Here is a 72089-nt window from a genome sequence, read left to right as displayed (position 1 = left end):
GCAGGATTAAGTTTCATATTATACTGGTCCAGGATATCGAATGCTCCTTTAATATCCCGGAGATGATCCTCAGCTTTCTTGGATTTAACCACCATATCGTCAATGTACACCTCCATGGTGTCCCCCAGTTTGTCTTTAAACATCATGTTCACCAATCTCTGGTACGTTGCACCTGCATTTTTCAAACCGAAAGGCATAGCAGTATAACAGTAAATACCTGTTGGTGTCATGAAAGCAGTATCCTCCTGGTCCGAAGGTTCCATTTGAATTTGCTGGAATCCTGAGGATGCATCCATGAAGGTCAACATTTCATGACCGGCAGTGGCATCCACCATCGAGTCTATATGAGGCAGAGGGAATGGGTCTTTTGGACAAGCTTTGTTCAGGTCTGTGTAGTCTACACAGACTCTCCACTTCCCATTCTTCTTTTGAACCACTACCACATTTGCTAGCCATCTAGGGAATTTGACTTCCCTAATCATCCTGGACTTCAATAATCTTTCAACTTCCTCTTGGATAATTGCATTTCGTTCAGGGGCGAATTTCCTTCTCTTTGTTGTACAGGATTGTATGACCTGTCAATTCCAAGCTTGTGAGTGATAATATCTTTGGATATACCTGTCATATCCTCATGCTTCCATGCGAACGTTGACATCCTGCATTTCAGAAAGTTAGTTAATTGTTCTTCAATATCCTGTGGGATATTGGTTCCTACGAGCACCGAGATATCAGGATTATCCTGGTCCAGGATAACTTTCTTTACATCCTGCTCCGGATTCTGCACGATATCCTGGGCCCGCATCTTTAATTGCTATGCTGCACTTGGTTTGGTTGAGGATTTCATTGAGGATGAGTAACATTCTTTCGCCTCTTGCTGATCACTATCGATCTTGACAACTCCCCAAGGGGTAGGGATCTTGATGCATTGGTGATATGTTGATGGTACGGCCTTCATATCGTGAATCCACGGTCTTCCTAGGATGATGTTATAGCAGGATAGAGAATCCATCACACAGAAACGTTGTATCTTGTTGACTCCTTCAACATATACAGGCAGCTTTATCTCTCCCACTGTGTTCCTAGCTTCTCCACTGAAACCAACGAGCACAGTAGACTTCGAAGTAATATCCATTGGAGACACATTCATTCTCTTCAGAGTCTCCAGTTGGATTATGTTGACGGAACTGCCATTATCAACCAGTATCCTGCGTACAAAATGGTTAGCCACATATAACGTTATTACCAGAGCATCATGGTGAGGATCCTGGACAGTATCCCTGTCATCAGTGTCAAACGTGATCATTTTGTCAGTTATGAGGGTAGTCATCCTGACAGGTTTGTCTCCCCTCTCAGCCTTAGCTTCTTTTGCATGTCTCTTCGCCACCGAATACGAAGTCCCACAAATGTCGGATCCTCCCGAAATAAAGTTGATTATCTTGGCATCCGCGGGAGGTGAGGGTGCTTTTTCAGGATCCTTCTCGGGATCCTGTCCTTTATTTTTCCTTTTTCCCAGCAAGTCCTTCAGATATCCTTTGCTCAGAAGATAGCTTATTTCCTTCCTCAAGGCGATGCAATCCTCCGTAACATGTCCGAAATCTTCATGGAAGGCACACCATTTGGATTTATCCTTCCAATCAGCCTTTTGTTGATTCTTCCGAGGCCACCTGGCTTTATCTCCTAAACCCTGCATAGCATACATTAGTTCAGGTATATTAACAGAAAAACAATATTCGGATAATTCAGGATATTCTTCAGGATCCTCGTCTTCAACAGCATTCACTTTCTTGTTATCATTTCTGCCATACGGCTTTGAGCGATATGGCTTATATGAGGATTCTGACTTCCTGTTAGTCGATTCATATGTTGAGGATGCATTCATCCTTTCTTGCATTTTCTTGTCATCCTCCAATCGAATATATCTTAGAGCCCTATTACGAGCCTCGTCGAGATTCCTGCAGGGATTCATTACAAGATCCTAATAAAACTGAGAATCCTTTTGCAACCCCATCTTAAAAGCTTGCACAGCTGTTGCAACATCAAGATGTGGGATGTCCAAGGATTCTCGACTGAATTTGTTCACATAATCCCTCAAGGATTCCTGAGGTCCCTGAGTTATCCTGTAAAGATCACTGGTTATTTTTTCAAAACTCCGACTGCAAGAAAATTGACTATTAAATAAATTCACTAAGTGGGCAAATGATGTAATCGAATGTGGAGGAACATTTAACAGCCATTTTAAGGCTGATCCTGTCAGAGTAGAACCGAAACCCTTGCACAGGCAAGCTTCCTTGAGATCCGGAGGGATAGGGTTGATCTCCATCCTTTCCCTATATTGGGCAATATGCTCTTCAGGATCCGTGGTTCCATCGTAAAGCTTCATGTTCGGAGTCTGAAATCTTTTTGTGATTTCAGCATCACATATAGGATGTACGAACCGAGATATCATGTGGCTATCCTGGGATACTTCAGGAATTGGCTGCACCACCCCAGGTACACTGGATATCATATCCTTTAGCTTCTGAAGTTCCCTGGATAATTCTGACGTTATAGCCGTATCCTGCAAAGATCCAACACTGTTAGTGGCAATAGCATTATTATTATTAGATTGGGATGAGACGAAGTGTGAAGATTGCTCGAGACATCATAACGCTATTTGTGACAATAATTTAATAATCCAAATTTCATTTCCAAACTTCAAGTAGTCATCAATACAAGATCCCAAATAACAATAAGTTTAATCAAAATAACAAACCAACATAACCAAAATTCGATACAACATATTTAAATCTAACGTCTAAAGTGTGTATCTAGGCATCGTGCTACCTCTTTCATTTCATCATCATCAACATGTAACATGTTTAAAAATACTATTCAATGCAAAAGCAAAGGCGAGTATACAAGTTTGGTACATACATAGCATAAGATAAAAGTGTGAACAATCCCTCATAGCAAGCATGCGATTCAAGATAAACATTAAATATGGCATGTGTCTAACATATCAAACCAAGAAAACGCAACTTGCTCATGACATAACCAAAGTTTCAGTAGAGGCGGGTCGTTAATCCTATAGCGCTACATATGTCAAGGTTTGGCTCGTACGAAGTTAATGATAAGTTCAACACATAAGAATCACCCAAATTTAAAGTATCAAGTCATCACATATACAAGCATGTTATAGGAATGTTCATGTGTTTAGACAAAAGTTCATGTGTAAGTTTCAATAGGTAAACATGTTACACCCCAAAAGTAGTAAAAGTAAAAAGGGGAAAAGTACGAGTATACTCACAAAGTTTGCATATGTTTTCCGATTATCCAATTGTTGACGAGTAGAGATTTAGAGTCCGAATGTATAAGGGTTAAGGTTCAAGTATGTTTAGAGTCGAGATTCGGTGTTTAAAACAACATAAAAATAAGATATGAGAATAACATGGAAAATAATCATTTAGTACATATGATGCTTGTTCTTGACACTAGGAAACTCGAAGGAGTTTAGATGTTTTCATGGAACAAGGTTCCATTAGAATCGTGACAAGTTATCATAGTCTAGGATGATGTAATCTAGTACCCCGACATATGAACACTAGTTCATCATCAAAGATTCGATTATTCGAATAATATATTTAGGTTATATAATATATGTCCAATAGTTCAAGCATGAGGTAGAAGATTAAAATCTTCATTTTGGTACCTCTAAATGTCATAGAAGTCATGTAGGAGGTAGGAAGATCAAGTCTTCCATTTAGGCACCTCTATGTGTTCACCACTACACTTGATGTAAAAAAAACAACCAAGGAGGGTCATGAACATACAATAAAGAATAAGAAATATACACACTAACTAAGAGAAATCATCAAATCATGTGAGGATTGTATGTTTGGACAACCCAAGTTGTTCCATAATCACTCATGTATCAAAGACAAAGTTTGACATGACTTGTGGGTTAAAAACCCTAAACAAAACACCAAGTTTATGAGGTTTAATCCTCTGATTTTAAATGTCTCAACCTTGTTTTTAAGCTTAACCAACCATGGGATAATTTGTAAGCATTAGGACATAGGTATGAGATGTGTTGGACACAAGTTGCATATGTTTAAACAAGTTTTTGATGAACATAAAAACAAACAGAAAGTTTATGGACTATTTCGGGGCATTTCCAGGTCTGATTTCTCCAAGGAGAAGTCTAGGAATCGAACCCCATGATTATACAAGCAAGTAGGAAAAAGAATCGAGTGAATCGGATAAGAATTGAGTGAGTTATGCCCATTTTCGTGAAGGGGTGTCAATCTACTCGAACCCTTGCTTTCAGCTACGGTTTGGAGGATGTTTTGAGAGTTTTTAGTGTTGCAAAAGTGGTAGGGAGGCTGGTTATAAGTGGTATTTATAGGGGGAAGGATTAGGGTTTCAATGGGTTGGGCTTTGGAAGTGTTTAGAAGGGGTTACACCTTAAAACTAGCCCACAAAACCCAACTATATGGGGCTGAATTTGGCTGAATTTGGGCTGCCATATTTCTTTATTTTTTTATTTTTTTAAAACATTATAATGAGTAATTTTGTTAGTTAAGTTGTGTAATAATATGCAACAATGTTTCCCCTAACTTGTAACAAGGTGAAATATGAAATAAAACATGATTTAACTAGGTAAAAAGTGTAATGTACAAGTTTTATTTACGAAGCAAGTTCCGTATTTTACAACGATTACGATGAAAGAATGGTTATAAGAACACAAGATTTTCAAAGATAGAATTTCACGTAAGGTTTCTAAATGTAGGATGTTTGAAAATGCAGGGCGTTACAGTCTCCCCTCCTTTAGGAAATTTCGTCCCGAAATTTATTCAAGAGGAAGGCTTGAAAGAGTTTTTGGCATAAAGGTGATCATTAAGAATTGAAACTTGGGAAGTTTGAAAGTTTTGAAAAGTACCAAATTTTGGAGAACATCAAGGTAGATTTGCAAGGGGAAGTTTTTAAGGATAGTATAAAAAAATCATACTTTCGTAAAACCTGATTATTGAGAGGGACGAAAAGGTTTGTTACTTTAAATAAAGCAATAGAGAGATACTAAGTATAGTTACACAAGAATCAAGAATAGGGAGGCTATTTTATAGGTAACGAGGTAAGTTAGGAGTCAAATGTTTAAACAAGCTGGATTGCGAACGAGTTTTGTATAAAATAATACGAGTATAGAATGAACGAATGACTCTTAAAGAGTACAAGTATGTGAATAGCATAAGTGTTGGATAGATGAACGTAGTGTGTTAAGGATGAAGTCTCGTCATGAATAATCGGATATAATGCATTTGTGAGTTGCGTGAAGTTGTATTAGGTCCAAAAGGTCTGCAACACACTGAATTTCTCATGGCACGTTTTACGAAAGTTTGGTAACATGGTGAAAACACTTATATATAGGAAGTACCAGCGGCGTATCCACCATGTTTTAACCACATTACGTCCGTTTCGTTACTCGGGGTCATGTTACGTTCCGTGTCTTACCATACACAGTAGTACACTCTATGGTTCTCATACGCCTATCACTATAATCCCGTGTGCACCCGCGATTATACTGACTGTTGCATGATCCACATAGCTTGTACTAGTTATGTATGAATCAAGGTATACATGAATTTGAAAATAAGAATGTGTACATAGAAGAATGTCGTATGTAAGCATGTTTATGTTTAAGCATGTATGGGACCCACGTAAGCGAATCCCTCGGATTACGCTCGCGTATAGGTACGAATGTACGAATCATGAGTAAGGATGAAAGTATGAGCATAAGTTTAAGTATGAATACGCATGTATGTATGAGCATAAACATAAAACGTGTAAGTAGTATGTGTACAAGCAGAAGCGTAAAACGTATAAGTAGTATGTGTATGAGTACAAGCATAAAACGTATGAACATAGGTGTAGGTATGAAAAATAAATATTGCGTATATGGTGTACGTTGAGACATTGCGGAGAAAAAAAAAAGGTTAAGTATGTAGATATGAACGATATAAATGATGTTATCGCGAGATATCGACTAAAATGTGTATGATGATGTGCATGTATAGTTGTTTAAACAAAACGTTGAGTTTGTCGAATCAAAACTAGATTGAGCTTGGTTTGAAAGGTAGAATATAGTTTGTATATGTAAAGGAACATAAAGTACTCATTGGTCATGCTTAACGTATTTTGTAATGATTGAAATGCTACTTTTGTTTAAAAAAAAAGGAGTTCACGTATGTTGAAAATTGTCGGTCCCCATAAAGTCTTCTAGCCCACGTGTTTTGAAATTTGGATGACGAGTTAAGCGTTGTAGAGAAGGTTTTTTTTTTTTTTTAAATAACGGGTTTGTTTCATTTGCATCAAAACATGAAAATTTTGGACTTTGAAAGTTCTTGTGAAAACGTCGACCCTTAGAAAAGAAATTTAGTAAAACAACTTAGTGATTGTTTAAAAATAATTTTAACAAAGGATTTATTGATGTTGGAAAGAGTATTTGGTAAACGGTCATATAACATCTATGAGGTCTTATAAGTAATTGAGAAAGGTTAGTTTGATTTCGATTAAGAGTGGAAGTCTCTAGTATGATGATATAATGTGAACGTGTTTCAGTTAATAAATCAGATGTGAAGTTCATGGGCAAGAGATTCATTAGACCGATTAAATTAATAGGTAGCATTTCGTAAGGTTTGGAAATTCGTGTAGTAAAATGGTAAAGACATGATTAAGAATCTCGTGTATATGATTTGAGTGAAAATGGATGGTAGAATATGAAGTACGTTTGATAAACAATGTATTTTGAAATCGGTATAAGTAGGTATTTTGAATAATGATAAATGATTTAGGTATAAAACATGATCGGGTTTGCATAATAAAATATTTTGAAAGAGAAGTTTTGGGTAACGGTCACCTAAGTAAGGGAATCACCCCTAACTCGTTGGTGAGGTCGTTTTAAGGGAAGAGGGGTGGAGTCAATCGTCAAGGTAAGGAAGTCACTCCAATCTCGATGATACCTCTCCACTAGTTATTACAAGGAATATGAATTTAAATTATATGAAAATCATGCATATATAAATGTATCGAAAAGGTTCGATATGTTGTGCGTGTGAAAAGAGAAATCAAAGGTAAACTCGAGGTTGAAAGATTGCATCGTATAAAATGAACAATAGAAACACATGTTTGACCAAAGTTTGGAGTGTTCCAAACGGAACTTTGACTAACCAAAGTGGTCGAAAAGTCTTTTGAATTTGAGGAGCATGCTTTGGCCTAATAGGTAAAATACTCTCGCCGACAAGTCGGTTAACGGTATTTACCCTTCCGGTTACTACATGTCCCAAATCAATCGAAATTTCGAGACTTGGCGGGATTTATGAAAAAATCAAGGAGTGGAACTAGTCGACAAGGTGCAGGTTTCACCCCTATCTTGACGATTTCGTATCCTAAGTGTGGTTGGTACTCGTCGGGTCAAAATTTAAATTTCGACATGTTGACGAGGGTCCACTAGAATTTGAAATTTGAGATTTGCCATTTAGATGTGGATTTCACTCCTAGCTCAATGGCGATATCTCGTGTAAAAAGAAGAATAGATAGATTGAGAGTCGTTCACTAAATTGTGGGTTTCACGCCTATTTTGGTGAATTCGTCTCATTTGTACAATATGAGTGTTGTCGGATTTAGAATAATCCAGTAAAATGCATGAGGGAAGTGTATGTCGAAGGAGATACACAAACAAGTATAAACACATAAGAAAGCATATCAAGGATGATACTTAAATAATGAAATAAAACAAGTATTAACACATAGAGAAATATGTCAAGAATAACACATAAAGAATCGAACAACGAAACAAGTGTTAACACATAATAAAACAAGCATTAATGCGTAAGAATAACATGTCGAATATTACACATGAGTAACATACATGTTTAAAAGAGCATAAATAAGTAACAAATAAAGTATCATGTAGTAGTCCAAGCAAAGCATACGAATAAGGTTCTAAAACTATAGACTAGGCTAAAGCATTCCTACTTTTCCTAATTCCCTATAGTTATGGCTCTGATACCAATCTGTCACACCCCAACCAATGGCGGAAACATCGGGATGAGACGAAGTGTGAAGATTGCTCGAGACATCATAACGCTATTTGTGACAATAATTTAATAATCCAAATTTCATTTCCAAACTTCAAGTAGTCATCAATACAAGATCCCAAATAACAATAAGTTTAATCAAAATAACAAACCAACATAACCAAAATTCGATACAACATATTTAAATCTAACGTCTAAAGTGTGTATCTAGGCATCGTGCTACCTCTTTCATTTCATCATCATCAACCTGTAACATGTTTAAAAATACTATTCAATGCAAAAGCAAAGGCGAGTATACAAGTTTGGTACATACATAGCATAAGATAAAAGTGTGAACAATCCCTCATAGCAAGCATGCGATTCAAGATAAACATTAAATATGGCATGTGTCTAACATATCAAACCAAGAAAACGCAACTTGCTCATGACATAACCAAAGTTTCAGTAGAGGCGGGTCGTTAATCCTATAGCGCTACATATGTCAAGGTTTGGCTCGTACGAAGTTAATGATAAGTTCAACACATAAGAATCACCCAAATTTAAAGTATCAAGTCATCACATATACAAGCATGTTATAGGAATGTTCATGTGTTTAGACAAAAGTTCATGTGTAAGTTTCAATAGGTAAACATGTTACACCCCAAAAGTAGTAAAAGTAAAAAGGGGAAAAGTACGAGTATACTCACAAAGTTTGCATATGTTTTCCGATTATCCAATTGTTGACGAGTAGAGATTTAGAGTCCGAATGTATAAGGGTTAAGGTTCAAGTATGTTTAGAGTCGAGATTCGGTGTTTAAAACAACATAAAAATAAGATATGAGAATAACATGGAAAATAATCATTTAGTACATATGATGCTTGTTCTTGACACTAGGAAACTCGAAGGAGTTTAGATGTTTTCATGGAACAAGGTTCCATTAGAATCGTGACAAGTTATCATAGTCTAGGATGATGTAATCTAGTACCCCGACATATGAACACTAGTTCATCATCAAAGATTCGATTATTCGAATAATATATTTAGGTTATATAATATATGTCCAATAGTTCAAGCATGAGGTAGAAGATTAAAATCTTCATTTTGGTACCTCTAAATGTCATAGAAGTCATGTAGGAGGTAGGAAGATCAAGTCTTCCATTCAGGCACCTCTATGTGTTCACCACTACACTTGATGTAAAAAAAACAACCAAGGAGGGTCATGAACATACAATAAAGAATAAGAAATATACACACTAACTAAGAGAAATCATCAAATCATGTGAGGATTGTATGTTTGGACAACCCAAGTTGTTCCATAATCACTCATGTATCAAAGACAAAGTTTGACATGACTTGTAGGTTAAAAACCCTAAACAAAACACCAAATTTATGAGGTTTAATCCTCTGATTTTAAATGTCTCAACCTTGTTTTTAAGCTTAACCAACCATGGGATAAGTTGTAAGCATTAGGACGTAGGTATGAGATGTGTTGGACACAAGTTGCATAGGTTTAAACAAGTTTTTGATGAACATAAAAACAAACAGAAAGTTTATGGACTATTTCGGGGCATTTCCAGGTCTGATTTCTCCAAGGAGAAGTCTAGGAATCGAACCCCATGATTATACAAGCAAGTAGGAAAAAGAATCGAGTGAATCGGATAAGAATTGAGTGAGTTATGCCCATTTTCGTGAAGGGGTGTCAATCTACTCGAACCCTTGCTTTCAGCTACGGTTTGGAGGATGTTTTGAGAGTTTTTAGTGTTGCAAAAGTGGTAGGGAGGCTGGTTATAAGTGGTATTTATAGAGGGAAGGATTAGGGTTTCAATGGGTTGGGCTTTGGAAGTGTTTAGAAGGGGTTACACCTTGAAACTAGCCCACAAAACCCAACTATATGGGGCTGAATTTGGGCTGCCATATTTCTTTATTTTTTTATTTTTTTAAAACATTATAATGAGTAATTTTGTTAGTTAAGTTGTGTAATAATATGCAACAATGTTTCTCCTAACTTGTAACAAGGTGAAATATGAAATAAAACATGATTTAACTAGGTAAAAAGTGTAATGTACAAGTTTTATTTACGAAGCAAGTTCCGTATTTTACAACGATTACGATGAAAGAATGGTTATAAGAACACAAGATTTTCAAAGATAGAATTTCACGTAAGGTTTCTAAATGTAGGATGTTTGAAAACGCAGGGCGTTACAGTTAGAATCTCATCATTAGAAGCCAAAATCAGAGCAGATCCCTGAATATTCCGAGTAGGGACAATGTCCTGAGGCTGCGAAGAAGATTGCATCCTTGGAGGAGGTGGTAGGAGCACTGGACCAGTAGTAGCAGAAGTCATAGCAGACACAGTAGAGGAACTCATGTTTGATCTTGAGGCCATTATGGACAATGTGGCAAAAAGTTTTGAAAATAGAAAACTGATTAGCGATTTGACAAAGATTTTTAGTAAAGAGAGCACCACTTGCCCCACGGTGGGCGCCAAATTGTTTTGGTCGAAAATTACCGAAGCAATTTAGTGATCAAATTAGTTAAGTGAGGTAGTGTGCTGAGAAAATGTGTTCAAAAATATGTTAAGTGAGTTATTTGCAAAAACAGTTTCAGGATACGGCTCAGGATATAGAGTCGTATCTGTGGTCAAACAATGAGCAAAAAAGTAAAGTAAATGACACGAGATGTACGAGGAAAGCCCTTGATCAATCTAAATCGCCGGCATAAAACCTCGGGAGCTGACAATCGCAGCTGCCTTGTTCTTCTATTACTTCAAATATCAGGATACAGTGCAGGATGTGGTGCGGATCAACTAAGTGTTACAACGTGAGTTGGATACAAGTGTGGTGACTGCCGTAATCTAGAGAGCAAGAGTGTACGAGAGTGTTCGTTAAAAATTGTGTGCCTTAAACTGGTCCGCCACATCTATTTATAGTAAAGATAAAGTAACTAACTATCCTAAACTCCCGGGATCCAGCGAATATTCCCACTCGAACGTTGAGGACCAAGTCTTTCGGGTTCAACGGCTTCCTCACAACAAATTCGCCCGAGTCTTAAGGAGAAGAAGTCCTGATGACCGTTAATAGCTTTCAACCATTGACCTGCACGTGTTTAATTAATAAACCTCAGGATATCGCCCAAGATATTAGCAATATCCTCTTCCAGCATCCTGGTCACAAATAAACAAACAAAGGCAGGATATTGGTCAGGATATGTACGCTTAGAAAATGACTCATAACACTTCTGATTCCCACTCTAACTAGGCCAATTGTCGGGTCAAACTTGGTCTTAAAAAGTTAACAGAAAGCTTTATTTCAAATTAATACATAATTAGCAATGTAGGATCCATTCAACCTGTTTTATCATTAATATAACTTGGTAATTAATGTAATGTGTAACCCGGCAATTTTCAGTTTAGGCTCGGTTTGGAACCGAAAGTCGCATAGTTTGACTTATACTTTGACTTTCAGTTCTGACCCGTTTTAGCCTAGTTTAGGATTGCCTTAGAACTTCTTTTGGACCTATTTACATGTTAGTATAACCCTCTGTGATTATACGGCTTGGTTCATTAGTTGTCTAATTATTATGCAAGTTTCCGTTAATTGCCTAAATGTTGACTAGTATGCCCTTTTCAACTTAAAATGTGATTTTTGAAAAAGTAAAAGAGGAGTAACCTTCACTACTGATTTATAAACATGTACCCAAAATTTGATATCAGTTTGAGGTCTAGAATAGGAGTTATGCTCATTAGCGTAAATAAGAAACTTTTTAGTAATTTAATGGCATAATTAGCATATAGCATATCTAAACCCAATTTTTGATAACAAACTTTTTACCTACTGATACAAATAATATTTTGGGATTTTTAGAGATTTTTATTTATTTTTAGGTTGAGCATAACTTAGAGTTCTAAGCTTATTTCGGTTATTGCCGGTTTTGCCCTTTTGGGCTATAAAATGAGTTTTACAAAACCTTTTGATACCAAACCTTTTTCTACTGATCTAATATAATAAGTAAATTATTTTGAGCCTTCTGGAATTATAAAATATCAGCTTTTCTTTCAAAACCCGGAAATGGCTCCAAATCGTCTTTTTAAGCATTTTTAACACATAGTATGTTATAAAACTATTTTAAACATATAAGGTTTGATGCCTACTGATATATTCAGTAAATTTTTATATTTTAACAGCAAGGAAAAGTTTTAAACTCAGGTTTTCGGTTTTGACCTTTTAGATTTATGTGATATTACCAAAATGCCCCTTCAGTGCATAGTATGGTTATAATCAATAAATTTCACATATATATGATAACCTACTGTTATAACTTATTAAATTAAGTATATTTACTAAATAAATCAGACCTGTAACTCAGATTACTATTTGAACTCTTTTATAACCTTTTAATTGACCAAAATGCCCTTACGGTGCATAGTTTGAGTTAAAAATCACTTTGGGCATAATAGAAGATATCATACTGATGTCACAACATATTTAGTGCATGTTAACTCAGGAAACTTGTATATGATTCATATGGTTACTCGTTACGCACTTTCCGCGTTCGAATCGGCTTATGTAACTAGTTTGCATATATTAGCCGAAACGGGTCAAACCATGTCGTTTTTGTCTCAAATTCCAGAATGTGTTTATTTTACCCATATTATACAAGTGTCCAAACTTGTCGGGTCTAAATCACATTCTATTCCGGACTTCGCGTTATCACGCGTTGAACCGAATCTTTCTTGAAAACTAACGGGTCTAAGCTTAGGCTAAATTAAAGACCCGTTAGGATTCTAATAGGTTATTATAAACCTTCGTTCCAGAATAGGAGACCCGGTAAAAGCTATTTGCACTTGCTTATTGTGACTATACTTGCTCAGGTAAATACTTTTAACTTATTTTCCTTATAAGGGCTTGGGGTACGGTATATAAAATACTGCTTGGTCGGGCATTTGACCTTAATCGATTGGTGGTTAAGTATTATCAAGATGACCCGTTTAAAAAATTTGTTTTGTTTGTTTTACGCCTTTGGGAGTTTAATGACCATGTCTCGGATATCCTTGGCATCATTCAAAGAATGGCCACGACCTTAGATCGCGGGTGTAGGCGTACACCCGCCAGTGCATTTACAATTATTAAAGTATAACCCTTGTTTTACCGCCGCGGGACTATACTATGTGGTGTGTCTATTAATCTTTAACCCGGCACGAACCGGGCTACTGAACGCATAACAGACATGTAATTCTTTTACAAGTTTATATTCAAATAATTATCCCAAGTTATAAAAATCTTTTGTGCCATGTGCATTCAAATCAATTTTCAAACCTTTTTAAAATGAGTCAGTTAAATTGTATTTACTAGTGCAAAACTGACGTATTTTCCCAAAAAGGTTAAGTGCAGGTACTACTCGTAATAGGCTGGCCTCTCCTTAGCATCAATAAGAGTCTCGCAAGCTTGGATGCATTAAGTCTGTTGAACAAGTTTCCTTTTTATTTCGATCCGCCTGTGGATCTGTTTCAACTACTTTGTGATACTTAAATATTACAATTTTATTCAGTTGAAATAAATCTATCTTTTGCTTCCGCTGTGCATTTAAATTTGTGTTGTTTGACTATGATGATATCAACTACGTCACAATACTCCCCACCGGTAATACGTGGAAATATCGGGGTGTGACAGTTGTCCTCCGCATCATATGTATAACCTTTTTTTGGCGGCTTCTCGGGCTAAGCTTTTTGCTCTTCTTTCTCTCCTTCCAATCACTACAAGAAAAATCAATTATATACTTACCCTTATTCTCTTCTCGATTTTCCTGCTGAACCGGAGGTGGGACTTAGATGGCCATTTTGGTTTCCGGCTCTACCTGTACTACCCATGAGTTTAGTCTTTTCCTTATTTCTGCTTATTAAGATGCCATTTTTGTTGAAGCATCTCCTTAAAAGATAGGTTACTTTCTGCTCGTTGTGGCTGTCGAAACGAGTCATCATACTAATATGTAGAATACCCCTGTGAAGGATATGGTTGCGGCCGCATAAAAGGGTTAGTATAATAATTTGCAGAGGACCCCTCATAGTTGATCATTTAATTGTAAAATGGGCCCCTCCACAAATTTCACACATATTTACTATACCCAAGAAAAATAAAACACACCGACAATTAGACTCATATGACTCAATATACAAAAGCAAGTAGCACAGATTTAGCAGATAAGTGTATCTAAGCTAATAAACGCAATCGCCAAGAGTCCCCGGCAACGGCGCCAAAAAGTTGATGTGCACAAAGTGGTCTAATTAAACTAACTAATTTAAACCCTAAACTAGACACTCTAAGTTTTAAATTTATAAACTAAGACTCTCTAAAACCTACACCACACAATTGGCAAGTGTACCGTTCAATGTAGTATAGCCTAAGTAAGTCGGAGTATCGAACCCATGAGAGGATTACGTTAACTAGACTCGATTACATATCTAAACTAACTCGACCTTAATTGTTTTTATTGTTTTTAGGGGTGGTTTTTAATAGCCTAATGCAATTAATTAAAATACTATCTAAAGTTGACCAAGACACGAACTTCACCAGAGATGAGATCAAATTATGGAAAAGCACTACCTAGGTCAGAATCTTACACCTGATTGACAAACTTCTATCGGTTATGGAACTATTGTGGAACCGGGATCTTAAGATGCTAAACATTTAAGGATAACCAAACAGGACCCTCAACCCTTCTCGAGAAGACACCTATGGAAACCTAAGAAGCTGTTTAACTACCGGTTTAGAGGATTTCGTCATGGGCTTTCCTATTGTAATAAAATAGTGCCCTCTAGACAATCTACCTCACAGCGTGAAAGTCACAGGTAACTATGGAACCATGATTCAACACAGTACGCAAGTATTGGACGGTAAATTAAGGCGATCTTCTCACAAAGTATCTAAGCCTAGCAATCTAACAACCTAGATAGACCGATAATCTCTTACCGCGAATTTAAGATTATTTGAACACCTAGACCAACTCAATTCACAATTATAACTTCTATGGATACTACGTCTAGCACACCATAAACAAATAAAAAAACACAGTAATTGATCTAACATTAACCTATAATTGAAAGATGATGTGTGTAAAATGAAACATATAAATTACATCAAATGAGGCATAAAACTAACCCTTTTTTTAGTACTAATGTTGGAAAAAGTATGCTTTTGTCTTCCTTTTGTATTTTCATTACCAAATGAGCTTAAATGAACAAAAGGAACAATATGCAGCAAAATCTAACATAAATACAAGAATAGGAATAAGCGTGGCATGCCCGACCCCTCGACAGCATCTTCCCAAGCAAAAACAAAGAAACATAAGGTTGACCACGGCCCCGTGCCCAGCGGGCACGGGGGCGTGGCCCGGTGTCTGCAGAAAAGACAAAGCTATAGAAGCTTCTATTCCCAGCACGGGGGCGTGCCCAGCTCAACACGGGCCATGGTCAACGCTAAGATTCGCAGAATCTTGCAAATCTTGATAGTACAGATAGCTTCTACACATGGGGTCGTGCCCAGCGAACATGGGGGTGTGTGGAGCCATCTACAGAGAATTGCAATTAATGAAGAAAGAGAAAGAGGATGGACATGAGGCCGTGCCCAATGGACACGGGGGCCGTGTCGGGGCTTCTGTGAAGGCTATAAATAGGGGTACTTGGTTCACTTCAAAGGCATCCTTTGGCAAACCACCTCTCTCCCACTTCACCACCACTCCACCACCACTACAACCCGCAGCCGCCACCATCATCCATCATCCACCTTAGAGTGTGTGTAGTTGTCTCGGGATCCAAGATTGATAGTAAGAGTTCTTGACAATCAAAGGCCATGTTTGCCTAAGTCTCTTACATCACTTGGTGAAGACAAGCATTTAATGTAATACTTTTGATTTTTAATCTTTCCGCACTTTTTATTTGGTTTTGTACTAATGACTTTAATAACTAGTTTTTTTATGTTGAAGGTGAAACTTCCTTATCATTTGTCCATGGTGTCTTGGCGTTATTTTACTGTCTATATAAAATAAAAGATTTTCACCATTCATATCTCTACGGTCTATATAGAGATATGTTGGCTACCTGGTCGGGGGTTAAGCGAATGGTTTGGTAAGGTTCTTGCCTTGTTCAGTGTATACATCCTGCAATGACCTAGGTCAAGCTTACTAGGACCTCCTTCAATACCCAATGGTATTGGATGGCGGGGGTGCGAATGGCTTGATCCCCTCATATGTAAACTACTATTAATACATTAACCCGGCTACTTGGGATTGTACCCCTGCTAACTCAAACCACTTAGCCGATGGTAACGTCACCTTCAAAAGAGGGGCCTACCACATTACGCATTAATAACTTAATTAATTATCTTCCGATATTCCGACCCTTTGGGATTGTATCCTTGCTGACTCAAACCACTGGGTTGAGGGTAACGTCACCTTTAAAAGAGGGGCCTACTACTATAACTAAGATAATCTTTTAAAAAGTGCAAAAGTGCGGAAATCATCAAAGGTTACATTAAAGGCGAGTCGGATCCAAGTGATTCATCTTGTCTATCTGTTTTTATTTTATTTTTATTTTTAGCATTTTTAGTTTTTATTTTCATGTTTAAAACCTTTTCTAAAAATTTTGATTTGATTAGACGTTGAGGATAAACCGGTATTAAAAGCTCTTGTGTCCTTGGACGACCTCGGTATCTTACCAACGCTATACTACGCTCACGATGGGTGCACTTGCCCATATGTGTGTTTAGTGTTAGTAGAATATTATATTTTATAAATTTAAAACTTGACTAAAGTGATAAAAAGGGCTTAAAATATCAATAAAAATAAATCACACCTAACGCACATCAAAAGACATTCAACAAGGAAACATGTGAAGTTAAGAATCATGAAATCCAACAAGTCCAGATACGCGTATATATCGAATCATAGAAACCAAGCCTTTATTTTGTTAATTATACAACAAACATAATTCAAAACCAATAAAAATCCAAACTTTCATGTATATTCATCTTAAACCTAGGTAATAACAATGTTTAGCCAAAAATCATCATCCAAAACAATAACAAGTTCATCAACATAAAGCAAAACATGTCCAAACATATCAAAAACACAAAGTTAAAGATAAATAACAGACCAACTGTTTGCTAGAGTGAAAATCATGAACCCACAATGTCAAAATCAATCCCGACACCTTCTTTCCACTCAAAATCACCTATGGAACCCTTAAAATTCGTCTGGGATAAGTCTGGTTTGTATTAAGGTTAATTGTGGGCTTAAATGGGGTTAAAGATGAAGATTTTCATGCTGCTCAGATCTATCCTCTCGTCGCATGTAACACCCGAAAACGAGTTTGGTAATCAAACCACGTTAATACTAAAAGACGGGTAAAGTACTGTTAGTGGTAAAATTAACCCGGTAAATATTAGGATTTAAACAAATTAACCTAATATTAAATAAAAGTTGAACAAAAGCTTTTGAAGAAATAAAGTTTATAAAAGGCCCGAGTAAACGGGACTTAAAATAAACTGAGTCGTAATCTCCCCGAACCCACTAAGTTAACTAGGAATGTTTAACCTAGTTAATAAGAGGGAACATTGTTAGAAATAAGTAGATTGTGGCTTACTTAATAACTAACCAAACAAGAGGGGCCAAATTTGGATAACTAGAAAGTTAACTTATAAAATTAAAAGTAAAACTAAACACACACACTTAGTGTGTGTTCTGTTCGAACAAAAGAAGCTCCTCGGGATCCAAAACCCTAATTCCAACAAAATCATCAAATTGAAGGGCCAAATGATGCTCAAATTCACAATTGAACGTGAATTATCGATCACCCAAACTAGGGGATCATAAGGTATGTAAAATTTTTATGATTTGTGAAGTTGTGAAATTTGAAGAAACATCATAATCGCGAATTATGTATGAATTATAGAAGCTATGGTTGAATTAGTGATGTATAATTGCTTAGGAATAAAACCATAAGTGAAAATTTTACATATGATGCTATGAATTGAATGTTTAGATGATTTACTACACTAGGATAAGTGGGTCTTAATCATATGATGAAATTGATGATATAATTGTGTTTAGAATCATCATACATGATAGTAATAAGGAAATACTTGAACAAATTGTGTGTTTGAGTACATGATCATACTTGCTATGAAATGGGTTGAGCATGAAAAAAAATGAAAATGACGATATATTCATGTTGAAAGGATGTTTGATATCATCATGTGTTAATTAAATGAATTACGATTACATGAACTTAGTTAATAAGTGGTTCAAACGGTAGCATAAGAATGATGCTTACCGGATAACTGACCAAGTAATTAAACAAGTAGTTGAACTACATCGTGTAATTATTTACGTTAATAGGCAGTTGACTTTAAAAAGTCAAACTGACCATTGATATGATCAAATGATAATTTCGAAATAAAAATCGTAGGATGGAATAATCATGAATGATTATGACTAATCTAACCATCTTACAAATTACAATGATCATTTGATGCTTAACAAGCTAGGTGGAAGCTTGGGAAGGAAGCAAGTCAAACAAATCGAGTATAAAAGAAAAAGCATAATTTGGATGCAAGGTAAGTAAAGCTTACACCTTTTATTGAATACCTATTTGTTTTATAGGTTATGAGTAATATAAAGTCATGTTTGAATTATGATGTTTCGACGCGACATGATACGAGTTGGAACAAGAGACAATAATAATAAACCATGTTTAATGGTTAAAAAGGGATAATACGATGTAATGACTAATAGACAATGAGTTAGAGTAAACCAAAATAAATAATAAGGGTAAAACGGTAATTCGGTCACGCGTTGATGATAATCGTTAGTGTTTGAAAGACACCTTATGGCATAAGCCAAGATGGGTCAAAAAGAAATTAAGAAATAAATTATAAGTAATATAAACGTACGGTGTAAACCGGAGCGTGTCATGTAGATGAGATGGTAATAAATATCATCTCACAAAGATAAACGGTCATTTAGACCAAACAGTTCAAAAGGTGAAAATATCACCCTTTGACAATATCGACTAATGATTATTTGTCGAGTTATATGCTTACAAGAGTAAATATCGAATGGATATTTGCATCGCTATTAATTAGCGGCTGTTAAAGTAAGGTATTAAAACGGATCTATACTTTGATCCGAACCAGGTATGTGTAATTAAGATTGTAGCAAAGATGTGCGACTTTTGGTCAAATATGATGTTAAAAGTCCTTCGTCGTAACAGAAGGGCTAAAGGTCAACAAAATGCCCTTGATCGATAAATCAAGCAAACGAATCTTACTGGTTGTTTAGAAATAAGCATTTCGATCAAGTAAATCATTAGGATAAGTATAAAAATGAAAGGCATGATCCTTGTGAGTCAAATGCCTTAAAAGGCGTCTTGTCGTAAAAAGACAAACAGAGAGATAGAACTCGGGATAAATGGTATAACACATTAAATCCACCACAATATTAGTTGTGATAGAATGCCATTTGATAATTAATGTGGAAACATGATGCTAGAAATGAATAAGCGAAATTTCATGTTTAAAAGTGCTTAAATACCCTTAACGGGTCAAAATAAGCATATAAGCAAAAACGAGTTAAGAATGCATAAAAACCCGTGATTTGAATCTTGTATGATATGAAATATTTAAAATATGATGTTCATGAGAATTTAGATGTAACAAACATGTTTGTTTGATAAAATCATGAACGGGTCAAAAGCTTTGCCAAAAAGTTTAATAATTAAATTTAAGGCAAAGGCTTAAAACCTAGAAAGTTGTTAATCCGTACATCGGATTTTAACTCCATGTGATGGAGAATCAATTTACGATCATGTAAGAAGAAACGTGACGCAAATCGGATAAAAAATGAACAGGTTATGGTTATTTCGGCAAAAACTAACTTGGCTGGTAAAAGTGCAGGTTGCTGTACAAACTCACTGTCGAAATGTGACCCTCGCGTCATGCGACGGCGAGATGATTGTGGTGTCACGCAGCGCGACGGCTATCACGCCCCACGAAAGGACCCTTCAAATGGGTCGCGGCCCATGAGAGCCACTATATCTGGCAAAAATGTTGCTGTTGATTGTTTTGTCTTGCGATTTCGTTTAGACATGTTATAAACATTAAATGACCAACTCATTTCATGTTTTATGAAATGTAGGTATACTGTACGGTACCGGATGGCGATCAAGCTCGATAAAAAACCGAACACGATCAAGATACAAGCTTCCGCACTATATATCATCGTCATTTAAAACGACGAACTTATATACATTATGTTGTATTGTTTTAAATCTGAAAATGTTTTAAGAAACCCGTATTTTGTAAAGTATGTGTAAGCGTAATTACACATTTATAGTCGAATACTATATGAAAATAGTACAAATCAAGTATGGATTTTGCATCGCACGACCATGATTAGGTTTCGTCCTCACACAATGCGATGAGCATTTGTACGCAGAAAACTGTTTTCATCATAACTTCTTCGTTTCAACTCCATTTTCGCCTACGTGTTCGTAATTCAATTCTCTATCATCTTATATTCTCATATATCCATTTCCGTTCCATGAGAATCCTTCATTAAGCCCAACCTTTTCCTCTGTGCTCGTTTCTTTAATGTATTAGCTCTTTTTTACTTCCGGAACCCTGCAAAACATATAAGACATGATAATATACAAAACCAATGGTAAATCGACACAAACGACTCGAATTATTGTACAAACTATACATGGAAATAGATGTAATTTACATTACATCAACCCTCCTTATATATATAAACAAGTTCAAACGAGTTATAGTTAACAAAAATAATCATCAAGTAAGTTATATTATTCTCACACATTGCTACTATCTTAAAATGAAAAGTCGGTGGGATTTTCCATCGTCATGTTCAACCCCTAGACTTTTAACAAATGACAAGTCTAAAATTGTTGGACCTACAAAAGAACAGATGATATTCAAAACCAAAACATGACCTATCTGATCAAATAATAAACAATAGATGAAGCATTCTCTTCCCAAAGATAGTGAATCTTGAGCACTAATCAGAACATCTGTTGAAGACATGCTAACATCTGTTCAAGCCTTGGAAACCACTTTTGAAGAAGAACCAAACACTGATCTACACCAAAGCGTTGTTGAAGCAAAGATTTGTTCAAGAACGCCAAACTTCTGTTCAGGCCAAACAAATGTTTGATATGAAGCAACAGTGATTTGAAGAACAGCAGTTTCATCTTTGTCATAGCATTTTGCTTGTAACAATGTTTTAGTATCAGATGTAAGATTTCCATAGATGTTTGCAAACATCTGTGGAATCTTTTCTGTTAGGAATGTTAGATGTTACTATCAAAGTGACGCCAGCTGATTACAAACGGGCCTTTTGTACTTAGTATAAATAGATCTCACATGTTAGAGATCTATTCATCATTTCACACTCATTCTTTTTGTATGGACAAATCTGTGAATGATCAGGCTAAGGGGGAGATTGTATAATCATCATATTGTAATTGTAATCATTTGATTTCAATGGAAAAAAGTTGCCGATATATCTTCCTATTTGTTAGCTTGCATTTATTTGTCTTTCAATTTATAAATTGTTTGTTCTTATTTTTGCTTAAAAACCACAAGTATCAAACTTAGATCTTAATAGACATTCATTTTAAAATTTTTGACATGAAACACTATTAACCCTTATCTTTAAGTAAGTTATACATTCCCTGCTAACTTTTTATAATTGACAACTTTAATGCCAACCTCTTCGCCTTAATAACTTGACACCCCATTATATTTAAACTGAAACCAATTAAATAACATTTGTATCAGTACAAGAATTTATTATTTTTGTTTTTCCTTTCGATAAACTAACACGTATCGCTACCATAGCATACATAACCGAAGCGAACAACATCGATACTGGTATGTGTTCATTTTTATAGTGTCATGTTTGTTATTAGATACAGTGCCGCTATCATAGTGAATCGAACCGAAACCGAACGAACAACATCGGTTTTGGTACATGTTACTATTTTTTGTTGTTTTTTCTGATAAACTAACACCGTAGGGCTATCGTACTGTACTGAACAACATTGGTACCCGTATTGATATTCATTTATCACCGCAGACGGAGTTGTATTGTAGCGGAACTGCAACGAAATGTACTGATACTGATCCAATGCCTACGGTCAGGCACCGTCATAACGCGCAGGCAAATAACTGGGAATGTTAATAAAATTAATAAACAACCGCTATCGTACCAAGCCCAAGCGAAACCAATTGAACAACATGTGTATCGGTACCAATATTTTTTTATTTTTAGTTTTGTTTGCTTTCAATAAACTGATACTGTATCACTACCATATTGTACCGAACATCATCGGTATTGGTATACATTCTGTTTTATTGTTTCTTGTTTGATAACAGTTACTCTGATCGTATCTTAAAAGTTATATGAGAGAAGAAAATATACTTAAATAAATTAAAGTATATTTTTAAACGGGTACTCTGTTTTATTGTTTCCTGTTTGTTCCCTCTTTTTATTTCAACATTACGATGTATATTTTTAAACGGATATTATGTCGCAATCATACCAAATTCAATCAAAACCGATTGAATAACATTTGTATCCATATCAATATGTGTTTTTAGTGTTTTTTTGATTTTGATGAATTAATATCGTATCATTACCGTACCGTATTGAACAACATCGGTACCGGTATACATTCATTTTTATGATTTCTTGTTTGATAACTGGTACTTTGATCGTATCTTAAAATTTATATAAAATATATGTTTAAATCAATTAAACTAATAAAACAATATAATTAATAAAAACCTAGAAAAAAACAATATTAAAAAAATCAAAAAACACTGTTCATGGTTTCTTTATATTAGGGTAGAATGAGCCTTATACGGTGCTACTAAGCAAACCCCCCTCCTCTTTTACTAATTATACCCCCTCTCATATTTTTTTTGTCTTTTTGTTGTCTTTTTATTATTATATTTGATTGTGCTTTTGTGTTTTTGTTATTACTATTAATAACAATTAGTAATAGTAATGTATTATTATTATTTATTTATTTATTTATTTATTTTTATATTTTTTTGAACAGCACATATTATTATATTCAAAAGATAATTTAATTTGTTTTCTTGTGCATTTCATATCAAATTTATATTTCGTAAGATAATTTAATTTGTTTTCTAGTGCCTTTCATATCAAAGTGAATTCAGAAGATGCATCATTATATTTTTTTTATTTCCCTATTTGTTACCTGAGATTCTTATACTGTTCTATCACTATTTTTATTTCATCATATTGTTACCTCTCGTTCTTTAATCCAGAAAGCCATTCAAAGAGCTTTATCATAAATTTATGTATTCATAAATTTACTTATTAAAAGAGTGATCTACTTATGCTTCATCATATCATCCAGAAAAGCTAAAGAGATGTCTGGGTTTTCAACGAATCAGGTATAGTTTTTAATTCCCATGTTTCAAGTTTCAACTTAGTTATATAATCTAGTTAGGTTAAGGGTCTTGTTTTAGTTTAAGTGATTTTGTTTGGAAAATAACTATATTGTATAGTTTAAATGAGTTCGTTTGGCATACCAAATTTCCTTTCATTATATTCCATACGGAAATTCTTTGATTTATAACCGTTAAAATATACGAATGATAACTAGTTGTCACTTGTCATTATCAACTACTTATTAGCCCATAACAATAATGTAACATCCCCAAAACCTACTAAACTTATGAAGGTTTTATTTTTATTTTGTAACTACTCAAGCTTATTCACCTAATATTTTGTAACTAATATTAGTTCACTTTTAGGTGTTCAAGTCTCGTGAAGAGTTGATGGAATGGGTTAGAAACACCGGACGTAGCCTTGGTTACGCTATTGTGACTAAAAGATCGAAAACGAAAAACGGCTACGTGTCAAAAGTTGTACTTATGTGTGATCGTGGTGGTGTGTGTATAAATCAGTTAAAAAGTCAAGTAAAGCAACCGACACTAGAAAGATTAACTGCCCGTTTGAAACGGTAGGGAAATATTCAAAAGAGAATGGTTATTGGACGTTAAAAGTCAAACCTGGTGAACATAATCATCCACCCGGAGAATATATGGAGGGACACCCAATCTTCAAACATTGACACCTAATGAATACCAACTGGTCACAGAGTTGACGGTGAAGCATGTGTTTTCAAAGATATTTTAGGTATTATGAAGGAGCGTGATGAAAATAATGTCTCTACGATTAAAAACATATATAATGCACGTGATAAAATTCGAGCAAAGGAGCATAAAGGGAAATCTCTGATGGAGATGCTAATGTCTCTTTTACAAGATAAAGGGTATACTTTTGAAATTTCTACCAATAGAGTTTCAAAACAAGTTGGAAGACTTATTCTTCATTCATAAAATATCATACAAGTACTTCCTTGATTTTCCACATGTGTTGCTTATGGATGCCACGTACAATACGAACAAGTATAAATTGCCTTTTTTTCAAATTGTTGGCGTAACTTCTACAACAAGACAATTTCCATCGCTTTTGCAATTATGCATAAAGAAACTGTAACACCCGTCTTAATTACTACTTGAAATTAATAAAAATTCACAAGAGTTTATATAAAAGATGTCTAGGGTAAAACATAAGTTCCAAAAGCAAAGTTCTAAGGTAACAAACATTAGTCAACTACTAACTAATTTAAACATTCAATGTTATTTAGCAAACTGAATTTATCATAACATTGTCTAAACCAAATTAATCAACGTGGAAGCTTCAAAAGTTTGTGTTCGGTTCTTCAAAAGCTTGCTTGACCGTCATCCGAAATCCTTGGATACCTAGAAACTGAAATGTTTACATTAAACATTAATATTAGAGTATTTAGAAATAATACATAATCGAAACTACGTTTAAAATGGATTCGATTTAACGAAGAAATGCAAAATTTAGCATAAATGTCAAAGCTCTACCGTAACTTACGGTAGTTACCGTAAGTTACGGTAGCTCCTGGGAAACTTTGGTTCCACCGTAACACAGGAGGAATCCACCGTAACTTTTTGGTCTCTACCGTAAATTACGGTATATACCGTAATTTACGGTAGACTCTGGAATGTTATGTTTTGTTTGATTTGTTTATTTACTTGAGCCAAGTTCTCGGATTTCATTCCTACAAACCAACATGTTATATCCTCGTATTTCTAATGCGTCATTTGTCAATGATAACAAAAGACCAATCAATCATATTACGAAGCAATATCCATGCTTTAATTGATTATTCGACCCGTTTGGCTCATCTACGGAATTTTCCAATATGATGACTACCAACGAGATCCTATCCATCCTTGATCCATTATTCAATTTAGCGAACATCATCGCTTTTAAAATTTACACAACTTCTATTCTACAATACGACTATATGTAATTTAACAAAATTTCACTTAAGTAACGGTCAAGTTACCTACCTTCAAAACACACCCTTTAGTCGTGCGTCAACACCGGCTTGTCCGCTCATAGCTCCGGCTTCCTTTCCTATAGAGTTCCATCACATTGTATTTAGAACTCCATTTCAATCATATATCGCATAATTTGTCAAATTATCACAATCATGCGTTTAAACTTTAAATTTCAATTTCGAGCCTTCTTTGAGGCATTTTTATAAACACTTAACGGGCAGAATTTTATATCATTCATATTCAAGTTCATAGCTTGCTATTTCGCTTAATTTAACATCAATTAAGCTTTCATATATCATTAAACATCATCATTTCAGAAATCACTTCCTATGACCCATATTACACTACAATAATCATTCTAAACCCTAGTGTTCACTAGTTTCCCACAAAACCCATGAATCACCTTCCTTATGTTCATGAGATTTTCAGGAATTAACCATGATTTCACATGTAATTGTCTAGGTTTTGCTTCTAGACACTATATCATCCCTAATCTAACCAAATCACAAACATGCATCATCTAATTTTTGGATTTCCCAAATTCATAAGAATTTCAAACATAGAATTTTCATAGAATTTTACATACCTTACAACCCCCTTGTGATGGGGATCATTAATCTATGCTCGATTTTCATTTTGGACTGAGTTTGATCCTTCAATTTAGGGATTTTGTGGAACTTAGGGTTTTGATGAACTTGGTCGCCCCCCCCCCCTGTTCTTGTCTGGTCGATCTCACACACGTATGTGTGTTTTAGATTTTTTTATTTTTCTTGTTTTATTAAACTTAATTTTAGTTTAAGCACTTTTGGCCCCTCTAATTTCCTTTAGTCCCCTTTTGGTCCTTTAACTACTCACTAGTCATTATCTAACTAGGTTAGTGTCATCCCTAGTTAGTTTATTTTACTAATTTATTTACAAATACAAATTGCAAATTTTATGAATTTATGTTTTCGAGATGTTACAAGTCCATCCCCCTTAAAAGGGTTTCGTCCCCGAAACCGAAGTACGTACCAAATAATGTAGGGTAGAGACGTCGCATCTCCTCTTCAGACTCCCACATAGTATCTGAACCTTTCCTATGCTCCCACTTGATCTTGACTTGATCGATTTGTTTATTTCGCAAGTGCTTAATCTTTCGATCTAAAATTTCTATGGGCTTTACTATATAATTCAGTCTGTCATCCACCTCGATATCATCGTAATGGATGTAAGATGTTTCCTCCGCTAGACACTTCCGCAGTTGTGACACATGGAATGTGCCATGTATCCCCCTCAACTCTTCAGGTAGTTCGATGTGATAAGCCACCTTACCGACCCGTTCGATGATTCTAAATGGCCCGATAAACCTCGGACTTAGTTTCCCCCTTTTTCTGAATCTGATTACACCCTTCCATGGGGAAACTTTCAGCATAACCATATCACCTACCCTAAATTCAATCGGTCTTCGTCTTTTGTCCGCATAAGACTTCTGTCTATCTTGGGCTGCTTTCAAATGAGCTCGTACCACTTCAATCTTTTCATTAGTGGCCTGAATTATATCTGTATGGTCCAATTCGCGTGGTCCCACCTCACTCCAACACACCGGGGTTCTGCATTTTCTACCATATAGCATCTTGTAAGGTGCCATGCCGATACTCGAATGGTAACTATTGTTATATGAAAATTCGGCCAAAGGTAGATAAACATCCCAACTTCCACCGAAGTCGATGATACATGCCTGTAGCATATCCTCTAGCGTCTGTATCATTCTTTCGATCTGTCCATCCGTCTGAGGATGGTAGGCGGTGCTGATGAACAATTTGGTCCCCATTTGCTCTTGGAAATCTTGCCAAAAATTTGAAGTGAACCGGGTATCCCTATCAGACATGATGGATACCGGTACTCCATAGCGTGCTATTATCTCATTAGTGTAAACTTCTGACGTCTTTTCTGACGTATAAGTCTCGCAAATTGGAATGAAGTGAGCACTTTTGGTCAATCTATCCACCACCACCCATATAGCATCGAAACCTCGGTTCATCTTTGGTAGTTTGGTTAATAGGTCCATCGTAATATGTTCCCATTTCCAAACCGGGATTTCCAATGGTTGGAGTTTACCGTATGGTTTTTGATGCTCCGCCTTGACCTGTAGACATGTCAAGCATTTTTCTACGTACTTCACGACATCTCTTTTCATTACGGGCCACCAATAGTTTTGTTTTAAATCATTATACATCTTTGTCGCTCCCGGATGGATGGAATAACGGGACTTATGAGCTTCATTAAGTAAAAGCTTTTTAACTCCACATGTGTTTGGAACCCAAATTCTATTGAAACGTGTTTTTAAACCGCGATTGCCTACTTCGAGATCCTTAATTTGACCAACAATCCTTTCCTTTTTCCAATTCTCCTCTTTCACTGCTTCTACTTGCGCCTCTCGGATACGTTCAAGTATACCCGAGGTCCCCACGAGTTGCATTGATCTTACTCGTATTGGGACATAGTCCGCTTTTTGGCTCAAAGCATCCGCCACCACATTCGCCTTTCCGGGGTGGTAGTGTATTTCACAGTCGAAATCCTTCACCGTTTCCAACCATCGTCTCTGATGCATATTTAACTCCTTCTGATCGAAGAAGTACTTTAAGCTTTTGTGGTCGGTAAATATGGTACACTTTACCCCATATAAATAGTGCCTCCATATTTTTAATGCAAATACCACCGCAGTCAATTCAAGATCGTGCGTAGGATATTTCTTTTCATGCATTTTCAATTGTCTCGAGGCATAAGCTATAACTTTGCCCCGTTGCATCAAAACACACCCGAGCCCCGACAATGAGGCATCTGAATAGACCACTAAGTCCTCAACTCCGTCCGGCAACGTTAATACCGGAGCTTGAGTTAACTTCTCTTTTAGCGTCCGAAACGCCCTCTCTTGTTCAACACCCCAAATTAACTTTTCCTCTTTCCGGGTTAATTTTGTTAGTGGCGACGCAATCTTAGAGAAATCTTGAATGAATCTTCTGTAATACCCCGCAAGTCCTAGGAAACTTCTAATTTCCGAAGGGTTCTTTGGGGGATTCCATTTCGACACGGCCTCGATCTTTGATGGATCTACCAACACTCCATCGGCACTTATGATGTGGCCGAGGAATTGTACCTCTCGTAACCAAAAGGCGCACTTGGAAAACTTCGGATACAACTTTTCTCATCTGAGTGTCTCTAACACTTCTTGTAAACGGTGTGCATGCTCGGCTTCACTTTTCGAATACACCAAAATATCATCTATGAACACGATGACCGATTTGTCTAACATTGGCTTGCAAACCCGGTTCATGAGATCCATGAAGGTCGCGGGTGCATTTGTAAGCCCAAACGACATTACGAGAAACTCGTAATGTCCTTATCGCGTGCGCAAAGCCGTCTTCGGCACATCTTCCTCCTTGACTTTTAATTGGTGATACCCCGATCTAAGGTCAATCTTTGAAAACCAATTTGCACCCTGTAACTAGTCGAATAGATCATCTATTCTTGGAAGCGGGTATCGGTTTTTTACCGTGAGTTTGTTTAACTCCTGGTAATCGATACACATACGCATGCTTCCGTCTTTCTTTCTCACGAACAGTACCGGTGCGCCCCAAGGAGACACACTCGGCCTTATGAATCCTTTGTCAAGCAAGTCTTGAATTTGTGACATCAATTCTTGTAATTCCGACGGCGCGAGTCGGTATGGCGCTTTAGCTATGGGTTTTGCGCCCGGAATCAATTCGATTCCAAACTCCACCTCTCGCTCAGGCGGCATTCCCGGTAAATCGCCCGGAAATATGTCTTCAAAATCACATACCACGGGTACGTCTCCAGTCTTCGGTAGCTCTTTCTTGGGCTCATTTGCGTATATCATAAACGCTTTACATCCATGCTTCATGAGCTTGTGAGCTTTCATCATTGAACATATTATAGGATTGCCTCCCTTTTCGCCATAAATTGTAACGTGCTTTCCGCTAGGAGATGTTAGCTTTATCTCCTTACGGAAACACACGACCTTCGCGTGGTGCTAAGACAGCCAATCCATCCCAACAACTACTTGAAATTCCCCCATTGACATCGGGATTAGGTCTATTAAGTATTCTTCATCATCAATGTTTAATTTACAACTTCGACAAATATCACAAACTATGAAGCTTTTGTTGTCCTCTATTTCAACTTCTAAGGCCACAGATAACTTTGTCAATGATAATGAAGGATGTCGAATAAATCCATGCAAAATGAAGGATTTATTCGCACCCGTATCAAACAATACACGTGCAGGAATCGAGTTAATCATGAATATACCTGAGACCACATCGGGTTCTGTCTTTGCTTCAGCCGCAGTAAATTGAAAGGACCTAGCCTTTGCCTTTGGAGCTTCCGTTGGAGACTCTTTTGTGTCTCCCTTCCCAACCAATTCGGGGCGTTCGGACTTTTTGTGGTCGGGTTGATAACATTTGTAACAGACGGAAACCTTTCCGGGGCATAGCGATGCGGTGTGCCCCGTCTTCCCACATATCGGACACGGCTTGTCTTTGAAGCGGCACTCACCTCTGTGCCCCTTTCCACATACCTTACCACTTGGTGACCCGCCTTTAACATCCATTTTCTTTCCCAACTCTCCAGTTCGAGCTTTCTTTGTAGGGCTTGGGTTTACATCTTGCGCCCTTCGCTCACCCCTTTCAACTTGTTTCTTCAACTCGATCTCTCGTTCCCGAGCAACGTTTATGATTTCGGTAAGGGTCTCGTATTTTGAAGGAGTCATAAACTCCCTATATTCGGCGCTCAACATGTTATAGTAGTAGTATATTTTCTGTTCTTCATTCGTCACCAACTCACTACTAAACTTCATCTTATCCATAAACATCTCCGTAATCTTGTCTATGGTCTCGCCCTTGTGCCTAAGTTGCATGAACTCTTCCTTGATTTTGTTAATGACCGCCTTGGGGCTATGATGTTTAAGAAACGACGTCTTAAACTCTTCCCATGTCATGGTTTTCACCGCTTCGGCTCCTATTTCATTCTTTTTGTTGTCCCACCAATCTTTGGCTTGACCTCTCAACTGACCCGTTCCGTAAGCAACAAAGTCACTTTCATCAAAATGGGTCCTTTCAAACACCCCTTCAATGTCGCCCAACCATCTTTGGCAAATTATCGGGTCAACTTCCCCGTTATAGATTGGCGGTTTACACGCCATAAATTCTTTGTATGAACACCCTTTACGTTCTCCCGATTTCTCCTTCATAAGGTTGACACTATCTTCCAACCTTTTAACTTGCTCTTCGACTAGTGACAACACCGTGCTTTGAATTTTGTCTATAAACCCGGATAGACTACCTTCAATTGCCTTCCCTACTTCTTCGGAAATTATTTCTTTCATTTGTTCGGTGCTTGTTTGCACCGGATTATCATCGTTTCCATCAGACATCTTGAAACTGAAATGTTCACATTTAAAAGTTAAACATTTCACTTATAACCTTGCTTCATTTGTTTCGGTTTAGCCAAGTTCCCAACTTGCTTTAACCGTTAACATTCGGTGCCCTTTCCGGGTTTGAGTGTGTTAACACGCTCTTCCCATGCACATCAATTCATTTCTTATTTCTTGCATAAATATAATCTGTTAAAATAATAAGTTAATTCTTACCGGACGATCGATCAAGCTTGAACCGATCACTTGTTGACAACCTTAAGCTCTTATTACCAACTTGTACCACCCGTCTTAATTACTACTTGAAATTAATAAAAATTCACAAGAGTTTATATAAAAGATGTCTAGGGTAAAACATAAGTTCCAAAAGCAAAGTTCTAAGGTAACAAACATTAGTCAACTACTAACTAATTTAAACATTCAAAGTTATTTAGCAAACTGAATTTATCATAACATTGTCTAAACCAAATTAATCAACGCGAAAGCTTCAAAAGTTTGTGTTCGGTTCTTCAAAAGCTTGCTTGACCGTCATCCGAAATCCTTGGATACCTAGAAACTGAAATGTTTACATTAAACATTAATATTAGAGTACTTAGAAATAATACATAATGGAAATTACGTTTAAAACAGATTCGATTCAACGAAGAAATGCAAAATTTAGCATAAATGTCAAAGCTCTACCGTAACTTACGGTAGTTACCATAAGTTACGGTAGCTCCTAGGAAACTTTGGTTCCACCGTAACACAGGAGGAATCCACCGTAACTTTTTGGTCTCTACCGTAAATTACGGTAACTCTGGAATGTTATGTTTTGTTTGATTTGTTTATTTACTTGAGCCAAGTTCTCGGATTTCATTCCTACAAACCAACATGTTATATCCTCGTATTTCTAATATGTCATTTGTCAATGATAACAAAAGACCAATAAATCATATTACGAAGCAATATCCATGCTTTAATTGATTATACGACCCGTTTGGCTCATCTACGGAATCTTCCAATATGATGACTACCAACGAGATCCTATCCATCCTTGATCCATTATTCAATTTAGCGAACATCATCGCTTTTAAAATTTACACAACTTCTATTCTACAATACGACTATATGTAATTTAACAAAATTTCACTTAAGTAACGGTCAAGTTACCTACCTTCAAAGCACACCCTTTAGTCGTGCGTGAACACCGGCTTGTCCGCTCGTAGCTCCGGCTTCCTTTCCTATAGAGTTCCATCACATTGTATTTAGAACTCCATTTCAATCATATATCGCATTATTTGTCAAATCATCACAATCATGCGTTTAAACTTTAAATTTCAATTTCGAGCCTTCTTTGAGGCATTTTTATAAACACTTAACGGGCAGAATTTTATGTCATTCATATTCAAGTTCATAGCTTGCCATTTCGCTTAATTTAACATCAATTAAGCTTTCATATATCATTAAACATCATCATTTCAGAAATCACTTCCTATGACCCAGATTACACTAGAATAATCATTCTAAACCCTAGTGTTCACTAGTTTCCCACAAAACCCATGAATCACCTTCCTTATGTTCATGAGATTTTTAGGAATTAACCATGATTTCACATGTAATTGTCTAGGTTTTGCTTCTAGACACTATATCATCCCTAATCTAACCAAATCACAAACATGCATCATCTAATTTTTGGATTTCCCAAATTCATAAGAATTTCAAACATAGAATTTTATAGAATTTTACATACCTTACAACCCCCTTGTGATGGGGGATCATTAATCTATGCTCGATTTTCGTTTTGACTGAGTTTGATCCTTCAATTTAGGGATTTTGTGGAACTTAGGGTTTTGATGAACTTGGTCGCCCCCCCCCCCCTGTTCTTGTCTGGTCGATCTCACACACGTATGTGTGTTTGAGATTTTTTTTATTTTTCTTGTTTTATTAAACTTAATTTTAGTTTAAGCACTTCTGGCCCCTCTAATTTCCTTTAGTCCCCTTTTTGTCCTTTAACTACTCACTAGTCATTATCTAACTAGGTTAGTGTCACCCCTAGTTAGTTTATTTTACTAATTTATTTACAAATACAAATTGCAAATTTTATGAATTTATATTTTCGGGATGTTACAGAAACAGAGGAGAAATATATTTGGGCATTAAACTGTTTGAAATCAACTCTAGATGAGAACGTGCAACCACGTGTTATAGTTACGGACAGGGAGTTAGCTCTGATGAATGCATGCGAGAAAGTTTTTCCGAATGCTACCCGATTACTTTGTAGGTGGCACATATCTCAAAGTATATTTAGAAACTGCAAATCATCTTTCACCATGGAACATGATTGGAATTCCTTCAATGTAATGTGGAATGTGCTCGTTGAATCTCAAACATGGACATCATTTGTGACAACCCTAAATTTCAAGTTCAGTATCTCTTTCGTATCTTCCCTGCGATGATAAATTGGTAAACGCTTGTGACTGTAATATAATAGCTAAACGTATTATGTGTTTGAGTAAATGTGTGTAAGTGTGTAAATTGAGCCCGAATCCTGTGTCGTGTATATGATTGGGCAACGTCCTCGTGTTTTTATTAAAATGGTGGTTTTAATTGGGCCACACCCCAAATCTTTGAAGCCCCAACTAGATTAAAGCCAACCCATTAATATAGATTGTTTAAAGCCAACCCATTAATATATATTGTTTACGGAAGCCCAAGTGTGGGCTTAGGCCCAGATCGGACAAAGATGCCCACCGCTCCAACCTTCACAATTGTATATGAATACGTAATATGGATCAAGATTAGATTAAACTTAAATCACAAGTCAAAAACCCTAAGGCTTTCCCCCCCTGATCGCACAACTTCAGTGGAGAACCCCCCCCCCCCCCCCCCCCGCGTAATAACATCCTGTTAGCAAGAATCTTGGTTAGTAATTAACATCCTAATTCCTTCTTTATGTGTATGTGTGTTGATTATTGGTGTTATAGTTTGTATACTTTGATGAAATATAATACCGTGTAGGGTAAAGGAATGATTATGGCTGTTATTATGTGTTTATAGTAAAGGAACTGATGATGGGTTAATACATGAATAAAGACTATTAGGTGATATCTTGAAAATATGTGTTATACAATTTGTGTTAATGATGATTTTTATTAGACTCTACTGGTGATATTTAAGTTAGGATTCAATAATGTTTGCATGATATGAGGTTTATGCAAATTGCAACATAATATAAATATAAGGAATTGATTGAATGAGATAGGCACATGAGAATTACTAAACAGTAGGTTAAATGTATCATACAACACGGGCCGATTAGTTGGTGGACTACACAAATTCACAAGTACCTTAGGGCGCACATCTCCTTGGGCCGGTCAGTTTGGGCTGGGGAAAGGAGCAATAAAGGTAACAGTAGGTTGGGTAAATTGGGTGTAAAACTAAACTGGGCTGGATGTATGAACATATTGGATCAAACAGGATACTAGTGGGCTGCGGAACAAAAAGACCCGCACATCAGTTGGGTGGGTTCTGTAACTTTGGGGCTCAATTTGATATTGGGCTACAAGAATTTAATCAATAAAACACACCTTGAGGTTGGGCCGAGTAATATCTAATAGCTTGAATTGTAAATGGGCTTTACACTTAGTCCAGAAAACACGACTGGGCTTTAAGGGGCTGGGACTCAAATATTAACTTAATTTAATTGATTTAATGGGCTGATGAGTTCTTGTAACCTGGGCCGATTCATTGTAGGTGTATTGTATATAAATGCAACATGTGCTTAGGACCTTATAATAATCATATTAGATGGCAAAACTGTCTAAGTGATGTAGATATATTTATGTATATATATATCATTTTGTGGTGCAGCGTATGAATAGTACAATGAGATGTTAGTGGTTATGTAACATGTGACGTGTGAATTTGTGACATGAACGTGTATCGTAAATGTACTATCACCCTGATGCTTGTATGACGTACGTGAAATACATGGGTGCAATTTGTGTGATACGAGTAAGAAATATGTGAGCAAAGCCTGTGTGACACTGATTGTTATCGGTAACTCTTTTAGGACGTGTTTGGTCAACTGTTTAACAAGTAACAAATCTTACCGAGCAATCAAAGGTTAGTTCACTACCTTTTTCCAAGCATGCATCCCGGGGAGGGATATCGGGTAACGTTCCGGGGAGGAACGCTAGTTTATTGGGATGTTTGTTATTATACTCAGTTTCTATCATATAAGACCCCTTACATCTACCGACAGTTTCCGGGGAGGCAACGAGGTTATTAGTTGATAGCGCTATTAGGTTTGGCACCCTCACACTATACCGGGGAGGACGGGCGTGAACTAATTTCCTTAAGGCATGACCAATGTTTTGATAGAGACGTTGGAGTTGGGCAAATACATCTTGTAGCCATTTCGGTAATCGAGTTAATAGCAACATCAAATCAAATCGTTTAACTGTTTTATACGCATATTTGGTAACTCAACTCGTTAACAAAACTTTGAACTCATCAGCGTTGTCTGACACACTCTTTTGCATGCTTGTAGGTCGTTAGATGTTTTGCAATGGAACTTGCTATCTGGAGTAGCTGGAGTGGTCATGGGTCGACTGGAGTGATCCATGTTATTGATTTCTTGATACTATTTATTGGTTTGAAACTGTTTAACTTTGTTTAACTTTTCTTCCGCTAAACACTTTGGTTTTCACTTAAATTTGTTAACGGTATTTTTATTAATAATCGAAAACTTTATTTTGAAACATGTATGGGTTCAATGTAATTAGTGGCTCGTTGTTGGTACGTCACACGCCTAACAGGGACATCCCCTAGGTGGTATTTTGGGGGGTGTGACAGTTTGGTATCAGAGCCACTGGTTATAGTGAACTTGGTTTTAAAACGTTTTTATAAAACCAGACTATAACCGAACAACTTCGAAAATCGACCATGACACTCAGCTCCAGATTGCAAGGTTCGTCTTCTGTTACTTTATGCATCACTTGTTTAGTAATCACACACTCACAGCTTACATGAAAACGATATATTAGATACTATGGTGATTTGATAGTGTAACACTACTCTTCGATCTTGTGAATCATAATCCTATAGTACCCACTGCTTTGCTATTTAAATGCGGGGGAAACTTTTAGCGCAAGTTAAGAGGCACTGGGATAAGCATGCAAATTGCTTTATTATTATAGGTGCACACATAATAATAATGTGAGGTGCATGTAAGTCCCAGTGAGGCTTAACGAACGTGAGAAGGATTCTGCCCTATTGTGTGTAAACTTGATAGTTAGTAGATTTCAACGTGATACTTGACTTTTACCCCATTTCGACCCTTAAGATTGTTCCTTTCTCTTATATAGAACCATGAGTGGACGTGGAGGAGGCCGAGGTGGTGGACGTGGCCACATTACTATGACACAGGCCGAATTAACCAACTTGATCAACACTCGTGTAGCTGAAGCCCTAGCGGCTTACCAGGCTGGTATGATATGTGCCAATTACTTTCTATCCTTGTGTCGTATACTCGAATTTACCTGTGCGTTGTACGTTCTTTCGTTTTAGGTCAACCTGCGAATCAAAACAATCCACCTACTCCACCTGCTTGTATGTTCAAGATGTTCATGGATTGTAAGCCACGGACCTTCAATGGGACTGAAGGGGCTGTAGGACTCCTGCGATGGTTTGAGAAGGCAGAATCGGTATTTGCAACGTGTAACTGTCCTGTTGGGGACAGAGTGAAGTATGCTACAGGCACACTCGAGGATGGCGCCCTGACATGGTGGAATACCTAGGTTCAGATGTTGGGTATCGAAATGGCAAATGCCACCACTTGGGATGACTTTAAGGAGTTGATGAGGGAGGAGTATTGTCCTCGAGATGAGGTTCAGAAACTAGAGAACGAGTACTATAATCTGAAAATAAAGGGATCTGAGATAGAAGCATTTACGAGGAGGTCTAATGATTTAGCAACTTTGTGCCCTAACCTGTCTCGAGCCCCACGTCGGCGAATCGAGTTGTATCTTAAAGGCATAGCACCAGCTGTTAAGGGGTACGTTACTGCTGCAAACCTAGACAATCTGCCCCGTATCGTCCTTTTGGCACATAAGATTACTGACCAAGAGGTCGAACGTGGCAACTTGCCGCCACGTGTTTCTGCTACTACCTAGACTACTACAGCTACCACACCTACCAGTGATAACAAGCGCAAGCGGAACGATAATGACAAGGCAATCGGTGCAAGTCAATCTCAGAAAAGGCCTGATCACAGTAACACCCGCAGTTTCAGTCAGTCTTCTTCAGTTAATCAAGGCCAGGGCAGCAATCAGAATCAGGGCTCTAATGTTGGAAAGAAGCCACAGTGCAACAAGTGTGGCTATCATCACTATGGACAGTGTGTCCGGACTTGCCGTAGATGCGAGAAGGTGGGCCATGAGGCCAAAGACTGTAGAGCCCCACAGCCAAAGCGGCAACAACAGCAGAATCAGCAGCACCAGCACCAGCGACAGCAAAGGCAACAACCTCAGCATAATCAGGGTTCTAAGAAAGGGTGTTTCTAGTGCGGGGACGAGGGCCACATGAAGCGGGATTGCCCTCAGCTGAATCAGAATGCCAATAACAATAGTAATGCTGGGAACAATAACATCAGGAACAACAACAATGGGGGCAATGGGGGAAATGGTGCACACGGGAGGGTGTTCACTATTGGAGCTGGGGAAGCCAGGAATGATGGCAACGTAGTGACTGGTACGTTTTCGATAAATGATTTATTTGATTTTGTTTTATTTGACTCGGATGCCGATTGGAGTTATGTGTCCTTGGAGTTCAGTCGTCAGTTAGGGTTGACTCCCACGCCTCTTGTAAATAAGCATGTAGTAGAATTAGCTGATGGTAAAACGATAGAGGCTTCTCATGTTCTGTTTGGTTGTCAACTCGATCTCATGGGTCAAGTGTTCGACATTGACCTACTCCCTGTTACCCTTGGAAGTTTTGATGTGGTCGTTGGCATGGATTGGTTGTCCAAGCACCAGGCGGAAATTCTCTACAAGGAGAAAATCGTGCGTATTCCTCTCCCTAGCGGAGAATCTTTATCGGTTCAGGGTCATCATAGTGGTGCTATGGTTGGTATTATCTCGACGATGAAGGCTCGGAAGTGCATGCATAAGGGCTACCCTACTATTTTAGCTCTTGTTACTGGCTCGCAGTCTGATGAGAGAAGGATCGAGGACCTTCCAATGGTTCGTGAATTTCCCGATGTATTTCCTGAAGAACTCCCTGGTTTACCTCCACATCGTCAGGTGGAATTTCAAATCGACCTCATGCCCAGAGCAGCCCCGATTGCTCGTGCTCCTTATCGTCTTGCGCCAGGAGAGTTACAGGAGTTGTCGAATCAACAACAAGAGCTGTTGGATAGGGGTTTTATCAGACCTAGCTCTTCGCCTTCGGGAGCCCCAGTACTGTTTATGAAGAAGAAGGATGGGTCCTTTCGGATGTGTATAGATTATCGTGAGCTCAACAAGGTGACGGTTAAGAACCGTTATCCATTACCCTGTATCGACGACCTGTTTGACCAGCTGCAAGGGTCAAGTTTTTATTCCAAGATCAACTTAAGGTTGGGTTATCATCAGGTACGAGTCCGCGAGGAGGATGTACCCAGAACGGCTTTTCGAACGCGGTATGGCCACTACGAGTTTTTGGTTATGCCGTTTGGGATGACTAACGCACCAGCGGTCTTCATGGATCTCATGAACCGTGTGTGCAAACCGTATCTCGATGACTTTGTTATTGTTTTCATCGACGACATCTTGATCTACTCCAAGAGCGAGGAGGACCATAAGCGACATCTACGTCTTATCTTGGAGCTCCTGAGGAAGGAGCAGCTTTACGCGAAGTTTTCTAAGTGTGATTTCTGGATTCGAGAAGTACACTTTCTTGGGCATATTGTTAACGAAAAGGGGATACACGTGGATCCTGCTAAGATTGATGCTATTAGAAATTGGGCGGCACTGAAGAATCCTTCGGAGGTGCGACAATTTCATGGTCTTGCAGGGTACTATCGTCGGTTTATTCAGGATTTCTCGAAGATTGCTCAACCTCTTACCTCCTTGACACAGAAAAACGTAGTTTACTCTTGGGGAACGAAGCAGGAGGATGCTTTCCATCTTTTGAAGCAGAAACTATGTAGCGCGCCGATTTAATCTCTACCTGAGGGTACCGAGGATTTTGTGGTTTATTATGATGCATCGATTCAGGGTCTCGGTTGCGTATTGATGCAACGCGACAAGGTGATAGCATATGCTTCTCGACAGTTGAAGGTACACGAGAAGAATTATACGACTCACGACTTGGAGTTAGGAGCCATGGTTTTCACGTTGAAGATTTGGAGGCATTATCTGTACGGTACCAAATGCACCATCTACACCAATCACAGAAGTCTCCAGCATATCTTCGACCAGCAGGAATTGAATATGCGGCAACGTCATCGGATAGAGCTTTTGAACGATTATGAGTGTGCCATCAAGTATCATCCGGGTAAAGCTAACGTTATAGCTGATGCCCTTAGCCGAAAGGAGACGAAGCCTAAGCGTGTTCGCGCTCTACAGCTCACTATTCACTCTGGTTTACCTGCTCAGATTCGTTCCGCTCAGATCGAGGCATTGAAAGAAGAGAACATCGAGGCTGAGTACTTACAGGGCATGGAAAAGCAACTTGTGGAGAGATCTGATGGCATTCTTTATTTTATGGAGCGGGTATGGGTTCCTCTATATGGTAATCTTCGAGAGCTTGTGATGGACGAAGCACACAAGTCTCTGTATTCTGTTCACCCGGGCTCAGACAAAATGTATCAGGATCTCAGGGTCATGTATTGGTGGCCGAAGATGAAGGCTCACATAGCGACATACGTGAGTAAGTGTTTGACTTGTGCTAAAGTCAAGGTGGAATATCAGAAACCTTCGGGTCTACTTCAGCAGCCAGAGATACCCATGTTGAAATGGGAGCAGATTGCTATGGATTTTGTCACAGAGCTACCGAGAACTCAGGCCGGAAACGATACTATTTGGGTGATTGTCAACCGTCTCACGAAGTCAGCACATTTTCTAGTGATTAAAGAAACAGATAAGTTCTCTCAATTGGCTGCTGTTTATCTGAAAGAAGTGGTTTCTAGGCATGGAGCGCCAACTTCTATTATCTCTGATCGTGATCCGCGTTTCATATCTGATTTATGGCAGTCAATGCATAAATCGTTCGGTTCACGTCTAGATATGAGTACTGCTTATCACCCACAGACGGATGGTCAGAGTGAGCGCACTATTCAGACACTTGAAGACATGCTGCGAGCATGTGTGATCGATTTTCGGAAAGGGTGGGAGAAGCATCTGCCGTTGATCGAGTTCTCCTACAACAACAGTTACCACACTAGCATTCAGGCAGCTCCGTTTGAAGCGTTGTTCGGACAGAAATGTTGTTCTCCTCTCTGTTGGGCTGAGGTGGGTGACAGCCAGATCACAGGTCCTGAGCTTGTTCTTGAAACTTCAGAAAAGATTGTTCAGATCAGGAATCGTATGGCAGCAGCGCGTGATCGTCAGAAAAGCTACGCCGATAAGCGTAGAAAACCTTTGGAATTCGAAGTTAATGATCGTGTCATGTTGAAGGTCTCACCCTGGAAGGGTGTGGTGCATTTTGGGAAACGCGACAAGCTTAATCCATATTATGTTGGGCCATTCAAAATCCTGGAGCGGATCATTAAGGTGGCTTACAAGCTCGAGTTACCTGCTGAGTTGGGTAATGTTCACGATGTCTTCCATGTCTCGCAGTTGAAGAAGTGTTTGTCTGATGAAACACTGGTTGTGCCATTCCAAGAGCTAAAGATAGATGACAAGTTGCAGTTTGTCGAAAAACCTATAGAGATCATGGATCGGGAAGTTAAGGTGCGTAAACATAGTCGTATCACGATTGTGAGAGTTCGTTGGAACTCAAGACGTGGACCGGAGTTCACGTGGGAACAAGAAGATCAGATGAAACTCAAGTATCCTCAAATTTTTCCTGATGACAAGTCTAAATCTGATGAAACTGGTGAAACATGTGGCACCTGAGCAAAATCCGCAACAATCTTGATTTATCACTTCACTTCTTGTGCTTGCTTGTCAAATTTCGGGACGAAATTTCTTTCAAGTTGGGGATGATGTGACAACCCTAACTTTCAAGGTCAGTATCTCTTTCGTATCTTCCCTGCGATGATAAATTGGTAAACGCTTGTGACTGTAATATAATAGCTAAACGTATTATGTGTTTGAGTAAATGTGTATAAGTGTGTAAATTGGGCCCGGATCCTGTGTCGTGTATATGATTGGGCTACGTCCTCGTGTTTTTATTAAAATGGTGGTTTCAATTGGGCCGCACCCCAACTCTTTGAAGCCCCAACTAGATTAAAGCCAACCCATTAATATAGATTGTTTAAAGCCAACCCATTAATATATATTGTTTACGGAAGCCCAAGTGTATGGGCTTAGGCCCAGATCGGTCAACGATGCCCACCGCCCCAACCTTCACAATTGTATATGAATACGTAATATGGATCAAGATTAGATTAAACTTAAATCACAAATCAAAAACCCTAAGGCTTTCCCCCCTGATCGCACGACTTCAGTGGAGACCCCCCCCCCTTCGCGTAATAGCATCCTGTTAGCAAGAATCTTGCTTAGTAACTAACATCCTAATTCCTTCTTTATGTGTATGTGTGTTGATTATGTGTGTTATAGTTTGTATACTTTGATGAAATATAATACCGTGTAGGGTAAAGGAATGATTATGGCTGTTATTATGTGTTTATAGTAAAGGAACTGATGATGGGTTAATACATGAATAAAGACTATTAGGTGATATCTTGAAATTATGTGTTATACAATTTGTGTTAATGATGATTTTTATTAGACTCCACTGATGATATTTAAGTTTGGATTAAATAATGTTTGCATGATATGAGGTTTACGAAAATTGCAACATAATATGAATATAAGGAATTGATTGAATGAGATAGGCACATGAGAATTACTAAATAGTAGGTTAAATGTATCATACAATATCACATGGGCCGATTAGTTGGTGGACTACACAAATTCACAAGTACCTTAGGGCGCACATCTCCTTGGGCCGGTCAGTTTGGGCTGGGGAAAGGAGCAATAAGGGTAACAGTAGGTTGGGTAAATTGGGTGTAAACCTAAACTGGGCTGGATGTATGAACATATTGGATCAAACAGGATACGAGTGGGCCGCGTAAGCTAGTGGGCTGCAGAACAAAAAGACCCGCACATCAGTTGGGTGGGTTCTGTAACTTTGGGGCTCAATTTGATATTGGGCTACAAGAATTTAATCAATAAAACACACCTTGAGGTTGGGCCGAGTAATATCTAATAGCCTGAATTGTAAATGGGCTTTACACTCAGTCCAGAAAACACGACTGGGCTTTAAGGGGCTGGGACTCAAATATTAACTTAATTTAATTGATTTAATGGGAGGATGAGTTCCTGTAACCTGGGCCGATTCACTGTAGGTGTATTGTATATAAATGCAGCATGTGCTTAGGACCCTATGATAATCATATTAGATGGCTAAACTGTCTAAGTGATGTAGATATATTTATGTATGTATATATATATATATATATATATATATATCATTTTATGGTGCACCGTATGAATAGTACAATGAGATGTTAGTGGTTATGTAACATGTGACGTGTGAATTTGTGACATGAACGTGTATCGTAAATGTACTATCACCCTGATGCTTGTATGACGTACTTGAAATACATGGGTGCAATTTGTGTGATATGAGTAAGAAATATGTGACCAAAGCCTGTGTGACATTGATTGTTATCGGTAACTCTTTTAGGACGTGTTTGGTCAACTGTATAACAAGTAACACATCTTACCGAGCAATCAAAGGTGGGTTCACTGCCTTTTTCCAAGCATGCATCCCGGGGAGGGATATCTGGTAACGTTCCGGGGAGGAACGCTAGTTTATTGGGATGTTTGTTATTACACTCAGTTTCTATCATATAAGACCCCTTACATCTACCGACAGTTGCCGGGGAGGCAACGAGGTTATTAGTTGATAGCGCTATTAGGTTTGGCACCCTCACACCGTACCGGGGAGGACGGGCGTGAACTAATTTCCTTAAAGCATGACCAAGTTTTGATAGAGACATTGGGGTTGGGCAAATACATCTTGTAGCCATTTCGGTAATCGAGTTAATAGCAACATCAAATCAAATCGTTTAACTGTTTTATACGCATATTTGGTAACTCAACTCGTAACAAAACTTTGAACTCACCAGCGTTGTCTGACACACTCGTTTGCATGCTTGTAGCTCGTTAGATGTTTTGCAATGGAACTTGCTGTCTGGAGTAGCTGGAGTGGTCATGGGTCGACTGGAGGGATCCATGTTATTGATTTCTTGATACTATTTATTGGTTTGAAACTTTTTAACTTTGCTTCCGCTGAACACTTTGGTTTTCACTTAAATTTATTGACGGTATTTTTATTAATAATCGAAAATTTTATTTTGAAACATGTATGGGTTCAATGTAATTAGTGGCTCGTTGTTGGTATGTCACATGCCTAACAGGGACATCCCCTAGGTGGTATTTTGGGGGTGTGACATCATTCCTCCAAAATTACAAGCAACTTCAGTCAATGTTAATCCATCATCAAGGTATTTATTATTACTATTACCCTATTATTATTGTTGTTGATGTTGTTAATATTATTATTATTATTATTATTATTATTATTATTATTATTATTATTATTATTATTATTATTATTATTATTATTATTATTATTATTATTATTATTATTATTATTATTATTATTATTATTATTATTATTATTATTATTATTATTATTATTATTATTGTTGTTTCCATCATCATCATCATTATAATCTTGCAGATGTTTTGGATTACTTGAATAGTACTTGATTAAACAAGTATAAAGAAATGTTTGTGTCCGTATGGACTAACGAATGCTTGCATTTCAGAAATCAAACAACTAACAGAGTTGAAAGCCAGCATGCCAAGTTAAAAAGATTCTTGAATTCAGCAAATTGTACCTTAGATAAGTTTATTGGTCACGTTGATGAAGTAGTGAACTCGCAATATACAATAGTAAAAGATAGTTTCGAAAAAAGTAGAAGTGTTCTAATGCGTCGGGCTATCAAATGCCAACACTCAAGAGCCTTGGAGACATAGTCCATTCGGGTATCTAGAGGCTGCTACAGAAAGTTCATTAAGGGACCATAATGATTATGTTGGTTACATCAGTCCAGACGTCAACTATCAAATGCCTAGTGAACCAAGTTCGTTCATAAATCAAGATATTGATGGAAAAAAACCATTCAAGGATTATGATGATAATACGGGCTACTACGCTAGTCCATTTGTAAACTATCAAGTTCCTGGTGAACAAAGTCCGTTCGTGACCCAAGATACTGACGGACAAGGTTTTTTTGCCAACCTTTTAAACACACCGGGATATGATTTCATGGGGTTGAACCAAGATATTGTGGGACAAAGTTCTTTCGCCAATGCTACAAGTGCGTTAGGCTATGACTTGATGGGGTTGAACCAAGGTCAAGCATCACAAGTGATACACAAATATATTCATCTAATTCCAAAAATCTTCCATGTGTATGTTACACGCATACATAACGTATTAGGTGATGGAAATTGTGGGTTTCGGGCGACAGCTTCTGCTCTCGGGTACGATGAAGTTGAATATCCAGAGATCACTGATGGAAGAGCTACTCGAGTTTAGAAAAAAGTACACTAAGGCTTTCTTAGGCTCATTCGAAGATGTGTTCACGTCCTTGGCTTGGTCAGGATCGGGGGTTGCACCTGAAAAACACTGGATGATTATGCCAGAGACAGGATTCTTGATTGCGAACAAGTTTAATGTGATCGTTCAGTTTTTATCTCAAGAAAAAAGAAACAGTTCTACTTGTTTTTCGCTTTGGAGAGGCCCTCACGAGTTACCAGAAAAAAAATAATTACAATTGCACACGTGAATGGTAACCATTTTATAATGGTAGAATTGCAAGGAGAGTATCCAATTGCCAGCACAAACAACCTATGGAAATTAATGAGAGAAAATGATGCAGCTGGCTGAGAGAATATATTTGAATCACGTCAAAATATGTATAATTCTTGGATAGCACAACCTGCTACATTTTCTGTTATAGATTAAAGATCGGTATGTAAATTATTAAATGATGTTAATTTTGTAAAAAAGGTACTTATTTTTATATAGCTTTTGTTACAACTATAAGTGTAATTTGATAAATTATAACAATTAAAGAGTAATAATAAACAATATATCATTACTACTACTACTACTACTACTAATAATAATAATAATAATAATAATAATAATAAATAAAAAGTGCATGCTTCTTTTACTATTTAGTTATAATAATAACTAATAAACAAAAAATAAATAAGTAATAATTTAAAAAAAGACAACTAAAAGACAAAAAATACTAAAAACAAAATAAAAGTTATTGATAGATGTGATGTTTTTGTAAGGGGTGTAATTAGTAAAGAGTGGGTGTAAATAAATAGAATGAGGCTTAGGGTGTACGGGGCGCCACTCGGGGAGGTGTTCGGTGACCCTAGTCACCGATCGGGAACACCGCCGCCATCAAAGCGGGGACCCAAATCGGTGATAGGGATCGGTGTGGAGTCACCGCTTGTTTTGGCACAATTTTCGACAATGTACCGTTGAACAACGGTCAATTTTATAAAAAAAAAATCAACTTTTTTAAACAATATAAATCTAAACCAACCTAAATCAATTTTTTTACCACACTCACCACTCTCAAACTCACACCAACACTCTCAAACTCACACCAACACTCTCAAACTCATAAATCTTTCAAATACAAAATGGATTCCAAGCTTCCGTTTCTTTCTACCCTACCCGACTTTCCCGACGATGGAGATGCATCGTCAAGCGATACTAGCTTAATTTTCTTCCAAAATCTCATATAACAAGCGGAGCTACTAGACACGGCATCGTCTAGTAAAAAAAAAAAGTTGTCCGTCGAGATCGTGAGGGTGTCTCATGGCCGATTATTTTGATGAAAATCCAAAATTTAATGACGATACTTTTCGTCACAGATTTCGTATGTCCAAGTCTTTGTTCCTAAAAATTGTTAGTGATGTGGAAGCGTATGACAAGTGGTTTAAAGAAGGCTTAGACGGGAGAATGAAGAAAAGTTTCACGCCATTGCAAAAGGTTACTTCAGTGATTAAACAACTTGCAACGGGTAACCCACCAGACGAGGGGGACGAGTATTTAAATATGTCTGAAAGGACCTCTCGTGAGTGCCTTGAATATTTCTGCGAGACGGTCTGTAAAAGGTATGCCGGTGAATTCCTACGTAGACCAACGAGCCACGACATTGCACTATTGTATCAGGCTCATGAGGAGAGGCATCACCTACCTGGTATGTTGGGTAGTCTGGATTGTACACACTTCGTCTGGAGAATGTGCCCCACAGAATTGCGTGGACAATACATGAGAGGCGATCATCAATACCCGACGGTTATGTTAGAAGCGGTGGCGTCTCAAGATTTGTGGATTTGGCATGCTTTTTGTGGCCCTGCGGGTTCACAAAACGACATCAACGTGCTGCAACAATCTCCATTATTTCTTGCTCAACGAAACGGAACGGCGCCAAATTGTCCATTTGAAGTGAACAACCACTTATACAAACGCGTTTATCTTACTGATGGGATCTACCCTACCTGGTCCGTGTTTGTGAAGTCTTTTCCATATCCTCACGACCCGAATGAAAAAAAGTTCAAGAGGCAACACGAGGCCGCAAGAAAAGATGTGGAACGGGCGTTTGGTGTGTTAAAGGCGAAGTGGGGAATACTAAATCGTCCTATGCGTTCGAAAACGGTGAGAAAGATAAGGTCCATCGTGTATACGTGCCTTATTTTACACAACATGATTATAAAAGACGACGGAAGGGCGATAGCACCGGTACATATTCAAGATCCTCCAGCCGAACCCGTCTTCGATGATACAGCTTATACGGAACTCATTGACGAAGACACGCATTGGAGACTAAAACACAATCTCGTTGAGCATCTCGGAAGTTTAGATCTGCCTCACCTTGAAGTTGATTCGGACGACGAGTAGTTTGTTTTTATATTTTTCTAGTTTGAATGTAATTTTTATTTTTCTAGTTTGAATGTATTTTTTTTTTTAATTTAATGAAATGTCTTTTATTTAATTTTTATTTTTATTAATATTTTTTTAATTTATAAACATGCATAATTTTACAAAAAAAAAAAAAAAACCCAACTCCCCTAAGAGGGGAGTGCCGCTATCAAAATGGGGTGTTAGGGGAGTTTAAGAGGGGAGTTGACGTGGCACTAGTTGGTTGGTTGGGCGTAAGAGAGGGGACTCACCTCTTAGGTGAGTGCCCCTTACACCCTTATATTAATATGTATATAAGGTATAATAGGGTAAGGATAGTGTAAAAATGGCCTAAAGTGTGAGAAGTATGAGAAGTGTATTATAACACTATATATAATACTATATAACACCATATAAACACCGTATAACAATATGTAACACCATATAATACCATATAACACTATGTAACACTATATATCATTATATAACAAATATAACACTATACATATATCATAGACATGCTATCAGACAACCTGTAGTGTTATATTTGTTATATAATGATATATAGTGTTACATAGTGTTATATTGTATTATATGGTGTTACATATTGTTATACGGTGTTTATATGGTGTTATATAGTAATTATATATAGTGTTATAATACACTTTTCACACTTCTCACACTTTGAGCATTTTTTACAGGATCCTCTACCAGGTATAATATACGATTATGGATAAGGAATTCATTCATTTAAGTTACAAAATGACATTAGGATCCTCTACCAGGTATAATATCAAATTATGGATAAGGAATTCATTCATTTAAGTTACAAAATGACATTGTGTAATTGTGAGTGTCGAACTTTAGGTAGCACATATATTAGGTCCTCACCGAACAGAAAATCATGTGTTGTTAAAAGTTTGTTGCGTAATTTATTAGAAAAAAAGTTTTGTAGATAGGTGTTGAATATGTAGGTTATGAACCGATAAAAAATAAATATTATTATAACAAGTAACTTGGTTATGGGAATGTAAAAACGGTGATGACTGAAAAACTAATAAATCTTCAGATAATCTCAATTCTCACATGCAACTATAAGAAAACTTAATTCTAGAAAAGCCATTCTTGGTGCTTCCGTTTCCTTTTCGTTTGTTAAATAGCTAATATAATTAAGTCTAGAAAAGCCTTTCTTAGTGCTTCGGTTTCCTTTCCGTTTGTTAAATAGCTAACATAATTAAGAAGAAAAACTGCATGCACTAAAAGAGTTAAGAGAACATACAATCAAATATGCTTGTACCCATACAAGTAATTGCCATCATTCTAGCCTTCAGTTGTCATGAACATGTAGCCATAGCTTCATTTTCCTTAGTTGTTCCTGTTAATAAACATGCCGGTGCAGCCGGTAACGCTCTCTATAGCGCTCACGCCTATTTCTACAAACCTCAATACCCTAACGCTCGTATTAGCACCACAACCTATTTCGGCAACGATCAATACGTGCAACAAAGTTTGCTTATAGACATCGATGCTCCATTCATATGGCACTCCAGCTTCCCACACCAAGAGAGTTGCGAGGCTTGCCCAAACCCGGTTACATGCGGAGAGTTTCAATGCACTGATTTGCGAACCGCTTTCTCATATCAGAGCCCTTCATGTCCTCTACCAACCAATCATTCAATGTATGATGAATATAATGATTGTGAGGTATGCCCGGTTAACGTCATCAGCCCGGTTACAGGAGAGTGTAGCCAAGTCATACCAACCTTTGACCAATTTATGTTCACAAATAGCTACAGTGGAAGCGGTATCTTATCTAGTGATCTATATGTAACGTACCCCATCACTGGGAGTACTGCTCCTTCGACATTTGATCCGTTCCCTTCAAATGTCCTCGGTGTGATGGCGCTGTCATCGTCCCCATACGCGTTACCAGCGTATTTGCGCAATCCAATTAACCGAATAATAGCTTTGTGTTTGCCTAGCAACATATCCACTACTGGTGTTCTTTTTCTTGGAAATGGTCCTTATTATATTGACCAATCTTATGTTGATGCAATGGGTTTACTTTCATATACCATGTTGGTCAAGCATCCAAAGTCTTTTGGATACTTTATTGGTGTCAATGCTATTGTAATTAAAAGTAAATCTATCCTTGTTCCCAACAATGCCACTACCAAGATAAGTACACTTGACCCTTACACCAAGCTTCGAACCGACATCTATAACGATGTGGTTCGGAGGTTTTCAAAGGTTACAAAACGAATCCCACCTGCCAAGTCGGTTACGCCGTTTGGTCTTTGTTTCAACACCTCGGTTAACGGTACTACGGTTGGTATAAAAGTACCGGATATTGATTTGATTCTACAGGAGGGGAAGAAGTGGACTATATCAACCGCTAACTCCATCAAGCAAGTGACGGAAGATGTCGCCTGCCTAGCGGTTGTGGATGGTGGTCCAACTAGTGAACATGCAATCGTGATTGGAACGCATCAGTTTGAGGATAACTTTCTGATGTTTAATTTGGAGAATTCGACTTTAGGGTTTAGTTCCTCGTTGCTACGTAATCAAACCTCGTGTTCAAATTACGACTTTTCGGTCGTTTACAATTGATGCATGGAACTATTTATCAATGTACATCAATGATTTGCTTTACTAATAATGAAATTCTTGTTAAATTATCTAGTAGTGGATGTATGCGACTTCAACACATAATAGACAACGTTTGAACTCTAGTACATTCTTTTTTTTTTTTTTTAAGGAAGATTCACTTTCTTGTATTAGGCTACCACACTTACTAAATTTAAGAGTCATGTTGCCCCATTCCAGCCAGACTATGTTATCTTAACCGGACTCACGCTGGCTTCAGAGTTAGGCTTGGACGTTCCCCCGGGAAATCATACCGCCGACTGCCACTTGACAGTCGTGCTATCAAAAGAGCAGACGTAACACACGGTGGGACGAAACCCGGGTGGGCTCAAGATAGAGCATAACACCTCTACAAGGAGGTTAGGCTCTATCTACCATTGCCTAATCCACCAAAGTAACACAAGTGGAGATTGAACTTGGTTCCAGGGGCAGACCTACGCTTATTTAGGGGGTTTCCAGCCTGTTCGATTCGAAATTTATATTGTTAAGGTATATATACATAATTCTGAAGGAACCCCTTAATATTTTATAGGGGAACCTTATAAACAAATTTGTAGACTGATCTAGTGGAAAATAGTTCCTTTTTTTTAAATTTAAAATCGAATTAGAGCATGTTTGGCTAAGCTTATTTAAATTAAAAAGGACTTTTGGGAAAAGGATTTATTGACTTATGACTTTTTAAAAAGAAGTTTTTAAAAAAGTGTTTGGATTAGCTTATGGGGTGGGAAAAACCAATAAGTCAATAAGTTGTTTTTTAAAAAGTGTTTGGCTTAACTTATTGATGTAACATGACTAAAATCTAATAAGTCAATAAGTTAGTTCAAGAAGTCACAATATTCTAACTTTTCAAAAATGACTTTTTGATGACTTTTTCTCCTTCTTAAAAAGTCATTTTGAAAAGGACTTTTGCATTTGCCAAACACTAAAACTACTTATTGGCTTTTTTTATTATATCAATAAGTCAATAAGTTGGTTGGAAAAGCTTAGCCAAACATGCCCTTAGATTAGGGTTTAGTACTTTTTCTTCATAAACCACCCAGACGCAAGCAGAAAACACGCTACAGGCTCTCTGGATGCACCATTCTTCAGCCTTGGCCAACAGTTCTCTTCTTTCTTGCTCATCTCAATTGATTTCATACAGAACCAGGTACGATTTTTGGTTCCCACTTGTATATGTTTGTGATTATTAATTTAGAATGTGTTTCAGTTCCCCACTTGTATCAGTTTGTGAGGAAGATTAAGTGATTTATGGTGTAAATTGATGTTCTTGCCTCTGTTCAAAAATCAAAATATTTATTTTTGTGAGGAAGATTATGTCACACCCCCAAAATCCACACGCGGAGTACCACCGCTTGGAGGCGTGACTGACTAGGATCAAGCCATCAATCATATTGAACATAACAAGTAATAAGTAAAGTTCAACCATGCAATATGAAAGGTGTTTCAAATCAAAAACACAGTTAAGTGTTTAGCGGAAGCATAATTGTAAAAACCCAATGTAAGTATTAAGTACGAAATAAAGTAATGTTTTTAGCATGGCACACACTGCCATGTCCCACAACGATCGCGCCTCCCTGTGCAAGCTCCATGATTACCTAGCGACCTGCAAGGCATGTAACAGAGAGTCAACAACAAAGTTGAGCGAGTTCACAGTTGGTTGTTTAGTTATAGTATTTGTTTCGTAAAGCATATGTTCATTTTGTAAACCATGTATCGTATTAATTCGTATCGCGGTCTCCCAGACATGTGTGCGAAGATTAGTGGGGGCTTCCCATGTGTTACTAGACCGAGTGTATCGACTGCTACGAAAATGTAAGAGGTGCCCTAAGTTAATGTCTATCAGCATTGACCCTTTGCCCATAGTCCATTAGTACACGCCCGTTCGAACGACACGGTGTGAGGTTTGTTAAACCTAATAGCGCTATTAACTAATGACCCGCTCGCCATAGGCCTCGGCGATTAAGTCGATATAATGAGGGACTTCAATGATAGAGGTTTGGTCCAGTGTGTATACTTGGCATCCTACTCCAAAAGGATGGTTGTAATTACTGTTTAGTTCATTTACCATTCCCAACCCTTGGGAATCCTATGCCTTGGAAGGAGGGTGAACTCACCTTGGTTTGCTCGGTATGCTAAAGTATGTGCTCACAATTAATCAGTCAAGTCCTAAAGTACGCACGTATACACAATCAGTTTACATTCACGAAGTTCACGTATAAGCACAATCACAGTGGATATTAAATCAGTGATCACCAAATAGCACAAAACACGTATTCAAGTCCATACAAGTCATGCTTATCATCTAACAGCAGTTAGTTAATCCGGTTAACTCTTAACAGAGTTAAATTAAGTTACTGTGCAAATTTCCCACTCGACGAAACACCCCTATTTCGCCGTGACTTCCCTTTGACGAAACACTCTTGTTTCGTCGCGATTTACCTCGACGAAACACATCTGTTTCGCCGTGTTTGACCATGACGAAACACACCTGTTTCGTCATACCCGTTTCGTCGTGACAGACGATTCGTCTGATCAGTTACGTCGATTAATGATTTAAACAGAGAAACCCTAATCATCTTGAACAGTCGTTACCCAATGATCACCCACAATCAAACAACAAACATGCAATCATTCAGAAATCATTGATACCACGTGACTGAGTCATGTGTTAACCTAAACAATCTAGCATACAAATATCACATCATAATTTCATCATTCAACAACATGCTCATACCGTTCATGGACAATGGCATAGACAATTGAAGTCAAAAACATCAACTCTAATCTATTTACTGATTCAACAACAAACAATCCAATCTGACACACGAAACCGTAACCGATAATAGATCCTATTATAGTCAATTCATCAACCAATCATGAACATAACCATTATTTAGCATCGATCCCTAATGATTTCAAGCAAACAGTTAAGTATGATATACATCAAACAATCACGCAAGGGTTAAACACTAACCACGATGAACGGAATAGTAACTTGATCAATTTGGGGGCTTCGGGGACACAAGATCGCCGTCAACAGAGAAAGGGAGCTCTAGGGTTTCTTGTTTGCTAAAGTTGTAACAAATAAACCCGTAGAACTAAATAAATATTCGGTGTAACGTACTGGGCCGTTACTGGGCCTCGGCGAATCGTTGGGCCGGCGAAACGCCCGTTTCGTCGAGACAAGGATGACGAAACACTCTCCGTTTCGTCGAAATGATTTTTGGCGAAACACATTTGTTTCGTCGGGTTGGTTACAGGTCAAACAAATCAAACAACTAAACAGTTAACGTGCAATTAATGCAAAGATGGAATCTTGGAAACTCGAGTTGTCACATTATCCCCAACTTGAAAGAAATTTCGTCCCGAAATTTAGCATGCGGTTACTGAGGAAGCTAGTTAAGTTGTTTAGTTTACTGGTTTTCCTGGGATGTCACATCATCCCCCCGTTGATTTGGAATTTCGTCCCGAAATTCCGTAGGAGCTTCAGCCTCAGTAGTGGTTGCATTGTTCTCGAACAACTGGGGATATTTGAGTTTCATTTGATCTTCTCGTTCCCAGGTGAACTCTGGGCCACGACAGGAGTTCCAACGAACTCGAACAATAGGTATTCTGGTGTGCTTGAGGACCTTAACATTCCGGTCCGTGATTTCAACAGGTTCCTCGACGAATCGCAACTGATCGTCGATAGTGAGCTCCTTCAAAGGAACTATGAGGGTCTCATCTGACAGACACTTCATCAGATTTGACACATGAAATACGTTGTGAACCCCACCGAGTTCTGTTGGTAGGTTCAGTTTGTAGGCCACCTTGCCTATTTTCTCTATGATTTCGAACGGTCCAACATACCGCGGATTGAGCTTGCCTCGTTTACCAAAACGAACTACACCCTTCCAGGGTGAGACTTTGAGTAGCACTCGATCCCCAACCTGGAACTCGAGTGGTTTCCTGCGCTTATCAGCGTAGCTTTTCTGACGATCACGAGCTGCTGCCATTCGCTGTCGTATCTGAGCAATTCTTTCCGTTGCGTCTACTACAAGTTCTGGACCCGTGATCTGACTATCACCCACCTCTGCCCAACAAAGAGGTGATCGACATTTACGCCCGTACAATGCCTCAAATGGAGCGGCTTAAATGCTGGTGTGGTAACTGTTGTTGTATTAGAACTCCACTAACGGGAGATGTTTTTCCCAGCCGTTGCCGAAGTCGATAAGACATGCCTGAAGCATCTCTTCTAGAGTCTGGATAGTGCGCTCAGACTACCCATCCGTCTGAGGGTGATAAGCTGTGCTCTTGTCTAATCGAGAGCCAAAAGATTTGTGCATCGCTTGCCATAGTTCAGAAGTAAAACGTGCATCACGAACGGAAATATTAGAGGTTTTGCCACCCCGTGCCTCGAAACCACTTCTTTTAAGTAAATGTCTACTAAGGTAGAGAATTTCTCTGTTTCCTTAATAGCTAAGAAGTGTGCAGACTTAGTGAGTTGATCCACGATCACCCAAATAGTATCATTCCCACGCTGAGATCTAGGCAGGCCAGTAACAAAATCCATGGAAATTTCCCAAGAGAGTTGCGAGGCTTGCCCAAACCTGGTTACATGCGGAGAGTTTCAATGCACTGATTTGCGAACCGCTTTCTCATATCAGAGCCCTTCATGTCCTCTACCAACCAATCATTCAATGTATGATGAATATAATGATTGTGAGGTATGTCCGGTTAACGTCATCAGCCCGGTTACAGGAGAGTGTAGCCAAGTCATACCAACCTTTGACCAATTTATGTTCACAAATAGCTACAGTGGAAGCGGTATCTTATCTAGTGATCTATATGTAACGTACCCCATCACTGGGAGTACTGCTCCTTCGACATTTGATCCGTTCCCTTCAAATGTCCTCGGTGTGATGGCGCTGTCATCGTCCCCATACGCGTTACCAGCGTATTTGCGCAATCCAATTAACCGAATAATAGCTTTGTGTTTGCCTAGCAACATATCCACTACTGGTGTTCTTTTTCTTGGAAATGGTCCTTATTATATTGACCAATCTTATGTTGATGCAATGGGTTTACTTTCATATACCATGTTGGTCAAGCATCCAAAGTCTTTTGGATACTTTATTGGTGTCAATGCTATTGTAATTAAAAATAAATCTATCATTGTTCCCAACAATGCCACTACCAAGATAAGTATACTTGACCCTTACACCAAGCTTCGGACCGACATCTATAACGATGTGGTTCGAAGGTTTTCAAAGGTTACAAAACGAATCCCACCTGCCAAGTCGGTTGCACCGTTTGGTATTTGTTTCAACACCACGGTTAATGGTACTACAGTTGGTATAAAAGTACCGGATATTGATTTGGTTCTACAGGATGGGATGAAGTGGACTATATCAACCGCTAACTCCATCAAGAAAGTGACGGAAGATGTCGCCTGCCTAGCGGTTGTGGATGGTGGTCCGACTAGTGAACATGCAATCGTGATTGGAACGCATCAGTTTGAGAATAACTTTTTGTTGTTTAATTTGGAGAATTCGACTTTTGGGTTTAGTTCTTCGTTGCTACGTAATCAAACCTCATGTTCAAATTACGACTTTTCGGTTGTTTACAATGGGTGATGAATGGAACTATTTATCAATGTACATCAATGATTTGCTTTACTAATAATGAAATTCTTGTTCAATGTTTTCTATATATGTAGTCAAAATCCTCTTAATCTTATTTGGTTGTATGCGACTTCAACACATAATAGACAACGGTTGAAGTCTAGTACATCCTATTTTTTTGGCACGCCGACTTTCTTGTATTAGGTTACCGCACTCTCCAAATTTAATTACCTTGTTGCCCTACTCCGGTCAGACTATGTTGTCTTAACCGGACCCACGTTGGCTTCGAAGTTTGGCTTGGACGTTCTCCGGGAAACCATACCGCCGACAACCACTTGTCAGGCGTTGTGCAACAAGAGCTGAACTCTCTCACGTAACACACGGTGGGACAAAACCCGGGTGGGCTCAAGATAGAGCATAACACCTCTACAAGGAGGCTAGACTCTATCTATCATTGCCTAATCCACCAAAGTAACACAAGTGGAGATTGAAGTTGGGTCTTCATCGTAGAATCCAAGCCTCTCTACCACTAGACGACAAGTGGTGGATCTAGTACCTCGACACTACTACAAAATGAAGCATTAGACGGTGTTCAAGATTTTTTTAGACGGTGTTATAATAATAACCCCGTCTTAAAATCAATTCCTCACATGGCTATTGTGCCAATCCAATTAAAATATTCATCAAAATTCCATATAACACCGTCTTATGCACCCTTTAGTTGGTGTTTTTGAACACCGTCTTATATACATACATACTTCACCCTTTAGGCTAGGGTTTATCCATGAATAAAGCAAATGTTAAAGGTCCCTCCTCCCATTTGAGCTGCCATTTTCCCTCCACCATATCTACACAGTGCACACAACACCTGCGTCTCTCGCACACCACGCGGCCACGGCATCACCACCTTCACTCCTCCGGAGCACTGCCATCTCCGTCCGCCTCAATCTCTGACGCCACTCGAAAAACGGTATGTACCCTCCTAATTTCTTTGTAATTTCAACGGATATGTTGATAATTTGAGTAGATCTGCGTTGGTTTTTAAGTAATAGCAAAACCCTAGAATAGTTTACAAAAAGTTACCCACCCACGTAATCCAGTTCCACCGTATCGTTCCCTCATTGTCCTCCCCTTCCTCCTCCTTCTCTCCGCCTTCAAATGTTACGTTGACACCTCGCCGCCGCTCCCTTCAATTTTGATTCCGACGAACATGCTTGGTGCTTGGCGTCTGCAATTAGGGCTCAGACAAGACAGGTATGTTTCAGCGATTAGGATTCCCATTTCAATTAGTTTTGGGTAAATCTTTAGCTTTGCTTCTGCAATTAGGGCTCGAATTTTAATTAGTTTTGGATTAATCTTTACAATTTGAGGTATGGCGCTTTTGTTTCCAATTTTTTGTAAAAGATCTAGCACTTTAGGTCTCACTTGGGTTGATTTGCAGTTCACCTTGGCAATAGATAGGAGGTACCAAGGGTTTTTGACAATTTATTAATACACTTTATAAGACTTCAGGATTGTAGTTCTATGTATATTATAGGGTGGGCATGGGGGCAATGAAATTAGTTCATATGACTAGGATTTGATAAGCCTAGTGAATGAATATAACTATCATGGAAGTTACTTTAACTATTAGATAAGTTTTTTATTTAGCGCGTACTAATCAGTTAATCATGATACGTATTAGGATTTTAAGGTTATAATTCTGTGTATGCTTTTTGAAAATTGATTTGCATCATTTGGGAGAGTTGGTTTACCTCTAAAAAGTCCATCAGGGTAGATTGCAGTTTGATAGTTAGGATGGACAATAGAATGTGAAAAAAATCTAAGTAGGTGGAGACGCAGAGAGGCAACAACATGTGTCTAGAAAACTAGTGAGACCACTTTAATAAAATCATTGTATTTATAGAAAAATAATACTGGGGGAAAGCATGTATTATAGTGTGAAAGAGCCGTATAAAAGCTGTTGATAAAAACACCATAATAGTCATGAGAAATGTAGTAGTAGATGACTGAATAACTTATAAACGCAAAATAAAAATAAATATAAGTATATGAGAGGCTAAAGCAAGGAAGGTTACCACGTTTGACAAAGAGATTTTTCTTGGCCATTATTGTGTGCAGGACCACAAAACATAATCAATGAGCATATGACAGAGGTGTGTTTTGATAAATAAGCATGTATATATAGAGAGAGAATTGAGTTTGTAGCGTCAATAGCAAAATGTAGAGGGAAGAAAAGAGCAAAACCCATACGGACTTCGCCTTTGAAGTTGACCTTCAAGGCTTCATAGCCGGGGAGCCATCTGAGCAAGTTCTGCAATTATCTCCTTCAGGTAGTCCGGGAGACCAGATATGAACATTGTCCTAATCGCCTCACCGCCCAATGACATTGGAGACTGTGGAGGTGGAGACGCGGCCAAATGCGGATGCGGATGATGGTATTGGCGCATTAATATAGTTTATAAGAAGTCCATATTAGTTTATGGGTGCAATAGTCAACTACCTAAAAGCAAGTATTTTGAATTCCCCACATATAAATACAGAATGTTGCTGTAACTTCATATTAATAAAAGAAACAGTTCAAAGGTCAAGCATGCTAGCAGAATATCAAAAATGTGATTAAATCTATACCATTTAATTTTGTTTATTTCATAAAGAAATTAGCATACTGATTGTCATATTTCAGGGTAACTTGGTAGAATCTTCTTCAAAACAAAGTATTTCATCAGTTGATGTGGCGTTTTTGGTTGCCATGAACCATGGGATTCAGATGATGGCATAACCTTTGAAGGTAATTTTTTGGACACTTACATGATTGAAAAGTTAATTGCTTATATAAAAAGAATTTAGAGATAATTTAGTAACATCAAGTTTCAAGACAATTAAAATTGCATACTTTATTGGAAGAAAATTGGTTTTCCTCTGCTTTCAATAATTGTGTGGATTGTTTTACTTACTCATGCAAACATTAAGTGGTTCAACAATCCAACAATTTGTTTCATGAGCAGCTACATGACAACATCAATACCATGAAAGAAACCGGGTCATCCGGCACAACTTCTGTAATAATCCGAATTTTTTTTTCTAAATCTATTATATCTATTACATATTAAAGTAATAACACATAAATTACAATTTGATAATTAGCGATGGAGTTTAAAACTTTAATAAGATAGTACTAAATTGTTTGAGAAGCTAATTTAATTATGTTTTATGGTAATGTTTGTTTGGATTGAACAAGGAAACTGAATTCATTTATTTATTTATTTTGATATCAAATCTGACTAGTATTTGGATTCTAAAGTCTTTAGAATAAATTTATTTATTTAGCTTTAGATAAAGAAAACAATTAATATTACTAGTGGTTAATTAGTATTATTTGTTTTATTCTATTAAACAAGAGGAAATTTATATGGGGAATAATTGTTTTGAGTTTTCCTTTTCAGTCTTCCGGTGATTGGCGAGATTTACGTATCACGCATAACTGTTACTCATACTCCAACATATTATTGAAGATGATACAACCGATTTTGCTAATTATATGTATACAATTATTGCTAAATATATGCTCTATTATTATGAGTTTCACTTTTCGGAATTGGTGGAGACCTACGCTTTCTTTTCTTCTAAACGTTCAACCCGAATTCCGCATTCGGTCTTTCTGATTAAGATACACAGCCGCACCGCGCTGACTACCTTGTCACTAGTACTTGCTGCTTTTGTTCAGGAAACACAACCACCACTCGCCGCCGCACATCAACCATACAGCAACATTTGATGTGACCACCCCACACCACACGTATCATGTTCAAGTCAATCAGATTCGGGATCAGCCATCGCCACACATCGTTCAACTCTATCGCCACTGCCTTCGAACTGTTTCTTCTTGACATTTTTTGTAACCGCGCGGAGACTTCCAACGGTTCCGGTTACCCATTAAGCCCATGTTATAAACGTGTCGCAACGCCGCCGCCTTTCTAGTTTCCCGATTTCTCGCAACCAGCGTCTTTCTAAAATGTTCATTCGATCATTCGAGGTAAATGCTTTAGTTAAAACTTGCATTTTTGAAACTTACTCAGGCGACGGGTATGAACAGACGAATATTGGGTGGGAACTTTTCAAAGAAAATATTTAAGTTTTAGCCATGTAAAACTTTGAACAAGAACACAGATAAATTAATATATTGAACTCGTTGTGTTTGATCATGTTTTGTGTCAGCATCCATAAATTCATTATTTTTAGGAACTAGTGTTGGTGCATTATGATGGTGAAGTCTTTAGGAAAGCCCTTATTTTTACAAAGAGATTATAATATTCTTTTTAAATGATTAATTTAGTGATTAATAAAATCCATATAATTTTACGTATGGGAAATTTGTTTGAGTCGAATACAAATTATTATAGAAAAAGGAGTTTTTTTTTCAGAATTTTAAAGACATAAATTATGAATATGTTAAGGTATGGTAAGGTATAGAACTCTTCGTCGCCTAATTATTAATCACCGAAGGAGTTAGACAGCGTAATCTTGTTTAGCGAATCTAATTCAAGATAATTGAAATATAGGTTCTCGTGTTCTTTAAGGATGACTTGAATTTGGTTTGCTTTGCTTTGTTTTGCCGAGTTAAGGTACGGATTCCGTTTCTTTTACATCATAGTATAATTTTATTTTTCGTTACTCGTTGGTACGGATTCTGTTTCTTTTTATCGTGGTATAATTTTCAATTCCTTCTATGCGTACGAATCCTTAGGTCTTGATATCGCAGCGTAATTTTATTTTCATTACTCTCAGTACGGATTTTTGTCCTTGTTTTAAAGTTCGGTTGCCATGGTTTGATACCTATACCCGTTTGATATGTGATACACTATCTGAGTCAGTATTATATTTGTCTACTTTTTTTTGTTAGTGTGTTGTAGCATGCCATACCTCAGACTTGTATCATGGTCGCATGTTCCTGTTAGTATTACTTTCAGTTGCCTGTAAATTATTTATAAGGCCTTAGTATTTGTACTCTGTCACCCAAGCATGTCTAGCTTGTCGTTTGGGCGTTAACGGCATGGCACTTGTCGTGACAGTGCGTAAGCAAAGTTCACGGCGTCTCTAGCTCGTGCTTGTGTAGCACCTTGGCCACTAGAGGCGTATAGATCGATCTTAGCTCTGAGTTTGAGTTTGTATGTCTGGAGATGGAATAATGGGTGAACGAGACGCTCACCATCTCATAGGTGCATGGACTAGCTAGCTGTGTACCAGTCTGTTCTGTTTATGGCTCTGGGTGCATCTGTGTTACACGACTTATTTTGTTGATATATCTGTCGTGTAAGTATATGTTTCAGTATGTGAATATGTTCTGTTTCTGACTATGTTACGATAAGTTATGTGTGCATCTGATTATGCGTACTCTGATTCTGGTTCCGATTGTGTACCTAATTATATTTCTGATGTGTTCAGTATTTGATTCTGTTCGGTATTAGTTATATGTGTTTTGACTCAGTATCTGTGTCGGCTTGTATCACTTCTGTCTTAGTATCGTTTGATTTGGATTCAGATGTTGTGTTATACGTTATGTTTGTATTCGTCAGAATCTTCGTTTAGAATTTGATCCAAGATCGGTTCGATATTTTTCATCGAATCATGTCTTTGTTTCATGTCGATTGTCCAGATTGGTTCAAGAAACCCCGTAAGGATTAAAGTATTACACTTTTAAACTCAGGTTCTCTAATTTATTTTGTTTATTAAGTATAAACCTTCAAAGCTATAAAAATAATTATCTTGATTTAATAATAACTTTTGAAATATGACAAGTTAATAGATAGTATTTTAAATCCAAACATTTATTTAAAAATGATATTTTTTATGATCCATTTCTTTTAACGTTAGAGGATTTTTAAACCGTATTTAAAATGTTTCAGTCAAATGCATTTGTTTTTGACTCCGTATCAGTTTCCCATGTCGGTTTACAAAATTATCATAATTATTAAGTTTTGAAAACCAAGTTATTTGATTTATTCTATTTCTTAAATATAACTTTTCAGTATTAGAAAATTAGTTATTTTGTCTAACTATGATTTACTATGAAGTACGATGAATTATTTTATTTTGATAAGTTTTAACCTTCAATAAAAGAAGATAGTTTTGCCTCTTTTATAAAAAAAAATATATTAGCATTATTAAAGGATGTTCTAAAATGAGTTCGTTCAGAAAGAAATAGTTTTAATCATCATGGCCAATCATGTATGAGTTCTCTACATCGGTTTTGTGTCGGGTTCGATATCGGTTATGCATCTGAATGACTTTTGTTTCCATATCAGTTTCCATTGCAGTTCAGATCGGTTCGTGTATCAGTTTTTGTATCACTCTTGTGTCTTCATATATTTTTAGTACTCGTGTTAATAACCGTTTCAGTTTAGTCTCAGTTCTGTTCTATTGTGTTTTGCTTCCGCTGATATGACTTTACTTGTACTGTTGATTCTCCGTTACTGAGCAAGGGTTTCAGTGAGGAGCGTTAGGAAGTTGCTGGTCAAGATTCTTTATTTCAATAATGTAATAAATGTAATTAGGATATTTTATTTAATGTTATGGATTGGTTTTTAGTTTTGATATCTGTAAGAGTGACACGCCAGCCCTAGTGGGGTTGGGGTGTTACAACTTCACTGACGGTGTTTGAGCACCTAACCGCCGCCGCCGATGACTGCTAGGTTCCGGTCAATCTCCAGCAAGTCGTATCACCCCGCCCCCGCAACGCGGGGGTTAAACACTAGTTGAAATATATTTGCCGTCTTTCGACATGTCTGCTGCTATCACCAATTTGAGATTCTCTCTTTTTTCCTTAACTCTTTTATGTTTCAAAACTGTTTCTTATTTTTTCCTTTTTCAAAACTATTTGAATGATCCAGCCTTTGACATACATAATTGGTGAAAAGAAGCATTTAGGAAGGTATTACTGCAATCGAAATTCGCTTTTTGAAACAGCCTAAAAAGTTTGGATTTATTTTACAATATTATTAGAGTTTTGGTCATAATTATTACCAAAAGTAAATGACATTTCATAAGTTTAAAACATAATTTGTTATATAGCTATTTGAAACATCCCATATTTATTGGGTTAAGTTATTCTATAAACGCTTCTAATTGTAAGAAGACTTTATAGAGTGACAAGTGTCGAAGAACCTAAAACTTAAGCCCACTACACCACCACCCAAAAGTCCAAAACCTAAATCCCCACCCCCTAATTCAGTTTTGGGGCTTATTTTGTAGGTCGTGTTGTTCCGGGGAACATGACAATTGAGGTGATCACCACCGTCGGATCCGAGATTAGGCAGGTAATCTCTTTTCATTTTTCCGGTGAACTAGTTAAAACCGCAGGCAAAGTCATAGCCCTTGATTTCATTGAAAGTGTGGTTAAAAAGGTATGTATATTGATTTCATTTGAAACGAAGTTATATTTACTATGGTTTATTTTTCGACGTTTTTAACTATTTTTTAACAGACTGAGAGCATCAATGGGCACCATAAGAATGTCGAATTTATGTGTGCTGATGTCACCTCAGTAGCAACGCCACATGCAGCAGCGGCGACTGCACCACACGCACGCCTCAGCAGCAGCACCACACTGCATGCCTGCAGTAGCAGCTGCGCGGCTACACTACACGCACGCCTCAGTAGCAACGTCGCACTGCGCGGTAAACTAGCCTATTTTAGTTTAGAAACTAGCCTATTTCGTATATGTTGGTTGCTTTACTTGGTAGTTTAATAAATTTGGTATATATATTGTTGTAGGCACTATTCCAGAGTTGGTTCCAAAACCTGGATTTTAGAGATGAACTTCAAAACTTTTTGAGTTCGAGTTACCCGACTAAGTTTGGAAGCGAAGATGTTGATGGTGAAGAAGCGGATGAGGACAACGATGATGACACAGATATGATTTAAAATTATGACATTTTAGATGTTAAGTAGTTTTATGACGTATTAGTGACTTAAAACGATTTCGAATTGTGACGTTTATGCAGTTTACGCTTATGTAGATTATGCATATTTAAGTTTATGTTTGGTTAGTTTTAGTGGCTCGTGAACCAGAAATGGACAGGTTTTAATATGAAAAATTGGAAAAACGAAAAAACCAGAAAAATCCAAAAAAAAAATTGGTTTAGTGGCGACCCTTATCGTCGCTATTGATTAACAGGCTTTAGCGACTAAATCAGCAAATGTTTATAAGACGGTGTTAAAAAATATTTGTTTTAATTAATATTTGAAATGTTTTGATATTAAAAGACGGTGTTCATCAAGTTTAAGCCGGTGTTCAAATTGAACACCGTCTAATAAGACTTTACACCAGTGTACATTAAGATGGTGTTGAAAACACCGTCTTAAAACCCATATCACCCCGTCTAAAGATCTGTTTTGTAGTACTCCTTTTATATTTTAACAAACTAGATGATGCAACTTCCACATTGTCGCATGGACGCGAGGGGAGTTTGACTTCGGTTCATAACACGGTATTGGTATTGCTATAGCAAAAAAAAAAAAGGAATAACCAAAACGATATCCACACGATTATAATTTTGAAGTGGTTAAAAAGAAAAAAACACTAAAATATTAGAGAATTCAATCGGTATCAATTTGGTTCAGTGACAGAAAAAGAAAATAAAAAAGAAAAAGTCAAAGAGAAAGAGAAAAAAAGGATCATTTCTGATACATGTTAAGTTAATGTTTTTAAATCCATATTTTCGGGGTCAAACAAAGAAAAAGAACCAATTATAACGTGGTGGTCCACTAGTAAAGACAAAGCCCTTAAACAAAAAGAGAGATGGTGAGCAGACGGAGGGATGTCGGTCGGAAGGAGACCCCAACTCAGAACGCGGCGGAGATCCAAGACCAGAGAAGACGAAAAGAAGAGGATATTAACATCAGGGAAGGCAAGTATAAGCAACAAGAAAGATGGCACACAGTTCTGAGCAAGAAGGCAGCAAGGAAGGAGAAAAGGTTTAACAACAGAGAAGCCAGTTTTCCGAATGCAACAACATTCTTCGTTTCTAACCTACCAGAGCGGAGTTGAAAAAAATTGTATCGGCTACCTACTTTGTAGCGATTAGTCAACGAGTAATCGACCTTCTAGACCTTGTTTTACAACATTGCTTACAAGAGATGAAACTTTTGGAACCAATATTCCAGATAAGAGGGGGTTCACCTGCATAGTAGCATTGTAGTCACTAGAACTAACAAATTACGACAAACCATAGCTCAATTTCAAAAACCCTAGTTTAGATCATAAACCCAAATAAGTATTGAAGGCTAAGTATTTTCGGTTGTTTGCCTTATGTTTGGAAGAACATAAACGATGATGTAGCTCATAGCATTCAGGAAGGTTGGTGTAAATGGAGAGCAGTCAGATGATATAACAAGAGGTTTCCAACAATTTAATGGAAAACTTTTATAGTGTTACCATTCGACCAACTATATTATACGGAATCAATTGTTAGGCCATCAAGCACGAAATCTAGATGTAGCTGAGGAGAATGTGTGGGCACATAAATACGGAGATGATAAGAAATGAAGTGTTTCTAAATGAACGTGAACAAACGAACTTAAACAAACATAAATTGGTGAACATATATGAATGGCGAAAAATGAACGAACCTAAACGAACAAACATAAATGAATTAAAATGAACAAACATTTTGAATATAAATAAACGAACGACACATGTTTTCATGTTGGTACGTTTCACTACATGAAAAAAAAAATGTTCTTGTTCATTTGTTTTTTAAATTAACAAACATAAATGAATTTACCACAAACGGTTCATTAAACATTCGCTTGGTTTATAGGTCTAAATTTAATATATTAAAATACTAGATTAGGTATACCGGTTGAATAATTTAAAATATGTAACTAAAAACTATAAATAAATTAATGATAAACAAAATTACGTAGTGCATTAAATTAGTACAAAACTAAAATAATGACAAAGTAAGTAATTAATAATTGAACTTAAGTTGACGAAGTGTTACTGTACTAATGGCATGTGAGACGAAGAACGCTAAATAAATATAATATTTTGAGTTAATTACATAGATGGACCCTATGGTTTATAGCTAGGTTTATCTTTGGATACTAACTTTTTTTAACAGTTTTAGGTTTTATAGTTTCAATTTTGTAACACCTTTGGTTGCTAACACCAAAATTACCAATATAATAACTAAAATACCGTTCTATTTTTTTTTTTTAATTTTATCAATGTAACACCTTTGGGTACTAACACCTAATTTTATGTAAGTTTAAATCAATTTTACAAAATTTATTTATTTTTTTTATTTTCATCTTTTTATTATATCTCTTGATTAATATAAAATCTATTTATTTTTTTTATTTTCATCTTTTTATTAAATTTCTTATTTAACATAAAATCTACTAGTTACACCAGTATTTTTTTTTTGTTCATTTATAAAATAAAATACACGTTCTTGCTAAACAGGTTTTAAAAACTTCAATGCAACAAATTAAACTGTTGAAAAGATTTTGCCGTATAAATTATGAAATAAAGTTGGTGTTTTACAATACTGACTCAAGAAATATTCATTAAATTATTAGAAATCGATTTTAGATGCTTAAAATAACTAAGATGTAGAATATATATATATATATAGGGTCAGGATTTAGAGAATACGGTGAAAAGTGTGAGAACGGTGAGAACGCTTATGGGTCGTCCGATCAAAACAATCCATGGACTAGATTGTGCGGTGGTGTTTTTGTAAATATCATCAATTTTATTATGTGAGACGCGTTTCATTAAGGGTAAAAGGGTCTTTTACCGCTCATATTCAAAATGCCATCAAATGATAACACGCCATTCAAAAAAATAAAACGCCATTAAAAATAAATCGCCAAAAATTAGTGATAAATTGTGTTGGATATTACAGGAAGATGAAACAACACGGTAACTGAATTTCAGTTATTAACATTTATTAGAAGAAATTCCCTACTAAATTACACGCCAAAAACATCATTATATAAACGAGGTAAAACATAGCTTCCATAATCACTTGAATCTATCCATTTCTGCAAAAACATCTTTAACCAAAAATGCCAACTTAACCAAAACGCCAAAAATGGCAACAATCGTTTCGTGAAGATACACTATGGCAATCAGGCGATTCGTCCTCCGTTTTGACAATAGAAGGATGGTATATGTTAAGACGGTCAGGACAATTTTGAAGATGGAAGAAGATGTACAGAGGGGTATCTTATCCCTTGGCATCGCTCTAGACAACGAATGCCATGAAACACATATGCCTATGAAAGCCTTAACCAGGATATTTGGACCAATCAAAGCAGATGTGAAGCACGACCCTGTCATGACATCATGGTGTTTTGATGATGAAACAGACATGGTGACCGTTACATACGACAGCGAAAAGCAGGAAGTCTACTGGCTTGAAAACATCATGACAAAGCAGGGTCTTGGTTTCATGGAAGAATTGCATAACGCCACTTGTACGAACACAGAAATGGACTCAAAATTGGAGTTAATGCAAGACATGTTCAAGTGGAGGCTTCAGAATCTTCAGGAATAAGAAGCCGATGAAGGTGAAGGTGATGACATGGATAAAGATCCAGATGAAGACTCCGAGGAAGAATATGACGCAAGTTGTCACACCCCAAAATACCACATGCGGTAACCCCGCTAGGCGTGTGACGTACCAGGATCTAGCCACCAATCACATTGAACTAACCATAATATGTTTAACAAAATCCCCATTCATTAATTAAAACATCCATAGAACATAATCCAAGTTAAATAGTGACAGCGGAAGCAAATAATAATTCATTGTTTAAATGTTTCAAAATCCAATGTATATGAATTCAGTAAACAAGACACGCATAGCCAAGCACTGCGACCCATGACCACTCCAGCCATCCAGATAGCAAGTTCCCATCCAAAGTACCTAACAACCTGCGAGCATGCAACAAGTGTATCAGACGACGCTGGTGAGTTCATAGTTTTACGAAAACGTTGAGTACCAAGTGTTTAATTCAGTTTGTTAACAAATCCAAAAGTAATGTTGATAATATCTCGTTACTGAACAAGACGGCTCCTGATGTATGTTTTGCCCGTTCCCCAGTGCTCCTATCAAAGCACTGGGCATTACTGGCTCATTAGTTCACACTCGTCCTCTCTGGTACGGGGTGAGGGTGCCAAACCTAAGTAGCGCTACCAACTAATACCCCGTTACCTCTCCGGTAACAAAAGACGGGACTTAAGAGTGATAGGGTGAGAGTATTATCCAACATTCCAGTTTTTACCCAAAAGACTTATCCCTCCCCGGGATACCCACTGACTGTCCCAACCACCGGGACGCATGCTCAAGAGTAGTGAACTCACCTTGGATTGCTCGGTAACGAAATTTACTTGTTCGTGGTTGATCGACCACGTCCTAACATGGTTATCAATCTAAATCAGTTTCGCTCACTATTGGACACACAGTTAATAGTTACACACATAGCACGTAACAGATACACGTAGCATGCAAATCCAATAACAATTTCCACTTAACAGTCCAAGTCATCAAAACACAGTCACATACAGCCCAGGCGTTCGGGCCCACTTTTCTTGTGCGACCCGGACGCCTTGTGCGATTCAGAAGCAAACAGGCCCAACAGTGCACAAAGCCCATCCAGCTTGTGCGACTGTCCTCCCTTGTGCGATTTACTCTGGGTTGTGCGGTCCGTACTGGACCGCAGCCCAGTCACTTGTGCGATTTAACCCTGTACCTGGCCTAATCTGTTGCTAGCCCAATGACCTTGTGCGATCCACAAGACTTGTGCGATTCTGATTAGTTAGACGATTAGGGACTTGTGTGACTATGCCCCTTGTGCGATTAGATTAGCTTGTGCGATTAATCCGTCCCCGATTCGGTTATACAGTTACCACAAATTTAGGAAATCAACCAAATCATTCTAACAGTTTCCAATTCAGCATTTATTCGATCAAATCATAGTGCTAATCTATTGTCCTTATGAATCCCAATTATTCATCATCATGCATACAAATCATTCAAACAATTAACTCAGAATCCTCACCAAATCATCAATTAACATAGTCTAAGTTTTAATTCTCATCAACCTATCATCAAGAACCCTAGCCATTTGCATGATATTACCCATGTTTCCATAACATACATTCGTTTCAATCACATACATTCGTGTGGATCATCATTGATCATAATACCTATCACATTTTCTAGCAACAACCCTAGGCGGATATAATCACATATAGAAAAGAACAATCGAACGCAATTAAAACAATTCTTAATCACACTAACCGAGAAATATCGAGTGCTCTTGATTGCCTGAATAAGAATGGTATCGCCCCACGAGAAAGGATCCCGAAGAAGGAATGGTCGCCGTTGAGTTCGAGTAGAGAGGAAGGGGAGAGAGCTAGGGTTTGGTGTTTTTGTGTTATGATAGAATTATGAGAAAACCTTATACACACCCCTTGTGTATACGCATAAGTGGCATGGGCCGAAGCCCATCCTTGGGTTCCCCTTTTGGGCCATGGTTAACCCACATTCCATGTGGGTTGTGCGATTAAAAGGTTGTGCGACTAAGCACACCTTGTGCGATCGGTTCTTATATAAATATACGAGTGAATTGCAAGCTTTGTCCTTTATCTTTAGGTCATTTTGCAAGTTTTGTCCTTTATGTTTAAATTTGACGAGTTTTGTCCTTTATGTTTGAAAATCAAGCACGTTTTACCCTTTGGGGCAAAACGTGCTTGATTTTTAAGGACAAAACGTGCTTGCTTTTTTAAACATAAAGGACAAAACGTGCTTGATTTTTAAACATAAAGGACAAAACGTGCTTAATTTTTAAGGCCTAAAGGGTAAAATGTGCTTGATTTTTAAAAATAAAGGACAAAACTCGTCAAATTTAAACATAAAGGACAAAACTTGCAAAATGGCCTAAAGATAAAGGACAAAACTTGCAATTCACTCTAAATATACACATATACACACAATCATGTAACAATCAAACTCGTATTATTCCATTAAAATTTACCACATCACCTTATCACATAATGTCCATACAAGTTATATTAAAACACCAAAGAATGTCTAAAATACAAGTTGTCACACAAGTGATAGATACTTTTCGAATAAAGTACCTTCTGACGAAGGATTTTACTTTTTTTTCCTCTTTTTTTTTTCTTCTGTGTAATCTTCTTTTTTTAAAGATAATTAAATAATATATTTCTCTCTTTATTAGCAAAACGCCAAAAAATACTAAAAAAGGTTATTCCTTACAAAACGCAAAAAATAACAAAAAACATTTTTCCTGGTTAATATTTTATTTTCTCCGTTATTGTATGTTGTCATCTTAGTCTGCATAACGCCGTTTAAAAAAACGCCAAACATAGAAGATGAGACGTCTATAACCTATAAAGCTGATAAAAGCTTATCAAAACAGTAACTAAAAAGGCGGTTACTTTATTACTATCATTTATTACAATAAAAAAGTCCCGCCTAAACTACGCGCCAAAAAAACTCCTATAGGAGAGGGGTCTATACACAATGAAAATTGATCAAAGCCAGAAAAACAAAACGACATATCCTCTAGAAACCACTCACTTTAAAACGCCAAATAAATGTTTCTTAAAATAACCACTGATGGCAAAGCTTTCACTGAATGGATTCTTCTTCTGAGAGGGTTGTCTCAATAATATTTTGTTGAATGAGATGGACAAAAATTCAAGAAAAAGAGACTGATGACAGTGATATGTCATCATGTGAGCTTTGTTCTTGATGAATATAGGCATGGAATAAAGGGATCAACACAAGTGTAAAATGCTATTTTGGACTCCATTATTACAAATAACATCAAGCAAGAGTTGATCTTTAATGACATTCCACCAAACAAGAATATCACACCAAAAAACAGGATGCCACTAAGCAGCTTCGTCTGAAAAAAGACAAGGTTTATGTAGGAAAGTTGGCATCTAGCTAAGGTATTCAACAGATTCAAAATGCCAAAACAAATTCAAGAAGAAGGAGCTGATGACAGTGAAGATTCAGAAGACAAATTAGATTACCATTTTTAATTTTTTTCTTTTTCATTTTATATTGTTTTGTTATCAAGTTATCTGTTGTTTTGTTATCTAATTCTCTACAAATAAAATACATTATTATATAAAACGCCAAAAACTACAAACACCAAAACGCTAGTAGTGTGAAAACTGTGAGAACGGGTGCTGGCAAAGCAACTTGTCAAATGTATTAAATGCCAAAAAATTAACTAAACGCCAAAAAAAACATTTGGTCTTAATGTTAACTTATGAAAATATTAATGACTCGTAGTGAATTATTACACAAAACGCCAAAAAAATTGACCAGAAAATGCTATAACGCCAAAAAATTATATATGTGACACAAAAACAATTAATTCAATGCCAAAAAGTTTAATAAATACAATTAACGCCAAAAAAATCTTAGATGCCAGAAAATATTATACCGCGTTGGGAAAATAAAAGAAGATTGAAAAGACAAAATACCCCTCGGACCCTAATTATGTCCCGCACCACGTGTTAGGTCAGGATGCGTTCTCACACGTTTGGGCATTTTCTCCTGATCCCGTTTCTCTCTCTCTCTCTCTCTCTATATATATATATATATATATATATAGGGGACCGCTAGAATGAGAACCACCTCGAGTTGTAAGAACCGCGAGAACCACACCGTACGGGGCGAGGTGGACCAAATTTTTTTTTTCAAAAACGTAGATGCATGTATTATAAACACATTCGTAAAAAAAAATTTAAAAAAATGCCGTGCGTGTAGTTTTTTACACCACAAGTTTGTGGTTTATGAGTTCCGTAAATTTACGGAACTCGTAAACCACAAACTTGTGGTGTAAAAAACTAGATGCACGACATTTTTTTTAAACTTTTTTTTACGAATGTGTTTATAATACATGCATGTACGTTTTTGAAAAAAAAAATTGGTCCACCTCGCCCCGGATCAAGTAGTTCTCGCGGTTCTTACAACTCGAGGTGGTTCTCATTCTAGCGGCCCCCTATATATATATATATATATATATATATATATATATATATATATATATATATATATATATATATATATATATATATATATATATATATATATGTATATATATAATATAGGCTAATTATAAGGAAAAAACTCACTCCAGTTGACTAAACCCTGAAAACTCACACATGTGGCTAGGATTGATCCACGTATGTATTTAGATTGAGAGTAGGAAAGGGCATAACGGTCTTTTTCTTTTTACCTTTTTGTTTGAATGGAAATGTGTAAGTCTTTACACATACTTTTCTTCTTCTTGTCATCTTTCTCATTTAATACCATTTTCTCTCTCTACCATTAAATCTCACCAAACCTTTGCAAAACTCACCAGATCATTTCCTCCATCATCTCTCTTCTCTAGCACACTTTTCCCTCTTTCCCTCTCTCTCTCTTGTTCCATTATAGAGAAAACAAGAACAAAAATGAAATCGGAGAAACTGATGAGCATTAGATCGATGTAGACGCCATCTAGATCTAGATCTGTACCGTCATCTAGACCTGGATCCATCATGTTTCTTTTAAACCCGTCAAGATCTAGATCTGGATCGCAGGTGGGTGGTGATCGTTGAAGGTTGATGAAGGA

General features: G+C 37.3%; 3 protein-coding genes and 1 long non-coding RNA gene across 9 annotated transcripts in view; all 4 read left to right on the top strand.

The window, feature by feature from the left end:
• Positions 1-48450: 48450 nt before the first annotated feature.
• LOC110888343 (probable aspartic proteinase GIP2) lies at positions 48451-49773 on the top strand. The gene has a single exon (XM_022135872.1). It carries the CDS (start codon positions 48451-48453, stop codon positions 49771-49773), a length of 1323 nt encoding a protein of 440 aa, XP_021991564.1.
• Positions 49774-50865: 1092 nt separating this feature from the next.
• Positions 50866-63466, top strand: LOC110890402. 6 transcript variants are annotated; one of them, XR_004871324.1, is made up of 8 exons: positions 56162-56382; positions 57534-57850; positions 58099-58203; positions 59140-59448; positions 59975-60037; positions 62664-62815; positions 62896-63088; positions 63186-63466. XR_004871324.1 is itself a non-coding variant. In XM_022138008.2 (5 exons), exons 3-5 carry the CDS (start codon positions 62684-62686, stop codon positions 63221-63223), a joined length of 363 nt encoding a protein of 120 aa, XP_021993700.1. In that variant the 5' UTR covers positions 50866-50956; positions 58099-58203; positions 62664-62683; the 3' UTR covers positions 63224-63466. The 6 variants fall into 6 exon arrangements, 2 of the variants coding, with proteins under 2 accessions (XP_021993700.1, XP_021993699.1); XR_002564481.2 differs by lacking the exon at positions 57534-57850 and having other exon boundaries at positions 56168-56382; XR_002564483.2 differs by lacking the exons at positions 59140-59448; positions 59975-60037 and having other exon boundaries at positions 56167-56382.
• Positions 54489-55424, top strand: LOC110888344 (probable aspartic proteinase GIP2). Its single transcript, XM_022135873.1, has one exon. It carries the CDS (start codon positions 54489-54491, stop codon positions 55422-55424), a length of 936 nt encoding a protein of 311 aa, XP_021991565.1.
• An 8321-nt stretch (positions 63467-71787) lies between the features above and the next one.
• The window catches only part of LOC110892066, a 1499-nt gene continuing 1197 nt past the window's right edge, over positions 71788-72089 (top strand). Inside the window, exon 1 of the long non-coding RNA XR_002565802.2 lies at positions 71788-72089. This exon is cut by the window's right edge and continues 102 nt beyond it. This is a non-coding gene — a long non-coding RNA (uncharacterized LOC110892066).

The sequence above is a fragment of the Helianthus annuus genome, chromosome 11, assembly GCF_002127325.2.
Source record: "Helianthus annuus cultivar XRQ/B chromosome 11, HanXRQr2.0-SUNRISE, whole genome shotgun sequence".
Lineage (NCBI taxonomy): Eukaryota > Viridiplantae > Streptophyta > Magnoliopsida > Asterales > Asteraceae > Helianthus > Helianthus annuus.
This window is presented reverse-complemented; position numbering and strand designations above follow the sequence as displayed.

Coding starts and splice junctions, on each gene's coding strand:
- LOC110890402 (XM_022138008.2), top strand. CDS start 62,684: ATGACAATTGAGGTGATCACCACCGTCGGATCCGAGATTAGGCAGGTA. Junction 62,816..62,895: donor TTGAAAGTGTGGTTAAAAAG/GTATGTATATTG, acceptor ATTTTTTAACAG/ACTGAGAGCATCAATGGGCA. Junction 63,089..63,185: donor TAGCAACGTCGCACTGCGCG/GTAAACTAGCCT, acceptor ATATTGTTGTAG/GCACTATTCCAGAGTTGGTT.
- LOC110888343 (XM_022135872.1), top strand. CDS start 48,451: ATGCTTGTACCCATACAAGTAATTGCCATCATTCTAGCCTTCAGTTGT.
- LOC110888344 (XM_022135873.1), top strand. CDS start 54,489: ATGTATGATGAATATAATGATTGTGAGGTATGTCCGGTTAACGTCATC.